Source organism: Oryx dammah, unplaced genomic scaffold (assembly GCF_014754425.2).
Source record: "Oryx dammah isolate SB20612 unplaced genomic scaffold, SCBI_Odam_1.1 HiC_scaffold_26, whole genome shotgun sequence".
NCBI classification, from domain to species: Eukaryota; Metazoa; Chordata; class Mammalia; order Artiodactyla; family Bovidae; genus Oryx; species Oryx dammah.
Genome location: NW_024070210.1, coordinates 21603794 through 21661982, shown reverse-complemented (window position 1 = coordinate 21661982; position 58189 = coordinate 21603794). Strand labels below are relative to the sequence as shown.

General features: G+C 50.6%; 1 protein-coding gene across 1 annotated transcript; it reads left to right on the top strand.

Moving 5' to 3' along the window:
* The first annotated feature begins 295 nt into the window (after positions 1–295).
* Positions 296–31822, top strand: PLEKHD1 (pleckstrin homology and coiled-coil domain containing D1). Its single transcript, XM_040226205.1, has 13 exons — positions 296–480; positions 14971–15064; positions 15362–15451; positions 15670–15746; positions 16572–16663; positions 17890–17942; positions 24323–24417; positions 26083–26176; positions 27628–27806; positions 28301–28433; positions 28801–28945; positions 29236–29385; positions 29693–31822. Exons 1-13 carry the CDS (start codon positions 332–334, stop codon positions 29860–29862), a joined length of 1521 nt encoding a protein of 506 aa, XP_040082139.1. The 5' UTR covers positions 296–331; the 3' UTR covers positions 29863–31822.
* Positions 31823–58189: the final 26367 nt, after the last annotated feature.

Here is a 58189-nt window from a genome sequence, read left to right as displayed (position 1 = left end):
AATTGGGGCTGTCGCAGGGAGAGGGGGGTGATGCTGTTGACTGGAGGCTGAGCCTCCCTCCCCGCCGGGCCCGCCGCAGCCCGGAGCCCGAGCCGCAGGCTGCGCGCCCCCTCGTCCCTAGCCGCCGCGCTCCGGGACCCGCGCACTTGAACGCCGCAGCTCCCGGGCCGCGCCGCTCCGCGTCTCCGCCGGCTGGGACGCGCCCAGACGGCGCCCGCCGACGTCGCCTCCCCGCAGCCTCGCGCCGAGCCCGCCCTCGCCCAGAGCCCCGCGTCCCTGCCGGCCCCAGGGAGCGGGTGGGCCCGGCCGCGGGCAGCCCCGCCGAGGCAGGATGTTCACGTCCAAGTCCAACTCGGTGTCGCCCTCGCCGTCTCTGGAGCAGGCTGACTCGGACGCGCTAGACATCAGCACCAAGGTGCAGCTCTACGGTGTGCTGTGGAAGCGGTCCTTCGGGAGGCCGTCGGCCAAGTGGTCCCGGCGGTGAGTGCCCCTCCCGCGCCAAGTGAGGGCCACCTGGGGAGGGAATCAGGGCCTAAGGACCCCCTACCGAACCCCTCCCTGCCGTCCTGCGCCTGCCTTCCTTGTGACCTTGGCCTCGCCCCGTTTCGCTCTTCGCTGGCTTCTCCTGGAAGATGTGGATCCCAACCTCTGACCGGATCACCCCTGCCCGAGGCTGGTGGAGCTAGGGTGGGGCCGCTGAGTTCTCTGTGGAATGGATCTAAATCGGATTGGGGAGAGTGGGCGCGGGCGGAAGAGATCGTGGCCGTGGTTGGAGCCCAGTTGGGTCAGATTGGGCCGTACTCTGCCGCGGAGAAAGAAGCCCTGTCTTCAGCCAGCCTCCCTGGGACCCCGCCCCCAATTCCATCATATTCACATCCCTCTGCCCCAGGCTCCTAGAAGTGGGCTTAGAGGTGAGGCATGGGTGCCCTACCGTCCACCGCCCACTTCCACCTACCCAACAACCGGGTACACGCAGGGAAGGAGCTTCCGAAAGGCACTGGCCAGGGGAGAGAGGAAGGGCCTGGGAGAGTCTGTGCTCACCCCTGGAGGAGTCTTACTGGGAACTGGGGCTTCCCAGGTGGAAGCTGGGGCTTCTTTAGTTGTAAAGAACCTGCCTGCCAATGCAGATGTAAGAAACTGAGTTTGATCCCTGGGTTGGGAAGATCTCCTGGAGGAGGTCATGCCAACCCACTCTAGTTTTCTTGGCTGGGAAATCCCATGGATAGAGGAGCCTGGTAGGCTACAGTCCTTGGGGTCACAAAGAGTTGGAAACGACTGAAGCGACTTAGCATGAACATGCACTCATCTGTGTCTTTAAACTGGGCCTACGGAAGGGAGGCTCCAGTGCTTCAGGCAGAGAAGCTGGAACAGAAAGGACTCTTGGGGGCTGGGGGAAGGGAGATGGGGCAGGACTGAGGATGGACGGATCCTGTCAGAAGGACTGATCCTGTGGAAGGGGTGGTGGGTACGGTCAAAGCAGCCTGGGTCTTCAGCATCAGCTTCCAGGTCCCAGCTCCAAGGCCACTCCCTAGAGGCCGGTAGCCACTCATAACTGAGCCTGGAAGGTGTTGGAGGAAGGAGGAGTTCGCAGCCCTGAACTTGCAGGAATCTCCCAAGGCTGGTTTCAGGAGCAATGGGCCATCTTCTGGAAAGTTTTCACCTTCAGGGCAATCTCAGCTCTGAGATTTGCTGTGTGATGGCTCCTGCCTGGAGGCATGACCCTGTCAGGAAACTAGGAGGGGGTCTAGATGCCCCTTCCATCCCACCCTGTGCGTCTGCCCCTGAGCAGGGGGGCTTCCTGTGTGCGCAGGAACACAGTCCAGAGGGACATGGTAATAGTGGTTTTGATGTTCTGCTTTGATGAATAATTTAATATGTCTACAGAACAAACGGAGCTGTGGATGCTGTTTCACATTTTACACACCTGGCTTCTGCTGGACTTCTCTTTGGGGTTTAACGGGATGGCGGCTCCTTGAGTTCCTCCAAAGTTAAGCTTCTCTCTGATCCCCTGAGTGGAGGCCTGGTGCAGCAGAGAAGCCATGCTGTGAGGGGTTTCCAGGGCTGAGCGGCAGCTCTCAAGCACCAGGAGCAGGCTTGTCTCTACCAAGGGCATCAAGTGGGTGTGGGGAGGCTGCTTATAAATTCAAGAACCATTAGCAGAATGCACCCCACCACCTCCTTCTACCTCAGTTGCTCCAGGCAGACAACACTCCTCTGTTGGGTCTAGCTGCTGTCCTTGGTATTACCTTTGGGCCTTGTCCTCCAAGACATCCCTTTCCATGCATTTTCGCCTGTTGGTATTCCTAGTAAGTGCTAGGGATCTGCAACCCCCAGGTCTGTCCCCTAGCGCCCCTCACCCACAGGTGTGGGGACTTGGCCCCTGCATCTGCAGTTGATTCCAGGGCTGGGAGGCATTGTGGAAGTTCCCCAGCTAAAAGCACAGTGATGGAGCCCAGGGCCTTGGAGAGCTCTAGCACCCCTGCCCCAAGAATCTCCACCAGTAGCTCCCACAGCCACTCAAAAAATCATCCAGCCCAAGTCAGAACAGTGTACATGCTCTGCAAAGTCAAGTCCTCCAACCCCCTTCCAAAGAGATTTTCACACTCTTGTTCCTTCATGGGAATTCTGGAGTTGCCCCTGTGCAAAGATTCCTCCTTCCCTGGGACTCAGGAAAGAGCTAACATTCCCCTGACCTCTCTAGGCCTCTGTCCATGCTCACAGATAAACACACACACACACACACACACACACACACACACATGTGATTTAGCCTTGGATCAGCAACAGCTGGCCAGAGAGGGTCTGGAATGGGGTGGGGGGAGGCCTGATGCTAAGCTTAGCCCCTTCACTTCCCAGAAGGGCCCCTTGGGCCCCAGTTACCTATCTGTGGCCTCTTTGGACTCCAGCTAATTAGCAGCCACAGGAAGGCCTGGGGAGGGGGCACTCAGGCCTGCCGCCGCAGAGCTCTGCTATTAGAGCGATCGATGCCATGGTTGAGGGGGGAAGCAGCTAAGAGGAGGGGGCCTGGAAAGGCTCCTGAGCCACATAAATAACTCATGGGCAGGATGGGAGCGGCTGCGGCCGGCTGGGTTCTGTAAAACCTCTTCCGCTCAGGGCCTGTCTCAGGGCCTGTGCCGCCAGCTCCTAGTGCCTGAGCAGCCCTTCCCTTCCCGGGGTGGGAAGATGCCCTCGAGCTGAAGGGCCAGCTTTTTTCCCCCATGAACAACAAAAAGAGAAAGGAGTCCACAACATTTTTTAGCAGTAATCAGAGGATCTGGGAGAGGTGTCTAGAGGGTGACTCCTCCCCCTCACCTATGAGCAGTGGAGACGCAGGTGCTCAGAGACAAGTAGGACAGGAGTGAAGCCTCTCTGCCTGGGCCGTCGTCAGCCGCGCGGTGGCACTGGTCCAGCAGACAGGCCAGCTCTCTCCCAGGGCTTCATTCTTTTCCCAGCATTCCAGTTGTTCAGTCGCGAAGTCACATTCGATTCTGCTACCCCATGGGCTACAGCATGACAGGCTTCCCTGTCCTTCACTGTCTCCCGGAGTTTGCTCAAACCTGTGTCCATTGAGTAGATGATGCCATCCCACCATCTCATCCTCTGTTGCCCACTTCTCCTGTTGCCCTCAGTCTTTCCAAGCATTGGGGTCTTTTCCAATGAGTCGGCTCATCCCATCACGTGGCCAAAATATTGGAGCTTCAGCTTCAGCATCAGTCCTTCCAATGAATATTCAGGGTTGATTTCCTTTAGGATTGACTGGTTTGATCTCCTTTCAGGGCAATCCAGTCCCTAATCCCTCTCCACATCTCCCAAGGCTGGAGCCTCTGATAAGGAGGGCCCAGCTGATTCCTTCCTGCATCTGGGACGTCTACACTCGTGTCCCTCCTCCTCCCCCAGGTATAAGGTGACCGGTGGGCCCTGAGCGTCAGCTCACTCTTGCGGAGCATCGGCGGGTCCTGCCTCAGGGAGCTGAGACTCACAGTGTATGCTAAGTGCCAGGGGAACCCTGGAGACGAGGGGGCCTCATGTCCCAAACTCAGGCCACAACCTGCGCAAGTGTGGGAAGATGCTCTGTGCAGCTGGTGTTCATCCTGCCAAAAAGACTTGAGGAGACTCTCTTCCCACAGAGATTTGGGTCCGGGAGTTTCAGCCTTGGCTCTGAGCACCGCTTCCTAAAGGCGATACTGTGACACTGTCCCAGAGGGCTGCGGGAGGAGAGCTGGCCCATCACCTCCACTCAGGCTCAGCTTCACTCCAGTGACACTGAAACTTGGTCTCGCTTCCTGGCGCACATAGCATTTCTCGCAGCTGACTGGGAGGTGTCCCCCAGCACGGCTAAAGCATTTCTGCCTGTTCTATCCCAGTCTGCAGGCCCCTCTATTATTTTTATAATCAACTTGTGCTCTCCCAGCTTCTTTCAGAATGACAGTGTTTGGTGGTGGGCAGTGGCTAGGTGGCAGCTCAGGGTTCTCCCCAGATCCGTCTAAGATGGTGGCATCAAGGTTGTTTTGAGTCCTTAGTTTAAGTATGATCTGGGTACAATCTTCAGATCATAGTGTAGCTGTAAGATGAAATGGCACCCATTATGTCAGGCTTCACTGGGGTCACGTGACGATTTGCCTGGCCTGAAGTTAAATGAGTTGCTTATGCAAATAAGACATACTTCTCCCTCCCCACCCCCAGGAGCTGTCACTAGAGGGTATTGATGGGCTGCTTGAAAACAGGGGCCAGAACTCAAGCGGAACACTTTCAGGCAATTCAACTGCCTTACGTCCAAGACTTGGAAATATAAAGCAGTTTCTTTTGAGAGCGGTTGTGGCCCTGGTGGCGAGTGAACCCAGGCTCAGAGGCAGGTGCCCTGAATTCCAGTCCCAGCTCTGCGGGTGACCAGCTGTGTAACCCAGGCCAAGGCATAGCTGCCTCACATCTCACTGGTTGGCAGTGTCTCATCCGTCAAATGGAAATGGATCAAATTGTGGCATTTAAACTCTGTTCCATGGTGATTGTAAAGGTGCCTTAACTCTACCACAGGGAGGTGGGGGGCAGAAGGTGGGTTCCAAGGTCCCCTCCTACTTCACCCAGTGCCTCTGCATTATTGCCTGCTTGGCATAGTAAACTTGTCTTTCCTATGTTGTTCAAAGAATTCTGCTAACTTGTTTTTGATTTTTTAAAATTGGAGTATAATTCCCAGGTGGCTCATGTGGTAAAGAACCTACCTGCTAAAGCAGGAGACACAAAAGATGTGATTTGATCCCTGGGTTGGGAAGATCCCTGGGAGGAGGAAATGACAACCCACTCCAGTATTCTTGCCTGAAAAATCCCATGGACAGAGGAGCCTGGTGGGCTACAGTCCATGGGGTCGCAAAGTCAGACGTGATTGAGTGAGCATGCACACAGTTGCTTATGATGTTGTGTTAGTCTCTGCTGTACAACAGTGTGAGTCAGCTATAGGTCATATATATCCCCTCTGCTCACATTGTTTGGAGCCCCTTGTACTTGGTGATCTTTACATAAACCCTCACTTGTCATCACCCATGTACTTCACAGGCAGGATTTCTGCTGTCCTGCCATCTCAGACCTAGAGCCAGACAAGTAGCAGAGGCCAGGGTGGGCATTCCCTGAGTGTGCCAGGCTGCCCAGAATGAACAAAAAGGGATATGCACTGGGAGCTGTGTCGTTTCTGCCACTTCTGAAAGGGACACTTCTGATAAGCCGTCCTTCCCTGGCTCTAGGATTTACTTGACTCCACACGCCACACCCCCTTTCTCAGTGCCCGAGGAGCTCAGGGCTGAGGAAGCCTGGGTGCTGCTCCTGTTCTGGATGTTGGTGTCCCCAGGAAGAAGAGGCCGCCAGGCTGCGTGTCCTGCCTTCCTGGAACGGGTAACCCATGGCCTTTCACACTTCCACAGGCCAGGGTTTCCGCTGATCCCCAGGAGCTCTAAGTTCTTGTTTCCTTATCTGTGGATGAACGGGCTGCCCAGCGTAGATGCTCCTTGTTGCATTAGCAGATGTGGACCCTGGCTCCTTCCTCAGTCTCCCCCAACATCCCCACCGCCACACTGATGCACCAGCCTCCACACAGGCTTTCTGGGGGCCTTGTAGACTGTGTGAAGGGAAAGTAAATGTTCAACTCTTTGCGACCCCATGGACTGTAGCCCACCAGGCTCCTCTGTCCATGGGATTCTCTAGACAAGTATACTGGAGTGGGTTGCCATTTCCTGCTTCAACATGAAAAGGTTTGTCAAAGAGCAGGGTGGAGAGGTATTTAAATCCCAGAGGTACAAGCACCTAGTTGGGTCAGTTCCCTCATTTCCTGAGCCTTCCAGATACTGCATCTCACTACCACCAGGGCTGGGATTGTTCTCTGCTGTCTCTTGACCCTGTAGGGCCCAGGCTCTTGGCTCTTCCCTGCATCCTCTCTCCTCTGCCCTCTCCCTTCCCCCACCTCCCTTCTGCTCTCCAGGATTCCCCCCCCACTCCAAGTTTCTCTCACTCTGTGACGCAACGCCCTTCCCAGCCCCTACACTCACATGTGGCTTTGCACTTCCAAACCTTCAGGAGCAGTGTAGATGGGCCTTGCTTCGCCAGGACCCATTCAGTTTAGAAGGTACTTCTGGGTCTAAGTAGCCTTTTCTGCTTGCTTCCAGCTGGATCTACTGTGAGGCCCATGTTGACCATCAAGCTCTGCTTGAGCCCTTGTTGCCTTCAGGGCACTGAGGAGGGGAGTAGAGGTGGAAGCAAAGCTGAGGAAAACCTTCCTGGGCTCCCGGGTTCAGCTCGGATGGCACCTTGCCCACCTGGCCCCTCAGTTAGTGTCCTGGCCCTCGTGTCATCCCAGGTTCTGCCCTCCCTCCTTTGTCTGTTCAGCAAGCTCTGCTGACTTTTATCAGCAATAACCAAGAACTCTAATCTGCCCCTCTGCCCAACTGTGGAGCCCTCCGAGACACCTCCTCCACGTCTAAATCTGCAAGGTGACCTCACAAGGGCCCTGTCTGAAGCCCGCTGGCAGCTCCTGTCATCTGCCACAAGGGGCCCCACTTTCTCACAGGGACCACAAGCGCCCCCCCCCAGTGTCTAGTCCCCACTGCTGTCTTTGACTTGAACTCCCCTCTCGCTCCCTTCCCCCACACCACTGCTCACCCCGTGGGCACTTAGCTGCCAGCGATACCAGGCGTGTTCTGATAGACTTGAGACACAGTGTTCGTTGCATCTGCTGTGCCTTCTGTCTGAGATGCCCCTCCACTTCCCTCGTCCTCTCAGTTTCCTAGACACTCCTATTCATCCTTCCAAACTCTGCTCAGTTATCACCCCCTCTCGGAGAACATTCCGGGCTGGACACCCAAACCATTCATTCCTCACCCATCTGTCCTCTTCCTGTTTCTCATACGAATTTACAAAGCGGCAGGGTACCCTGGTGCTTTACAATGTTCCCAGCTCCCCACTTGCCAGCTGTGTAACCTGGGGCATGCTACTTAACCTCTCTGTTCTCCGCTCGTTTCATCTGGCTCATGTGAGGAGTGAATGGTTAACAATCATTCTGATGTTATTAAAACAGTGCCTGGCACAAAGGAGGAGCTGTGTAAGCATTGGCTGGGTTTTAAATTATTGATTTGTACAATCAGTGTTTGCCTATAAGCTCCCTGAGGACAGGAAATCATCAAGCCCAGACTGTACCAGATTTGCTCATGCTCTCTGACCTGAGCTGGCCAGGGGCTTGCAGTCACCTTGCAGAGAGAAGCTCTAAGAAGACAAATCACAATGCCAGGTCTGAAGCAGTAAGGAGAGCCAAGAGTAGTGGTGAGAGGGGCCGGGCGTCAGAGAGCAGAGCGGCTGAGAACCTGAACTTTGTCAGCGTGTTACCCAGCCAACTTTGCTTGCCTGACACATGGCAAGCCAGATGCTGAGCCACCCAGCTTTGCAGCAGAGAAAAGGTCAAATCTGCCTCCCCAGAGGCAAGCCGCTTGGGGTATTTATGGTCTAAACAAGAAGGGAGTCTGAGGCATGGGGGGAGGTGACGGGAGGAGGAAGATGAAGGATCTGTCTTCTGCACAGGCGCATCTGAGTTACATGCTTCTTTATGGAAGGTGTGTGCAAATTCCAGGGAAGTCTGAAATGGAGGGAACCTGGGGCTGTGACGTCAAAACGTCACCTGTGGGGCGAACAGGTCTGTTCTGTGCAGACTCTGATCAGATGTGTTGGGTCCTCCTGGTTTCAGCCAGTTTGTTGTGTTACAAGCAGAGGGCTTTTAAGCAAGCTGTTCCCTTATCTGCTGGTCTGTTAAGACAAGCTCAAGAATTTGCGGTAGTCACCAGTTTCTGTTATGGATTTTTCAGCCCATGGGACTTTCACTCCTCCCCTATCTCTTGATTCAGTTCCTCGGCTTTGACAGAAGAGGACTACATTCTGCTGATAAGGGTGGAAGGCCTATGGAGAATTAGAGGAATGGAATTGTTTTGCATTTGATTGCAAACATGGGACCATGTTTTGGATCTGGGTTTTTTTCTCTTTTGAAGGCAGGTGCTTAGTCTTTATGTTGAATAATCATCCTATGAATTAGAGTTTGGGGCTTAAGGATACGTGGCAAAGAGCAAGTACAGAGTTTTAACAAGAAGGAATATAAATCCTAGCCAGCTCACAAAAGAATGACAGTTTAGGGGACTTCCCTAGTCGTCCAGTGTTTAGGACTTTGCCTGCCACTGTAGGGGGTGTGGGTTCGAACCCCGGTTGGGGAGTTAGGTCCCACAAACCTTGGGGCCAAAACACCAAAACATGAAAAAAACAGAAGCAATATTGTAGCAAATAAAAGACTTTAAAAATGGTTCCATATAAAGAAAGAAAATCTTAAAAAAAAAAAAAGACAGTTTAAGTAATCCCTCAGATATAGATCTATTTCCTGATGGGATCCACGAGAAGATATTTCCTAAGAATCCAGGTTCTTGGGGTGACACTTGTTGGAGCAAAGTTGCATAGTTTTTTCTCAGTAGGTTTTAACTTCCAACGTGGTGTTAGTATATACATAACATGAGCTACTGGCTGCCACACACACGCTCCTTCTCTGCTACAAACCTCAGCATCTCAGCATTTGGCTTGCTGCACGTCGGGCAGACAAACCTGGTCTGGTAACAAGCTGGCAAACTGAGTTCCCCGTCTGCCCCTTACTAGCTGCTGAATCTCTCTGTGCCTCAGTTCCCTCACCAGTGAAATGGAAATACAGCCCCAACTCTCAGAGTTGTTGTGAGAGATTAAATCAGATAATGTCAATAAAGCACTTAGAAAAGTGAGCGTCTTGGTACCTGGTAAATTTTCCTTCATCTAGAGGTGAAATTCTTTAAGACCAGAGAGAAGAGGCAGCCAGGGCAGACATAAACCCTTTACTCATGCACACACTCTGGGCTTCACTGAAGCTTAGGACTAGACAGGGAGACCCCAGGGGCTAGGACTGGAGACGAAGCTTTGCCCAGGACTGAAGTTTGCCTGGGTAGAAGGGTGGGCTTTGGACAGGAGGGAGGGGCAGGTGCAGGAAAGGGCTGTGTATTTGGAGGACAGTGAGTTGGCCAGCTGGGCTGAAGCCAAGAGCTCTTGCCAGTAGGAGTTTTTTGAGCACAAATGGGAAAGGAGGTCAGCGGAGGCAGCAGCAGACACTGAACCTAATAATAATAAATATTATTAGTAGTAATAAAAGTAAATGTTTAAGGAATATTTACCATGTGTCACACAATGTTCAAAGACTTTATGTGAACAACTCTTTTCATTATCCCAACAACCCTAAGAGATATATGTACTATTAGTGTTTTCAAGTTCCCCTGGGGGACCAGAGCCCTAGAGAGATCAGAGGACTTGCCCTGGTCACACTGCTGGTAAGTGGCCGAGTTCTGACGCTTATCTACCCCAGCCTTGACACCTACTGCCTTTGGCCCATCTGTTTCCTGCCCAGGTGATGGCCCAAAGGCCAAAGCAGCTTCTGAGGCAATGTGGTATGGAAGTAGGAACGGAGGCTGTTGTCTGTGTTTCCAGTCCCGGCTCCACCTCTACCCTGGCTATATGACTTTGCATGTGTAGCTTCATCTCTTAGCCTCAGTTTCCTCATCTGTAAAATGGGAACAAAAAGCCCTACCTTCCAGGATTATTACATGGATCAAATACTGATGCCTAGGGCTTCCCTGGTGGCTCAGACAGTAAAGAATCTGCCCGCAATGCTGGAGAACAGGTTCGATATCTGGGCCAGGAATATCCCCTGGAGAAGGTAATGGTAACCCACTCCAGTATTCTTGCCTGGAGAATTCCATGGACAGTGGAGCCTGATGGGCTACAGTCTACGGGGTCGCAAAGAGTTGGACACAGCTGACCAACTAACACTTTCACTTTTTCTTTCACACTTTGCATGGAAAGCAGCACATGAGAACAGCTAAGCAACCAGTGACTATCTCCAACCCTTATTCAGTGAGCCCAACTCTGCAGGACTCAGAAGGAGGCAGCCCCTGGCTTGTGGTCAGAATGGAACCCCGGGAGTAAGGGGATGTTGGAGGAAGGGGCAGGAAGAGGAAGCATCCTTCTGTGCAGGGGCACTCTAACCTTGGGCCCCCACATGCTGCAGAGAAGCTGAGAGTCATCGGCTGGAGCAGCAGGCAGGCACTGAGACAGGGTTCCAAGCAAAGCCAGCCCTTTGGGTCCTCGAAGTGATCTTGCCAGATGTCCTTGCCAGCCAAGGAGTCACCCTCCTCCTCCAGGTCCATGCCAGCTTCCTTCCCTTGATTCCCATCCCCACCCAAAGCAAACCGAGAGCAGCTGCAGCCAGACCAGGCTTGGCATGCATGGCACGTGACCCTTCATGACCCCTGTAGCCATGGGAGCCCCTAGCTCTGCCAAAGTCTGAAATAAAGCATGCCCTGGACATCCGTCTTCCCTGCCTCTCAGCGGGCACAGAGAGGAGGGCCGTGACATCCTACGTGGCAGACGGGTGTGGAGGACTTTTCATGCCTTCATCCGCTGGGTCCTTTCCTGTCCCTCCTGTGCTCCCAGCCCCAAAGAGATCGCATGCCTGACCCCCTAGCCCTCCAGCAATGGTCTGTCCTCAGCCCGGCGGCCAGCCTGAGCCTTTTGCTGCACGAATCGGATTGGGTCACTCCCCTCAGGACCCTCCAGTGCCTGTCCCTCCTACTCAGAGGAAAAATCAGCCTCTATCAACTAGCAGTCTGACTTTCAGCAGGTCATGTCACCTTTCTGCTTCATTTCTGCCCATAGAAAATGCAGACACCTGTCTCACAGGATAATGAAAGTGTTAGTTGCTCAGCCATCAGTGACTCTGCAACCCTGTGGACTGTAGCCTGCCAGGCTCCTCTGTCCACAGAACTCTCCAGGCAAGAATACTGGAGTGGGTTGCCATTTCCTCCTCCAGGTGATCTCCACCCAAGGACTGAACCCAAGTCTCCCGCATTTCTGGCAGATTCTTTACCGTCTGAGCCACCAGGGAAGCCCTTATCGGATAATAGTGAGTGTAACTATTTGCAATAATGTATTGCTTGGGGTAAGTGCTAAATAAATGTTAGCTTTATCATTAATGCTATTATAGTAGCCAACAGGGCCTTACACAATCTCTACCTGGTTCCCTCTGCTGCAGCCACACTGCAATTCCTTCCAGAACCAGGTACACTTCCATTCCAGGGCCTTTGCACCTATGGCTCCTCTGCCTGGAACATTTACCTTTCCACAGATGATGCCTTCAGGCTCTCCTTGACCACTTTGTTTAATATCAAAACCTCCCCCAGCCACCCCTCACCCCATTGATCCCCCTGCTTTATTTTCCTCTATAGCATTTATCAACATCTGGTACTTTGCAAGTCTTTCTTTTTAACTTATTTACTGTCTGCCTCCCCACTACACACACTCAAGTATATGGGAACAGGGATTTGTGTCTCTCTTGTCCACATCTCTGTCCCCGACACTCAGAACATTGCCTGGCACAGGTGGGAGTGCAGCGATTATTTGTTGAATCAATGAACGTTTCTTCATAGCAGCCTCAAGAGATAGATACTCGCAGCCTCATTTTGTAGAGGAGCTTTGAAGGGAAGACTCTGCAAGGCTGGGAGCCGGCTGGAGGCTGTGGCTTGAGGGATAGGGATTGTTTGCCTCCAGAGCCCCATTCTGTCCCTGCCCATGTGTCCAGTGACCATCTGTCTGCCACACTCACCGAATCCCTGGCACAGTGCTTTGCTCTGAGTGAGGAGGGGTCTCTAGAAGTGTCACAAAGGCAAGAAAGTATTTATCTTGGTCAGCTCAGGCAAATACCATAGCTTGAGTAAACAATCTGTTACACTGTTAAACCCTTCTGCTCAACAACAGAAATTTATTTTCCTAGGAGGCTGAAAGTCTGAGATCAGGTGCTGACATAAGCAGGTTCCTTCTGGGAAGGACTCTCTTCCTGGTTTGCCAACGGCCGCCTTCTCACTATGTTCTCAAGGAGCCAAGTGGGAGAGCAAATGCTTAATAGGATTGGATTGTGGACCCACTTCTTGACCTCATGTAACCTTAACTACTATCTAAAGACCCTATTTCCAGGAACTGCCTTGGTAGTCCTGAGGTTAAGAGTCCACCTTCCAGTGCAGGGGCTGCAGGTTTGATCCCTGGTTGGGACTGGAGAGCTAGGATCCCACATGCCTTGGGACCAAAAAACCAAAACATAAAACAGAAGCAATATTGTAACAAATTCAATAGAAACTTCAAAAATGGTCCACATCAAAGAAAAATCTTAAAAAAAATATAAGACCCCATCTCCAGATACAGTCACATTGGAGGTTAGGGCTTCCATTTATAAATCGGGGGGAATACAGTTCATTCCATAGCAGTATTTGGTAACCACTGAAAGGGGAGGAGAAGGGTAGAGGTGGTCCTGAGTGCCCTGTCTCCCATTTTTCTGTGGGTGACAGGACTGTGGAGATGTGCCACAGTCTAGTCCTGGCTCTTCTTCAAATTGGCAGAGTGATGAGCAGTCTCAAATGATCCTCACAATAACCAGATGAGGTCCACGTTATCACTCCCATTCTGCAGGTGAATAAACTGAGGCTCAGAGAGGCAAGCTTACTTGGTCTAGCCCCTCCCCCTCCCCCCACCCCAGGCTGAGAAATGACAGGTCTGTGTTCTTATCTGCTCTATGAATTTCCTTGGAAACTGTCAGGGGACATCTCTCTTGTCCCACAGGGCTGAAGGACCATGACAGGCCCTCCAGACAAGAGTGAGCACCCAGGGTGTCGCAGTGGTGCTAAGTGCCAAGTGCATGGCCCGTCAGCACGTACAGGAGCTGGTCTGGTCACCAACAGTGACCAGATGAAGAGAGAGAGGGTGGGCATTCCTGGGAAAACTGTGCACTCTTTTGCAGGATCATGTAAGACAGAGTGAGCCGGGAGGCAGTGAGCTTAGTGTTCATGGGGCCAAGGGGCTAAAGAGCAGAAGTGGCAGGAAGGCTGAGAAGGTGGGCAGGGGTCAGGTGCTAGGGGGCCCAGAACGTGTCCGCTGTTCCGCAGATGGTGGTATTCATGTGTTCTTCCTCCACTGGAGGGCGGGGGGTGGCAGCGGGGTGAATCGGCTTTAGCAGGAAGTCACCTCTGAGGTCCACAGCTGTTCTGAATGTCTGGCTGGGCTGAGAGGGTCCATGCAAATAAAGAACATGGTTGGGGTGGGGTGCACAGCAAAGGACAGAGCTGAGCTTTCCTGGGGGACGTGAGACGGCAGCTGTTGGCAATCACAGTGACCCTCCCACTGTAGCTGTGGCCTCGGGAGGGTCCCATGGCTGGTGGCACCTTCAGAGATTCACCAGCCACTTTTCGAGTCCCTCCCAAGAGGGTGTGTCCAACCCAGGGTGTGCCAGTGAATGTTTAACCACTTGCTTTCTTGGGGGTGGGGTGGGGTGGAGCCCTTGATGTTTTGTAGCATTTGATGATTTCCATGGTGTAAATATTCCCCCTCTGACTGATATCAGCTACCGGTATGATGTCACTGGACTCAGAGCAGGGCAGAGTCGTGCTGTTGGCCTTCATGGGCCCATCTGAGCGGTGTTTCCAGCTCCCCGTCGTCCCGTGGCTCCAGCAGTGGCATTAGCAGCTGCCCAGGAGGATGGAGCTACCACTCTGGGCTCTCAGGTCCAACTGGATCTTCTGGTGTCTTATCTAGTCATCAGTCCTGTGAGAGTCCTCTGGGTGGGATGCAAGAGTTCCACCTGTGGGCATCAAAGTCAGAAAGCACCAAGGGCCTAGAGATCCCAAAGTGAAAGTGTTAGTCGCTCAGTCGTGTCTGACTCTTTGCGACCTCATGGACTGTAGCCCGCCAGGCTCCTCTGTCCATGGGATTCTCCAGGCGAAAATACTGGAGTGGGTAGCCATTCCATTCCCCAGGAGATTTTCCCGACCCAGGGATCGAACCCACATCTCCTGCATTGGAGGTGGATTCCTTACTGTCTCAGTCACCAGGGAAGCCCTAAGTTAGCCCCAGGGCCCAGAAAGGAGGGCTTGGAACATCTAAGACCAAAGGCCACGCAGGTGTCACATGTAGGCTGCAGACCTGGCCTCACCAGCCTGGTACCCACGTGCCATTTGATTGTCAGTCTTCAAGATCACTTGTCAAAAGACCCACTTTGGAACTGTGTGTCCTCCAGCCCTGCCCGTACCTGAGGGGAAGGACCACAGACACCCCCCTGTGCCAAAGGTGGCGGCTCGGCGGCTGAAGGAGCCAGCTGTGGAGGCTGCCTGTGGGCTCCCACTTCCGCTTGTCCGCTGGTATGAGGGTGGGCTGCCTGTTGGAGAGGGGCTGGCCAGCTGAGGACTTTGCCTGGATGTGGCACGTGAGTTGGCAAGGATGAATCTCAGTAGTGTCCTCATGGGCTCCCCACATGAGCACAGATGCCCCAAGGGTGCTCTTGTTGTCCCGAGAAACCTCACCCCTTCTCTCCTGTTTGCCCCTCCTCCCCGCCACCCACTATAGGTTTTTCATCATCAAAGAGAGCTTCCTTCTTTACTACTCTGAGAGCGAAAAAAAGAGCTTTGAAACCAATAAATACTTCAATATCCATCCCAAGGTGAGGGGCCTCTCCCCAGGGCACAGTGCGGGAGGGCCCAGTGGGAGCAACAGGGGACGGTATCCTCTGCGGGGAGGGTGCTCTTCGTTGTCTTGCTCTGGTCCCACAGCAAGTCTTTGTGGGGGGTGCACAAACCACCCTGGTCCCCTCCCAGGCTGTGTCCCTCTGGGAGAGTTCTGGTCTGGCTTCTAGCCTCGAGCCTTTAGCAACACCTGGATATTGGCTGAAGGCTCCCAGAGGCCTTCGGTGACCTGGGCTGGGTGGGGGGTGGGGGCCATTGTCCTGGTTCTTTCTCAGGGTGTCATCCCTCTGGGCGGCTGCCTGGTGGAGGCCAAGGAAGAGCCCAGCATGCCCTATGCCATGAAAATCTCCCACCAGGATTTCCACGTGAGTAAGGCTCTCTGCTTGGTCTGGGCTCCGCAGGGACAGAGCAGATTCCCTGGGACCCCAGGCTCCCCAGGGGCATCCCCTCCAGTGGGCTGGCCTGGGAAGAGTGTCAGTAACTTGGGGACATGGGTGAGAACGCAGAGCAGGCCTGCAGAGGCCGAGTGGTGGTGCCCGGGGTGGCTCCTCTCAGGCACACCTGTGTCTTCTCTTCCTGGCAGGGGACCATCTTGCTAGCCGCCGAGTCGGAGTTTGAGCAGACCCAGTGGCTAGAGATGCTGCAGGAGTCTGGGAAGGTGTAAGTGCACCTGGGCAGGAAGGGGGGCAGCCTGAGGGTCTGGAAGGGGAAAGAGTGTGGGCTGAGCCAACCCTGACCTCCCTGCCTCTCGACTGGGATCCTGGTGGGCACGGAGACACCCTGGGAGAGGGCAGGGTGGGGAGCACAGGGCTACGGGGAGCTGGTTTGTGTGGGGAGTGGAGACAGACCAGATTTAGAGCATCTTTGGGGAGCCTTCTAAGTGAGATTCGAGCAAAGTGAGCTTTGCTTGTTTAGAGTCACAGGGAGCAGATGTCACCACTCTCGGGAGCAAATCCAGTGTCACTAGAAGTTGGCAGCCTCCCGACACCCACCCCATCTCCCCAGGCCCTAATCGTAGCACAGACCAGTGGTTTGCAGATGAGAGCCCACGTGAAGAAACCTCCAGCCCGACACAGCCCATTTGCACACAGACCCTGTCTCGGCCTCTGCCTATTCGTTGTGGGCTGTGCTTTCAGTTCCATAGATAATTCTGAGTGGTGCCCTGGGCCAGGCCTTGTGGCAGTGGTGGGCGTTCAGTGGTCTAGAAAGCAGTCCAGGAAGCAATCTCTTTCCTGTTCCCAAAGTGCTATTAGCCCAGCCTCCAGTGGCCCACTTTGCAGCCTGGACCAGCCTCCGGGGACTGCAATGGATCGATGCTGGTGGCATGCCCAGAGTCACGGGGACCAGGGTGGGTGCGGCTGGGATTCTGGGTAGGAAGGATGATGAGGACGTGCTATGCACATCCTCTTTCTCCTCCGGCCTTCTGTTTTAACAGTTGTGTGTGTCTTCCTCTTCTCTCCTGTTCCATCTGCCCTCCCTCCCCAGGACTTGGAAGAATGCCCAGCTGGGAGAAGCCATGATCAAAAGCCTGGAGGCCCAGGGGCTGCAGTTGGCCAAGGAGAAGCAGGAGTATTTAGGTTGGCTGAGGGATGGGCTGCAAACAGGCTGTCTGGTGATAGCATTTCAGGGCCAGGGGCTGCAGCCCAAGGTTTGGTGCAGGACTGAGGGAGCGTGTCTTGGGTAGGGGTTTAGCAGGCTCCGAGGAACCGGAGACCAGCCCGGAGCCCGGGGGGCTGTATGGCATAATATGAGTCCTCTGGGTTGGCATGACAGGAGGCAGGAGATCCTAGTGGTTAGGAGCCTGAGCTCTGGACGCAGCTTTGTCATTTATCCATCAGCTGTGTGGATCTTTAGGCAGCTCATCTTAAGCCTCAGTTTCCTCACCCTTAAACTGGAGACAAAACTAGCCCCCAACTTTTAGTGGCAGTGGAAATGCCTAGAAACACTTGTCAGGTGTGAAGCAAGGGCCCCACAAATGGAGAGGATGTTGCCCCCAGACCCGAGTTCTCACCCCCAACCCTCTTTAAGGCTCTAGGCCCATGTGCCCCTGATTGGCTAGTGGCTGTTGTTGTTCAGTTGTTAAGTTGGGTCTGACACTTTGCGACCTCATGGACAGCAGCATGCCATGGACTGCAGCACGCCAGTCTTGCCTGTACTTGACTGTCTCCCGGAGCTTGCTCAAACTCATGTCCATTGAGTAGGTGATGCCATGCAACCATCTCATCTTCTATTGCCCCCTTCTCTTCCTACCCTCAATTCTTCCCAGCATCAGGGTCTTTTCCAATGAGGTTACCTGGTAGGCATGCTCTGTTTGAGAAAGAAGACAGTAAGTCTGGGAGGTTGGTCCTTTGCCTGGGACCCTCTCCCTTACTGCCTCCTTAGACATGTGGGGACCAGAGCACTGACTCCTCTCTGCCTGCTCTAGACACCCTCTGCCCCCAGGACCTGCCTCGCCTCACTAGCCAGACATCAGTGCAAAGGTGAACAGCACGCTGTGGGTGCAGAGGCCCACTTGAGCTTCCAGAGATGAGCTGCCATTGTCTTCTGAACATACAATGCGAGGTCATTGCCCGCAGAGGAGGGCAGCAGATCAGGCCAGCACCACGTTTGTAGCCCCAGGAGCTGGCCCCCCCCCCCCCCCCGGCCCCTCAGTGGCTCCCCCGGCTGGCCCTGGGGCCAACAGTACCAACCTTATCCTTGGAAGGAGCTGGGGGCAATGGAGGCGTGACCCCTGAGGCAGTGGCCCCTCAGGACTGGATCTGCAGTGAGCATCTCGTGAGAGTGTGTCTGCTTGTTTTGGCAGACAAACTGATGGAAGAGACCGAAGAACTCTGCCTTCAGAGGGAGCAGAGAGAGGTAGGGGCACACTGGGGCCACTCCCCACCGCCTCCCGCTCTGTGGGCCTTTTCGCAGCCGCTGTGCACTGACCCGTGTTCCTAGCATTAGGGAAGGGTGTAGGGGAGGCGGGTTCCCAGACAGCCTGCTGGGAAATCAGACGGGCAGAGCAGGGAAGCCATGAGATGGCAGTGCTTGGGACTTGCTGCCGCTTTTTGGCAAGAAGTGTGTTTCTCGTTACCAATCCCCGGGGAGGAAAATAATAAAGAAAGAGCCATTCAGAAATTTTATAAGCTGTGTCAGGAGGCAACGAGCTTCTTGTCACTTCTGATATTCACAGGAGGATGAGGTGGCCTTTTTCATCCAGAGGGACTTCTGGCCCCATAAAGGTGACTGGGTTAGAAGATATCAGAGGTTCCTTCATCCTCTAAATGTTAACAGACAAGTTTTAAGGAGGCCAAGCATTGGCCGGGGGCAGCCTGTGGGGTGAAGGAGACCCTTGCCTCGGATGAAGGCCAGGGCTGCTGAAGTACAGGTTATTTGGGATCTCCATGCAGCCCTGGGCCTTGCCTGTTCTGAGGAGTCACGAAGGGCAGTGTAGGGTAGTGGTTATCAGTGCTGACTTGAAGCCAGGCTGCCTGTGTCTGGATTGGACCTTCACTGCTTCTGACTGTGTGACCTTGGGCAAGTTACCCCGCCTCTCTGAACATTAATAGCCTTAGGTGAAAAATGGGGATAATAATAGAACCCATCTTATCAGGTATGTTTTGAGGATTAAGTGAGATGTGATATATATATAAAGTGCTTAGCACAGAGTACATGCTTAATGAACATATATGTTTGTTAGTATTACAATCGATAACTGTGAGTCCATCCTACAGTTGAACTGCCTGAGCTCCAAGCTGCAGAGTGGCATGCCCCGGCACACCCACAGAGGGAGGGCCTGATTTAGTCCATTTCTCTTTGCCTGGTTCCTGTTGCTTATCTCTCCCAGGCAAGTTCAGGGCTGGGCTCAGTGCCTGCTTCTCTGCCTTGATTCTCACAAATCTCTCACCATTCCCAATCACCCTCCCTGGGCTTGGGAACAGACCTGACAGGCAAGAAGCATATCATGGGGAAAAAAAAAAAAAAAGAAGAAGAAGCCTCACGGCGCTGTTGCACCCTGAATACTGCTGGGGCCTTTCAGAGTACCTGGCCTAGGATGGGCGCTCAATAATGCTGTGGAATGGCTTAATATTTTTAATCCTTATAATTTTACATTGCATCTTGATTTTTAACCAGTAGGATAGTCCACCCCCATTTTTCTTCTTCCAAAATGTTATCAGATATTCTTACCCATTTTTTCTTCCAGCTGGACTTCAGTGCCATTTTGTCAATTACAAAAACCCAACCAACCAAACAAATAGAGAAGGAAATCTGCTGAGGATTTTTGTTAGGATCGCACGGATTTGAGGATTGGTGTGGTGACGGCATTGAGCCTTCTCCCCCCAGCTACATGTGGCCCCCCAGGATCAGGCTCTTAAATGGGTCCCTCCTGTATTAGAGTGTGGGCATTTTCTTTTGACCATTCTGTACATTTTGAGAAGTGAGACGGGGTAGATTGTCAGCAACTTAAAGGCAGGTAATTTAGGAAGCCAGGGGATGGGATGGAGTGACAGATACAGCCACTGGCAGGGGGAGACAGACTTATCCATCAGAGAGGCTAAATCTGGGGCAGCAGTCAGCCCGAGGAAAATTTAGACACTCTATCTAGGTCTTTAGCCAGGAAATGAGGCCAGCAGAGACCCACTGCTCACAGGCCTCGCTTAAAGCCCTAGCACGCTGAAGGAGGGAGGCCCGCCAGCTGTGAATTTCCTGGGGTTTAGGTACAAAATGTGAGTGAGACTCACTTGAGTCCAGGTGGTGCCCCGGTGAAGGCTGCCCTGGGCTGGCAGGAGGGAGAGGAGTGTGTTCAAGTTCACGTTTCCGGGGCAGCTGTGTGCTCTAGATGGAGAATATAACTCTCTGAGTCATTCTGTCCAGGGTTTCCCTTCTTTGCCTTGTTCATCTCTATTATGGATCCACCTGCCCCCTTCTCCTTCCCCATCTGCATCCAGGTCACAGAGATGCTCTGGGAGTGCCTTGCTTGGGCCACTTAGAAAGGCATGTGGTACCCTGCCCCAGTGATAAGTTGAAGATTCTCTGATCTTTAAGAGGTAGTTTGGTTTAAAAGGAGATGCAGGGTCTGGTACCAATCTATCACTGGCTGTGTGACCGTGGGCACATTTGCCTCTGTGTTGCTCCAGAAAGAGGATGGCTGTACCTGGCTGGCTCCCAGGTTGCTGTGGGGCTCATTGAAACAGAGGGCAGAGGCTGCTTTGTGGACCGGTAAGGCCCAGGCCAACGGGCGCTGTGTGATAGTGCAGCTCTGACATCCTCAACGTGGTAGAAAGGGCCAGGAACTCAAGGGGCACGAGCTGAGAGTTCAAAGGGCACTGTCCTGGGCTCTTCGGCCCTGAGATCAGAAGATAATGCCTTTAGGACTTCCCCAGTGGTCCAGTAGTTAATGTTCTGTGCTTTCATTGCAAAGGGGGTGGGTTCAATCCCTGGTCTGTGAAGTTCTGCCTGCCGCATGGTGCAGACAAAATCAAAAGAAAACAATGTTCTGCGTTTCTCCGGAAGACAATGCCCTTCCTTGGGCACAGGTCCCTCAGGTGTCCCTGGCTCCATTGGGCATGGTCCCATCACTCTCATCCCCTTCCTCTTCTGATTGACTGTGAGAGCTCAGTCTGCACGTGGGCAGGCACACGGGAAATCAGAAATGCCCAGGACCCTTCAGGCAGGGTTCTTGGCTGTGGAGTGCGCCCAGTCAGAACTCAGACTCTTGGAGCTGGAAAGGACCTCTCCCTTTCGGTGAGACTCTCAGGTGACCTCCCTGATGGGTGTTGATTGTGATTCTGCCACGGGCAGCTTTGGAGGTGTCCTTTGCATTATTGTTCCATTATTTGAAAGCTCTTCTTTCCATGGAACTGGAATCTGCTTTCTACTGACTTCTTTCCAAGCTCAGACTTTGGCAACTTAAGTAAATCCAGCAGTCACTGACAGGAGCAGGATGTGGTGGACGAAGACTTCAGCTGCTGTGGGTCTCAGCTGACCACAGCCTGTAGCAGGGGGGCCTCACTCATGCCATCTTGGGCTGCATGAACAGGAGCTTCTAGCTGCTCCAGGTTTCTAGACTGTGTGTACCACTCCAGTCAGCATTCTTAGGCTACACTTGGACATCGTTTAAGAATCATCTGGATGAAATGGAAGGTGGGAAAGAAGTGAGCATCCAGGAAGACGATTCTCTTTCTTTTTGCTCCTTAATAGAGACCTTTCCCCCATAATGGTAGAAATCATGCTGTTTGTAGAAAACTTAGAAAACGTGAAGAAGAAAACAAGTTTTACCTTTAATCCTACAACTCCACAGACAATTACTGTCAATTCAGCATTTTTTCTTTGTCTTTATTCCTGTAGATTATTCTTATATATATTTTAAACCCAATAGGATCATATTAGATACTCAGTTTTATGGGCTTTTTCATGATATCTTTCATTTTACCTTCATTAACACTATACCTTCAGCAATTTTCCATATCATTCAGCATTTTTTGAAAACATCAGTTTTAATGACCAAGCACCGATTCATCATATGTGATGTTCATTAATCTTCTACTTTGTACATCTAGGCTGTTTTCACTATTATAAATTACGCCACAGTGAACATCTTTGTATATAAATCTTGGTCTACTTTTCTAATTATTTCCCTAGGATAGATTCCTATAGGTGGAATTACTGACTCAAAGGGCAAGAACTTTTAGGCCTTCTGATGCATATGGCGAACTGCTTTTTAAAAATATGTACCTATTGACACTCCCACCAGCAGTGTATGGACATTTCCATGGGGTTTTAATAATTTACTTTCTCTCATTTTCAATTATAAAAATATATCACAGAGTAATAGTAAGTAAAGGGAAATATTTGCAACTTGGGGTATTGGAAAAATGGGGCTCTCCAGGCCAAGAGGCTGAGACCGTGGGAGGGTGTCCTCCAGTCAGGTCCTATCCGATCTGTTCTGAAGCAGCAAAAGCCAGGTGCCCATCAGAGCCAAGTGCCCTTGTGACTTCTCAGATCTAAGCCCAGGGATGCCTCCAGCCTGTAACAGCCCTGCCGCAGCAGGTAGAGGCCACCAGAGAGAGAGAGGAAATATGGATCTGAGGCCACATCACTGTTTATCATCATTCACAATACCATGTGTCAGCTACTGAGAATGTATGAAAATAGAGGCTTTCAAACTTTTTGAAGCTCTGAATTCTTCTTGGATTAAAAAGAGGGAGGTCTACAAGAATAAAATTTTAAATATATTTATATTATGTCTGCATGTGGCTGTATCTACTGCCATCACACATAACCCCAAAATATTAGTGGTATTGAATGGCAAAGGCCTATTTCTCACTCAGCTGCATGGCTCAGGGGGGGGCTCTGCCCCACGCCTCCTCACTTGGGGAAACCCAGGCTCATGGAAGCTCCACTGTTAGCAGCAGCACTGGCTGACGTGGTGGGGAAGGGAACACAGGGTGTCACGCCCTGTCTGTAAAAGGCGTCTGCCTGGAGGGACACACTTCTGTTCACGTTCCGCTGGCCTCGGCCAGGCCCATGGGCCCCCCGCAACTTTTACAGGTGGACTGTGGCCGTGCAGTGTCCACGAGGACATCAGAGCCCTGTGAGCAGCCCCAGGGATGACCACTTATGGGCCACACCCAAAATGCCAGTAATAATTAGAAGGGGAAAAAATAGCAACGTTTTGGGTAAGAAGCTTAGGGGTGAAGCACATAGGGTTTGGAATCGGACTCTTCCCTTCCCTTGGATTTTATTCCTTCTCTGATTCTTCTCAAAGCCAAGGGCAATTTCCCCCTATAGGCAGCGCCCCCGCCCCCACCAACCTGCCTGGTGGGATTTGCATTATCCTTGAGAACAAAGCCTCTGTCTGGGTGAAAAATGAGGGTGTAATTCAGAACTAGAAGATAAGAGAGTACGTGCATCTAGAAATAATATCCTCCCACAGCATAAAATGTGGAGGAACAAAGCAGTTGTCACAAAATGCTTCTAACCACCCTTGGCTTGATGTGTACCCACCAATACTACCTGTTACTGAACCCTGGGAATACAGGTCCCCTGGGGGAGCACCTGCTTGCTGGGAAAATACTTGTGCTTGCCAGCAGACTTGAAGGAACTGGTCCTGTTCCCTGGGTCAGCTAGTCCTGGGCTTTCTGGCTCACCTGTTCCCTTGGGGGTGAGTCCAGGGGAAGCTGCCACCAAAGCTCATTGTTTCCTGGATGCCTTGAGAAAAAGTCTTTATTCTGTGACTTTGGGATTGAGAATGGCTTTTCTTAGTCACGTCTAACAAATGCCACTTCAGAGATCTTGAATGGAAATGTACACCCACATATTTCACTCCAGGGCTTGGGGGTCAGCCAACACACCTTAGGGTGTGAGTGACTGGAGCTGCCCAGCAGAGCACACATCTAAAATTATCACAGTATGTTGCAGAATGCTCAGATGCTCAGTTGTGTCCAACTCTTTGTAACCCCATGGACTGTAGCTCACAAAGCTCCTCTGTCCATGGGATTTTCCAGGCAAGAATAGTGGAATGGGTTGCCATTTCCTTCTCCAGGGGAGCTTCCCAACCCAGGGATTGAACCCATGTCTCTTATATCTCCTGCATTAGCAGATTCTTTACCAAACATCCAGTCATAAGAGGCCTTCCCAGGTGGCGCCAGTGGTAAAGAACCCACCTGCCAATACAGGAGGCTAAGAGACACCAGTTCAATCCCTGGGTGGGGAAGATTCCCTGGAGGAGGGTATGGCAACCCACTCCAGTACTCTTGCCTGGAGAATCTCAGGGACAGAGGAGCCTGGCAGGTTACAGAGAGGTCTGACATAGGGTCACAGAGAGTCTGACATGACTGAAGCAACCTCGGATGCATGCCTGCCAGTCATAAGAACTAATGTTGGGATAATTTCTAAACCCTGCCCTCAGCATGCTAAGTGTGGTTTTGTTTCATTTTGTTTGTTTATTGTTAAGTTTTTTTTATTGAAGTATAGTTGATTTACAATGTTGTTTTAGTGTTGGGCGTACAACAAAAGTGATTCAATTATATGTCTGTATATATATTCTTTTGTCAAGGGTCAGCGCATCACAGATCTTGGTTTCACTGAGACTGTGTATCACTGAGTGGGATCAGGACTCCTCAGGGCTTAATTCTAAGTCTGGTTCAGGTTGTGCTGAATCCCAGGGTGTCCTCTGGGTTAGAGCGGAGGTTCCTGACCCCATGGCCGCTTTGCTGTCGCTGACTTTTTTCCTCCTCTCTGATTCTCTCCAGGCTCTTGAGCGCTTGAACCAGGTGCTGGAGGCCGAGAAGCAGCAGTTTGAGGAGGTGGTACAGGAGCTGAGGATGGAGCAGGAACAGATTAAGAGGTGGCTGTGGTGTCCTGGTGGGGCGGGGGTAGGGAGAGGAGGGTGCGCCCAGGCTAGGGCGTGTAGGACCCGTGTGTCCCGCCAGGCTGGTGAGGCCTCCCCCAGGAGATCCTCACTGGTCAGTGACATAGTTTGGACCCATCCTCCCAAAGCTCCAGGCCTTGGGGGGCCTAGAAAAAGCCACAGACCCCACACCAAGGGGTCACTTCTGCCCGGGGGAGTGTGAGACATGGGCAGGTTGCAACCAGACATCCCCACCAGCAGTGAGCCCCTCCTGCTGGGTTGCACCTCCCTTACCCCAGGGCGGACAGGACAGGCTGCTCTGGAGACGCCCCTGGCCAAGACCCGCCCCAACATTCCCTGTCTTTTCTGCACAGTCTCTTCGCATTCTGGCTAATGATGCCTGTCCCTTGGGATTTTTTTTTTTTTTTTTTTGTCTGTGTATGGTTTGCAAACCCAATAACACATTGTAATCATCTAAGAGGATTATTAGGGCTTCCCCCATTGCTTGGCAGGTAAAGAATCTGCCTGCAATGCAGAAGACATAGGAGACACAGGTTCGATCCCTGGGTCGGGAAGATCCCGTGGAGGAGGAAATGGCAACCCACTCCAGTATGCTTGCCTGAAAAAATCCCAAGGGCAGAGGAGCCTTATGGACTAAGTCCATGGGGTCGCAAGGAGTCAGACACAACTGAGCAACTAAACAGCACACACAAGAGGATTATTAATAGAATCTGCTGAAGGTAGAACCCAGAAATCTATATTTTAAAAACTTTTCTGGGTCATTCTGATGCAGTCGACCCATGAACTTGGAGACAACTGCTGGCTGTAGTCACCATCATAACCACTACTGATTATCGGTGATAACCCAGAAGGATATTTTTCTTGTAACACCCTTATAAAAGAAAGTCACTGGACATGTATTTTGGGGCAGAAGAAGCTCAGAGAAACTCACCAGCTAATAGCCAGCTAATTCTGGAAGTACCTGGAAGTAATACTTCCATAATTCTGCCAGATCCTGGAATGGAAGATAAGTCTCCTACCTTGAGGATCTGGTTGGGAAAACCAGACTCACACCCAGGAAATATCAACAATACTTCCCATAATGTACAAACAGGTGCTCAGAGGGATAGCACAGACTCCCTGTGTTATAGGAATTAAGATATATGTGTGATCCCTGTGGGCTTCAACAGGTTAGATTAAGCTGGGCCTTGAGGGGTGGTAGGAGTTTGAAAACTGGGCAGAAAGGAAAAACATCCCAAGCAAGGGGAAGGGGACCCAGGCTTATTAAAATAGCAGCAAGGAGTTTGTCACCCCAGAGAAGGGCCTCAGCCACGTCCCATGTCAAGGTAAGTAGGTTCTAGCAAGAGCTGTCCTGGGAAGACAGGGAGTGAGGCTTTCGTTTCTCCAGCTCTCCTCTCTGCCCTTGGGGTGGCCTTGGATTTACTCTGACAGATTCCTGTATACCTGGAGCATGTGACTTCAGCCTCACTTGGCCAGGATCTCCTTCACTCAGCCCAGGGCCCCTACAGCTGCTGGCAGGACCCAGCCATGTGAGGAGCTGGCCTTCAGAGAGCCCTCTGAGCCATGCAGAGAGGTGTGGCGGAAGCCGCAACTGGGCCGGGAGGGCTGGGCCCTGCCACGCCCGGCCTTCTGTCCCCACAGGGAGCTTGAGCTGACTGCAAGATGCCTCAAGGGCGTGGAGCAAGAGAAAAAGGAGCTGCGACACTTCACAGAGTCCTTACAGAAGACCCTGGAGGTGAGGGGCCCCTGGCGGGCTGCTTGCCTGGAAGGAGGCAGGCTGGTTGGTTGGGCCACAGGATGCAGTTTTTTTCCAACAGTGTTTCTCTAGAGGGTTATCTGCAAGGAAAACAGAGCCTGAAGGGATGCTGATCTAAAGGGTCTCATCTCTGTGGACCATTGGGAACTCCAGCCAACACATGAGGCCCAAAGCAGGACCCAGAAGGGCAAATCCAAGTTTGCCTTTACGGTGACTATGGCCTTAAGAAATCCACCGTCTTCAGTGCTTATATTTTTACACCAGATGGAGGATTGATTAGGGAGGGGGGCAGGGTGACCCACCGCTTCCTTCTTGTGACTCATTCACTTAGCTGCTCCGGGGTGACATTGAGCAGGAGGGAAAATCCATTTGATTCCCCAGAAATTGTGAGGGAGGAGGAGTTGGCATGTGCCAAGGAAGGAGTGCAAACACTTTAGCACAAGTGCCCACTCCGGCCCCAGCCTCTGCTCCTCTCCTGTCCCCTCTCCCCTGCTGCCCCTCCCAGCACCATGATATCCCAACCCCAGCTTCAGACCACTGAGCACATGTGCCCCCAGGAAGCCATGCCTTTCATCCTCCCCATCCTTGCTCACACTGTTCCTTCTGCCCAGACTGTGCTCTGCCCTCTTCTCTGCCTGGAGATTGCTCTCATCCTTCTAAGACTCAGTCCGAGTATCACCTTAGTCAAGCCTCCCTGACTGTTCTAGGGGAGGGATTTGCTCTGAGCTCTGGGCCCACAACACTTGGTGCGTCTGTGAGTGCACCTAACAGGTGAGGTTTTCCAAAGGTGGGCATCACTAGATTGCGTCTTAAGGTCCCTCAAGTCCAGTGCCTCGAGTGAGCCTGGCATGTTGTGGGGGATCGTGACGGTTACAAAATTCAAGACTTGTAGACAGCAAGGTTTCTCTTTTCCCTTGACTGACCGGGCTTTTTCAGTGGCGTCTTTCATTTGTTTATCTTTTCCTGTCCCACGTCACAGGAGGTGGTTCTTATGGGTAGTTTCAACTCCAGAATTTCTGAGTAGTACAAGATTCCAGTCTGATAAGTGGGGAGAATGTCTAAGTCGGCTCTTGGGCTGGCCTGTTAGGTGTTTTTCACATGAGCCCAAGACACTCCCTCACTTGTCCCTGGAGGAACAAGCACCCAGAACCTCGTGGCGCCCCTGGGCTTTGGGTCCCCATTGTAGTAGGTGCCGTGTCCCCTGGAAGCCATGCTGGGCTTTTCCCTGACTCCCTCGAGGGAGGAGTAGCCTTGCCTCAGTGGGAGGAGGGAGATCCTAGTTGACGTTTTACCTCAAGGGATGAATAAAGACATTTCAAGTGTCCCTCAGAGGATTAAGTAAGGAGGGCCTCACTGGCCAGAACTGAAAGGCAGGTGAAGGCAGAGAACCTGACTTAGGCTACTTCACTTCCTTTCCTCCCTCATGCCAGGAGCTCTCCATAGAGAAGAAGAAAACCCTGGAGATGCTGGAGGAGAATGAGAATCAGCTGCAGACGCTGGCCAATCAGAGCGAGCAGCCGCCTCCCAGCGGGGGTCTCCATAGCAACCTGAGGCAGATCGAGGAGAAGATGCAACAGCTCTTGGAGGAGAAGCTCCTGGCGGAGAAGCGGTGAGGAAGCCCGGAAGCCCTGGGCCCAGGGGTCGCTTTCCTTGAACGGGACCCCTGGGCCCTTGGGTTCTGGTTGGCCTTGATCTCATGGATCACTCACTTCCTTTTGCCTAGGTCTCAGGTTCCCCACCAGACAAGTGGGAAGCAATCCTTCACTATCCTAAGCTAACTTGAAATGGTGTGAGTCATTAGGACCGTCTAATAGACAGGCTGGACAGGTCCTCCCAGCTGCTTTTCACTGATGAGCAGTCTGAGGCTTGGAGGACCTTCCTGAGCTCACAGAACTAGCAAGACCTGGACCCAGGACTCCTTGCACTGACCACATCACTCCCATTACCATCGGGGCAGGGGGACAGGACCCAGCCCAGCTCTGGGGCTCACCAAGCAGGGTCTCTGGGTTTCTCTAGCCAGCTCCCTGCACAGGAGCCACCCTCTTACCGGATGCCCCATTGGCAAGTGGGGCCCTGAGTGAGCGCCTCTCCCCGGGGGGGCAGGATGAAGGAGAATGAGGAGCGCTCCAGGGCCCTGGAGGAGGAGCGGGAGTTCTACTCCAGCCAGTCCCAGGCGCTGCAAAACTCGCTACAGGAGCTGACGGTGGAGAAGCAGCAGGCCGAGCGCGAGCTCAAGGTGCTGGGTCACTGGGAGCGTTTGGTGCTCGGGGTAGGGGGGCCCTCCTCACGTCCCTGCCCTCATCAGGCAACTTCCTGAATTATCCCTGCCAATCTGACCAGCCAGGCGTGGGCAGTGCAGCCGCCCTGAGACGAAGCCTGCCGTGTGTTGTGCGGCATCATTATAGATACCTGCCCAGTGCAGTGGCTGAGTCTGGGCCATCGGGTGGAGGGCATAAGACACCAAGCAGAACACGGTAGCTGCCATCCAAGTCCGGAGGCAAGAAAGCCCACTTGAGGCAGGCGTGATCAGAGAAGGTTCCCCGGGGACTGGCAGCTGCCCCCCTGCCCAGGACCCACTTCCCTCTCCTCGCCTCTGCCCTTAGGCTGAGGTGAAGGTCCGCATGGACCTGGAGAGGCGTCTCCGGGAGGCAGAAGGGGCCTTGCGAAGCCTGGAGCAAGGGCTCAACTCCAAGGTGCGGAACAAGGAGAAGGAGGAGAGGATGCGGGCTGACGTGAGCCACCTGAAGAGTAAGCCCTGCCCTCGGTACCAGCCCAACCCCAGAGTTCTGCATGGCAGTCCAGGCCAGTGTGAATGGAGTTTCTGCTCCAGATGCCCTGCCTTAGGGCATGCTCTTGGCGTGGCTGCCTTTGGCTCTTGGATCTGGGGCGGGGGTAGCAAAGCCTGTTTCTTCCCCCTTCAGCAGGTGACTCTGATCTTCCGAAGGATGGGGTCAGAGTATCTCCCTCTGGAGCCCACCAGGATCCTGGGAAGGGGAGGGCGGCCGGGAGGGGAGGTTGCAGTGGAACTGTGGCCGCAGGGTTCTTTGAAGAGTGTATCCGGAATGCGGAGCTGGAGGCCAAGATGCCGGTCATCATGAAGAACTCGGTGTACATCCACAAGGCGGCCACTCGCCGCATCAAGAGCTGCCGCTTCCACCGGCGCCGGTCCAGCACCTCCTGGAACGACGGTGGGTGTGGCAGCCCCCGGGCACCAGTGGGCGGGATGCTCACGGGCTGTCAGTGACAATGGGCAGGAAGAAGGCAGGGTGGGGAGGTGGGGAGGCTGACCCAGCCCTGAAGTCAGACAGTGTGGCCTGAGCCCTTGTGGCCCCAGCCTTGGGCTTCCCCCAGGGTCACAGGAGCCCCTGGACCAGCGTGGGGAGCATGGGGAGCAGGGGGGTGGGCTGGCGCGGGGTTGGGGGTTGGGGACAGGGCTGTGTCCCAGTGGCAGGAAGGCTGTTCACGGCCAGGCCCCTGGGGCCACCATCTCCCCAGTGAAGCCGTCCCAGTCCTTCATGACCTCCCAGCTGGAAGCCAACAACATGGAGGAGCTGAGGGAGGTGGCCAAGCGGCTCAGCAGGGACCAGCGCTTCCGAGAGTCCGTCTACCACATCATGGCCACGCAGCCTGGAGCCCCCTCCGCGCCTCCCCGGGGGGGAAAGTGATGGGCCCCCCAAGGCCTTCCTCACTGGGGGCAGAGGGGTGGCAGAGGGAGGCCTAACTCCACCGGTTCCTCTCTGCCAGCGCTCCACCTGGGGGGCCAGCCTCACCCTCAGAGGACAGGGGTGCCACCCCGTCCCCCCACCCCAGATCCTACCCTGTGTCCAGGCCAGGCCTGTGCAGGCTCAAGCTGGGTGCCGCCTGGTAAAGTGAAGGAGGGGCTGATTGTGTGGAGAGACTTTTCTGACTAGGGGAGTGGGGTGGGCAGGGCCCATGGCCCCCTGTAAAGCGCCCTCTACCTCTCTCTGACCCTGCCACCCTCCTTGACCCTGGCTTTCCCAGGGTTTCCCAGCCCTCCTTTGGCTTTTGACACCCTCTGTCAAGGCCCCTTCTGTCGACCGCACTGGGGCGGAGAGAAGAAAGGGGCCCGGAGCGCTTCTGGGCTGGTGTCCCGCCAGTCTCCACGGGCCCCTTTCCTGTGGGCCCTGGCTGTGGGGCTGCTCACTCACTCCCCTCCTCAGGTGAGCTGCCCCACCTGCAGCCTCAGCACCCTCGAGGAAGACTTGACTCCCCCCAACCCCCAAATCCCTCGCATATGTGTCCTGAGGGTCCTGGGCCGGAGCTGCAGCTAACAGCCATGCTGAAGTCTACCCCAGAGGACAGGTAGCAAGTCAGGGAGTGGAGGAAGGTGGCCAGGATCCTGCAACATCCACTCCCGGTCAGGCGGGGAGGCGGCTCCCTCGGCCAGCCGCCGTGGCCCAGCTGGTCAGCGGGGTCCCGGAGCTCTCCCTCTCAGCTGCCCCTACTCGGATCACCTTGCCTCCTTCTCCCTGCAGAAGCTTTACCCCATGCAACTGCCACCGCAAGCCCTGGAAGATGGGGGCTTGGGCCTGTAAGAAGGCTTGCAGCCGTTGGTTGGCCCAGTGTCATCAGGGGTGAAGCTAGAACATCTGTCTGCAGCTTTTGTGGGAGACACTGCCCTCCAGGGGGCACTGAGAACTGCGTGTCCCTCATTCATGGACAGACCGTCTGCCTGGCATCCTCTCCGGCAGGGCCTTCTGTCCCAAACTGCCTGAGTCTGTTAGCGTCTCCCTAAAAGGAGTCCCCATGGGTCAGGGTGCTCAGGGATGCTGGTGGTATTGAAGGTGCTGATCCGCCGCTGCTCAGAAAACGGAGCCGAGTCGGAGAAGTGGACAAATGGCTGCAGGGCAGGGGCCTGTGGCCTGCTCTGTGGGGAAAGGAGCATTCCTGACTCAAAACACGGGCGTGTCTACTGCTAGGCCAGTCAAGACCAGGAGTGCTGCCCTGCTCTGCTGTCAGGGCTGCCGGAGGAACAAACCTTAATGGTCCCTTCTCCGTGGTAGGCGGGCTTCAACCAGGCTCTTCCAAGCCTAGGTGGAAGCAGGGGTGCAAGAGTTTCAGAGTCAATGCATCTGAAAGGCGTGAGTCTCCATGTAAAAGCTTTAATCATGTAGGAACCTGCATAAACCTGGAACCCATTGATCTATCATGTATGCGAGACGGACTTTGAAATGAGGATGGTTTATCAGCCGAGATTACTATTTTATTCTTTGTTTTTAAAGAATCAAGTTAATAATGGTTTGCTCTTGGAGAGAGATTTTTCAAATGCACTTCCCCGCCTGGGCAAACTATTAACCAGAGAGGAAAGTGCTTTTTCATGCATATTCACCAACCTCTAATTTTTTTCCTCCTAGCTCACTCTGTACTTTCCATGCCTCAGGCAAGTTTGGGTTATCTTCAAACAACTGATCAATCCACAAGTATTTATTTGTTAAAAACTTACTCTGTACCTAGCACTGTAAATAGAAAGAGAGTAACATCTCTATGTGAAAATATGTAGGGGTAAAAATTACTGGAAATATATTGATCTGATTTTTTTTTTTTTTTTTTACAAAAACAAAACCTTATTTCGTTGGTCAATTAAAAGCGTTTCCCGCAGTGTCACTCGCATTGTGGTAATTGCTAGAGAGATGTTGTCCCCTGCAGGCTGAATGTGGAATTACAGAACTGCCTGCTTGTGGTCATTTAAACGCACTAGTCCTACTTAGGAGGAAGGTTGCACCTCCAGGGAGTGGCTTCTTAATAAGTAACAGAAATCTTTGTTCCCTTCATGAGGTTCTGGTCATCGCTATGTAACAAGGACTGTCCGCCGGATTTTCTTTTCTTTTTTTCTTAATTTTTATTTTTTGTAACACCGAAAACATTATGTATTGGGGAATAGCTGATTAACAGGCTTCCCTAGTAGCTACCCACTCCAGTATTCATGGGCTACCCTGATGGCTCAGAAGATAAAGAATCTACCTGCAAGGTGGGAGACCTGGGTTCAATCCCTGGGTTAGGAAGATCCCCTGGAGGAGGGCATAGCAACCCACTCCAGTATTCTTGCCTGGAGAATCCCCATGGACAGAAGAACCTGGCGGGCTGCAGTCTGTGGGGTCTCAGAGAGTCGGGCACAACTGAGTGACTAAGCGCAGAACATAGTTGATTAGCAACGTGGTGGTAGTTTCAGGTGGACAGCGAAGGACTCAGCCATACATATACATGTATCCATTCTCGCTCAAACCCCACTCCCATCCAGGCTGTCAACCAGGTTTTCTTCTGACTTGAGCACGGACAGAAGGGACAGAGATGACTGCTCCCGTGGGAATAGCCTCAGGCAGGCAAAGGGTACCTAGTTTGATAATTAACTCATGTTGGTGACCCTACTGGAAATGGACCCTTTTACCTGCTCTGGTGAGGAGAGGTGTATGGTTTTGTTTTACTATCATGTAAGGGAGGGCGAGAAATGGTGATAACTGAATTCTCCTCCTATATGATTTATTCTCTCACTGGGGATGGATGAGCTATCATCCCTTTTTGAAATGTAATTTTACTTATTTGTGTAGTTTTGGCTGTGCTGGGTCTTTGTTGCTGCAAGGGCTTTCTCTAGTTGCTGAGAGCAAGGGCTCCTAGTCACGGTGCACAGATTTCTCATTTCAGTGGCTTCTCTTGTTGTGGAGTGTGGGTTCTAGGGTGCATGGACTTCAGTAATCACAGCATGTGGGCTCAATAGTTGTGATTCTTGGGCTCTAGATCACAGACCCAATAGTAGTGGCACATGGGCCTGTTCCGTGGTATGTGGGATCTTCCCGAATCAGGGATCAAACCCATGTCTCCTGCATTGGCAAGCAGACTCTCCCCCACTGAGCTACCAGGGAAGCCCCATCGTAGCCCTTTATGTGTTGTTTCCCAGCATATTTATGAGTGACTCCCCTTTTTGCTGTTATGAGCTTCCCTGATAGCTCAGTTAGTAAAGAATCTGCCTGCAGTGCCGGAGACCCCAGTTCAATTCCTGGGTCGGGAAGATTTGCTGGAGAAGGCATAGGCTACCTACTCTAGGATTCTTGGACTTCCCTTGTGGCTTAGCTGGTAAAGAATCCACCTGCAATGTGGGAGACCTGGGTTTGATCCCTGGATTGGGAAGATCCTCTGGAGAAGGGAAAGACTACCCACTCCAGTATTCTGGCCTGGAGAATTCCATGGACTGTAGAGTCCAAGGGGTCACAAACAGTCGGACAAGACTGAGCGGCTTTCACTTTCACTTTTGCTGTTACACGTGTTCCAATTTGGATAGTAATGCCATGGTCATCCTAGACTTTAGTGCTTTTCCCTAGGAAGATGTTAATAGGTGAGCAAGAGACCTCTAAAACACCTGGGCTCTGACCCAGCCTCTGGGAAGTACCCACTGCCTGAATCACTGACAGCTCCTGGAGCCCCCGTGGTCCAGCCCTGGCCTTTGGGCAGCCCTGAATCACTGGAGCTTCCCTACCTGATCATCAAGTGTCACCCAGAGATAAAGCCATGGGACACAGAGAATGCGGGACTGCACCGAAACGTGGGTGGCAGTTGTAGGTAGAATTCACCAAAAGGGGATGGAGTTTATTAAGACCTCCTACCTCCAGGATTTGGGGGCTTTGGAGTGCTTCCTGAATTTTGCCTGAACTTCTTTCACCCAGCAGGATGGAGAGGGAAGCTCCTTTCTGGGTCAGAGTAGTTGGTAGTGATGAGTGGAAGGAAGCCCAGGTCTAGGGAAGGGAAGGGGAGATGAGGTATGCAGAGTCAGGACAGCCAAACCTGCAGTGGTATACCACACCCATCCACACTCACTGGGGTGTGGATGTTTGAAGAGCCAATTTCTCCTAGTTGCTTTGGATGTCCGGAAGTGGGCCTGTTTCCAAGTGGCAAGAATGAACAGATACCACTGTCTCTGAATGGATGTCATTCTTGGGCCCATACATCCTATCTTGCCCAGCCCAGCATGATCTGGGCAGCCTGTGGGTGCTCAGGTACCATCCACGTGAGCCGACAGTGAATTGCAATGGTGAAACAGAAACTTGCTCAAGCCCAGGGTGTGTCTCGTTTGGTCTAATTGGAAGGTAGTTAAGAAAATCAGAAAGAGAAAAACAAATATCAGATAAGATCACTTATATGTGGAATCTAGAATAATGGTACAGGTGAATGTAATCACAAAGCAGAAATAGAGACACAGATGTAGAAAAACAAACTTATGGACACCAAGGGGAGAAGAGGGAAGGGGGGATGGTATGAACTGGGAGACTGGGGTTAACATACACTACTGTGTGTAAAATAGAAAACAGATGAGAACCTACTGTATAGCTCAGGGAACTCTACTCAGTGCTCTGTTGTGACCTAAATGGGGAGCAAATCTAAAAAAGAGGGGATGTATGTATATATATAGTTCCCTCGGAGAAGGGAATGGCTGCCTACTCCAGTATTCTTGCCTGGAAAATCCCCCGGACAGATGAGCCTGGCGGGCTACAGTCCATGGGGGTCACAAAGGATCAGACACAACTGAGAAACTAACACTTCATTTCATAGCTGATTCACTTTGCTGTACAGCAGAAGCTAACACAACATTGTAAAGCAACTGTACTCCAATTAAAAAAAAAATTAATACCACTAAACAAAGGAGCTCTCAGCGGTCCCTGGAGACCCTTGTGCTTCTGCGTTAAGCCAGGTCAAAGCTTCTCAGGCCGCTGGGACGCAGCAAAGGCTCTCCAAACTCAGAAATCCTATGGCTTTAACTTTGGGGGGAAAGATGGTGAATTCTCCCACCCCACCCCCAGGAACAGAGGTGAAGCATGTCCTTTGCAAGGCTTTGGGAGAGGATATAGTGGTATCCTTTTGTTCTTGCCACTTCAAAACAGGTCCACTCCCAGACATCCAAAGCAACTAGGAGAAATTGGTTCTTCAAACATCCACCTGGGTGTGGATGGGTGTGGTGTACCACTGCAGGTTTGGCTGTCCTGACTCTCTGCATACCTCATCTCCCCTTCCCTTCCCTAGACCTGGGCTTCCTTCCACTCATCACTACCAACTTCTCTGACCCAGAAAGGAGCTTCCCTCTCCATCCTGCTGGGTGAAAGAAGTTCAGGCGAAGTTCAGGAAGTACTCCAAGCCCCCAAATCCTGGAGGTAGGAGGTCTTAATAAACTCCATCCCCTTTTGGTGAATTCTACCTACAACTGCCACCCACATTTCGGTGCAGTCCAGCATTCTATGTGCCGTATGGTTTTATCTCTGGGTGACACTTGATGATCAGGCAGGGAAGCTCCAGTGAATCAGGGCTGCCCAAAGGCCAGGGCTGGACCACAGAGGCTCCAGGAGCTGTCCGGCAGTTGCAGAGCCAGCTCCGTCCATTTGGGGCTCACCCTCTCTGCCTTGCTTGCCTTGGAGGATCTGACACCTGCCTCTGGACAGAGAGTCCTGTTATAAACAGACAACCTGCTCTGTTAGCCTGGCAAAAATTAGGACCGATGGGCCTTGGTGTGATACACAAGGAGAACCTTTCCTCTCGCAGAGCACAGCCCTGGTCACAAGCACTAGAGGAGGAACTTGTCCAGCACTCTGCCTGCTGCTACCCAGGGCGTGGGAGCAGAGTAGGGGTGGGAGGTGTTGTCTCACTGCTTACTGGCTCTGGAGTTTTGATGTCACTATTTGAGATGTTTTTTGTATTTATGTATCTTTATTAGATAGGAGATAAAACTCAAATCTCATGAGGCTGCTCAGAGCCCTTGGAGTTTTTTTCTTTGTTAAAAGTAGGTACTAAAACAACAACAACAACAACAAGAACAACAAAACTAAGATCATGGCATCTGGTCCCATCACTTCATACCAAATAGAAGGGGGAAAAGTGGAAGCAGTGACAGACTTTATTTTCTTGGGCTCCAAAATCACTGCAGAGGGAGACTGCAGCCATGAAATTAAAAGACACTTGCTCCTTGGAAGAAAAGCTATGACCAACCCAGACAGCATATTGAAAAAACAGAGACATCACTTTGCCAACAAAAGTCCATATGATCAAAGCTATGGTTTTTCCAGAAGTCATGTACAGATGTGAGAGTGGGACCATTAAGAAAGCTGAGCACCAAAGAATTGATACTTTTGAATTGTGCTGGAGATGACTCTTGAGTCCCTTGGACTGTAAGGAAATTAAATTAGTCAATCCTAAAGGAAATCAGTCCTGAATATTGATTGGAAGGACTGATGCTAAAGCTGAAGCTCCAATACTTTGGCCACTTGATGCAAAGAACTGACTCATTGGGAAAGACCCTGATGCTGGGAAAGATTGAAGGCAGCAGGAGAAGGGGGCAGCAGAGGATGAGACGGTTAGATAGCATCACCTACTCAACGGACATGAATCTGAGCAAACTTTGGGAGATAGTGGAGTACAGAAGAGCCTGGCATGCTGCAGTCCATGGGGTTGCAAGGAGTCAGACATGACTTAGTGACTGAACAACAACGTTAAAAGCATTTACTTGGCCTAGGCCATGTCTCAGCTGTGACATGCGGGTCGTCTTCCGTCTTTGTTGCGGTGTGTAGGATCTTTAATTGCAGCATGTGGCCTCTTAGTCGAGGCATGTGGCATCTGGCTCCCTGACCAGGGGTCAGACCCAGGCCCCCTGCATTGGGAGCTCGGATTCATACCCGCCGGACACCAGGTAGTCCCTCTCTTGCTGTATGAAATTCTATGATTTGAGAACTTGCAGCCTTGACATCAACAGAGACGTGGCTGCCACCGAAGGCCTGACCACGGAGATGCAGTTCTCAGGGAGAACATTTCAGCTCAGGATGAACTTGGAACCACACTGGTATCAGAAGGGATGAGAAGAGGAAGGATAACTGATTGATAATCACCCCAAAGAGAAGGTGGCCATGACCAACTGCAGTCCCTTGGAAGGCTGTCCTGGGAAGGGAGAGACGTCAGTCCTCATGTTCACCCTGCTGTCTGAGACCATCTGTCAGCATCACTTCTTCCCATCTTCATTCAACAAGTATTTATTGTGATTCTAGTGCATAAAGCCAAGCACCTACCGTGTGCTTATTATCCCTGTCTCTTACTGGTATTTCTTATTGTGGTAAAATATACAGAACATAAAAGTTACCATTTTAACCATTTTTTAAGTGTATAGTTCAATAGTATATAGTGTATGGTTCAACAGTGTATATTCACATTGTTGTACAACCTGTCTTCAGAACTCTTCATCTTGGAGAACTGAAACTCCACATCCCTCCTGTTTTGTGGGGGCCACGAGACATGCAGGATCTTAATTCCCCAACCAGGGCTTAAAACCATGCCTCCAGCCATAGCGGTGTGATACCTTAATCACTGGACTCCAGGGAAGTCCTTTATACCCACTAAACAACTCTCCATTTCCCCTCCCCACCAGCTTCTGGCATCCACCATTCTATCAACACTTTCTGTCTCTATGAATTTGATGACTTTAGTTACCTCATGTAATGTGAATCATACAATATTTGTCTTTTTTGTGATGGCTTATTCCCCTTAATATAATGTCCTCAAGATCCATCCATGCTGTAGCATGTGTAGGAATTTTCTTCCTCCTTAAGGGCTTCCCTGATATCTCAGCTGGTAAAGAATCTGCCTGCAATGCAGGTGACCCTGGTTCAATTCCTGGATCGGGAAGACCCCCGGGAGAAAGGATAGGCTACCTGCTCCAGGATTCTTGGGCTTCCCTTGTGACTCAGCTGGTAAAGAATCCGCCTGCAATGAGGGAGACCTGGGTTCGACCCCTGGGTCGAGAAGATCCCCTGGAGAAGGGAATGGCTACCCACTTCAGTATTCCGGCCTGGAGAATTCTGTGGACTGTACAGTCCTTGGAGTTGCAAAGGGTCGAACACGACTGAGCAACTTTCACTTTCACTTAAGGCTGAATAATATCTTATCCTACTTTTAAAATGGAGAAGGTGATGGCATCCCACTCCAGTACTCTTGCCTGGAAAATCCCATGGGCAGAGGAGCCTGGTAGGCTGCAGTCCATGGGGTCGCTAGGAGTTGGACGCAACTGAGCGACTTCACTTTGACTTTTCACTTTCATGCATTGGAGATGGAAATGGCAACCCACTCCAGTGTTCTTGCCTGGAGAATCCCAGGGACGAGGGAGCCTGGTGGGCAGCCGTCTCTGGGGTCTCACAGAATTGGACTCGACTGAAGCAACTTAGCAGCAGCACTTTTAAAAAGAAAAACAAAACGGAGAGGTATCTTATTTTTTCTGATAGATTTCTGGCCGGTGGTAAGGACCCTGCCTGTCTTGAAGGGTGAGAGTCATATCTAAGAGGAAGTTGTATGCCTATGCTTCCCTTTCTCCAGGTTTCTCCTCCGGGCGGCCTTGGGTTGAGGGATGCCTTGGTGTTCACTTCCTCTGTATCCCCAGCAGGTGGCAGCACGCTCTGAGCTGGGCTGCAAAACCAGTGGGAAAGTGAACCAAGGCTCTTTGTGACACTACTGAGGTTCTGCATTATTGCTGTGAGTCTCCCAGCGGTTCTCCCCTTTAAGATATGAAACAAAAGTCTCTGCTTCAGCCATCATCTTTCGGCTCTGTTTTGTACCATCCACCTACACACTGATTTCTTGTTTGTTCTCACAATATCCCTCTCCTTGATTACAGAACATTGAACCTCAAGATCACACAGCTTCTTTTTTTTTTTTTTTAAGATTTGGGAAAAAAAAAAAGATTTGTTCGTTTATTTATTTATTTTTGGCTGTGCTGGGTCTTTGTTGCTGTGCATGAGTTTTCTCTAGTTGTGGTGAGCAGGGACTATTTCATTGTTGAGGTTCTAGGGCTTCTCATTGTGGGGGCTTCTTTTGTTTCAGAGGACAGGCTCTAGATGCATGGCCTTCAGCAGCTGAGGCTCTCGGGCTTAGTTGCCTCGAAGCGCGTGGGATCTTCTGGGAGCAGGGATTGCACCTGTGTCCCCTGAATTGGCAGGCAGATACTTAACCATTGGACCACCAGGAGTCCCACAAAGCTTCTAAGTGGAGGTCCAGGTAGTGGAGTTCATGGCTAATGTCCTTTCTAGCATATGTAAATATTAGTATGTAAAATATTGTATAAATATGTAAATTGTTACATGTAAATTATTTTTAGTGAGTTTCCTCCCTCCTTTCTTTCCTTCAACAAGTATGCAGGGAGCTCTTCTATGTTCCATTTGCATCCCATTTGAATGCAGAGTTCCAAAGAATAGCAAGGAGAGATAAGAAAGCCTTCCTCAGTGATCAATGCAAAGAAATAGAGGAAAACAATAGAATGGGAAAGACTAAAAATCTCTTCCAGAAAATTAGAGATACCAAGGGAACGTTTCATGCAAAGATGGGCACAATATAAGGACAGAAATGATATGGACCTAACAGAAGCAGAGGTTAGGGACTAACAGAAGTGGCTCAGAGGTTAAAGCGTCTGCCTGGAATGCAGGAGACCCGGGTTTGATCCTTGGGTTGGGAAGATCCCCTGGAGAAGGAAATGGCAACCCACTCCAGTACTCTTGCCTGGAGAATCCCATGGAGGGAGGAGCCTGGTAGGCTACAGTCCATGGGGTCGCAAAGAGTCAGACAGGACTGAGCGAATTCACTTTAACAGAAGCAGAAGATATTAAGAAGAGGTGCCAAGAATACACAGAACTATAAAAAAAGATCTTCATGACCCAGATAATCACAATGGTGTGATCACTCATCTGGAGCCAGACATCCTGGAATTCGAAGTCAAGTGGGCCTTAGGAAGTATCACTATGAACAAAGCTAGTGGAGGTGATGGAATTCCAGTTGAGCTATTTCAAATCCTAAAAGATGATGCTGTGAGAGTGCTTCACTCAATATGCCAGCAAATTTGGAAAACTCAGCAGTGGCCAGAGGACTGGAAAATGTCAGTTTTCATTCCAATCCCTAAGAAAGGCAATGCCAAAGAATGCTCAAACTACCGCACAATTGCTCTCATGTCACATGCTAGCAAAGTAATGCTCAAAATTCTCCAAGCCAGGCTTCAACAGTACGTGAAGCGTGAACTTCCAGATGTTCAAGCTAGATTTAGAAAAGGCAGAGGAACCAGAGATCAAAGTGCCAACATCCGGTGGATCATTGAAAAAGCAATAGAGTTCCAGAAAAACATCTACTGACCTGCCTCTTGAGAAATCTGTATGCAGGTCAAGACGCAACAGTTAAAACTGGACATGGAACAACAGACTGGTTCTAAATAGGAAAAGGAGTATGGCAAGGCTGTGTATTGTCACCCTGCTTATTTAACTTATATGCAGAGAACATCATGAAAAATGCTGGACTGGATGAAGCACAAGCTGGAATCAAGATTGCCAAGAGAAATATCAATAACCTCAGATATGCAGATAACACCACCCTTATGGCAGAAAGTGAAGAGGAACTAAAAAGCCTGTTGATGAAAGTGAAAGAGGAGAGGGAAAAAGTTGGCTTAAAGCTCAACATTCAGAAAACGAAGATCATGGCATCCAGTGCCATCACTTCATGGCAAATAGATGGGTAAACAGTGGAAACAGTGAACAGACTTTATTTTCTTGGGCTCCAAAATCACTGCAGATGGTGACTGTAGCCATGAAATGAAAAGACGCTTACTCCTTGGAAGAAAAGTTATGAGCAACCTAGATAGCATATTCAAAAGCAGAGACATTACTTTGCCAACAAAGGTCCGTCTAGTCAAGGCTATGGTTTTTCCAGTGGTCACGTATGGATGTGAGAGTTGGACTGTGAAGAAAGCTGAGCGCCGAAGAATTGATGCTTTTTTTTTCTTTTTAATTTTTATTTTTACTTTATTTTGCTTTACAATACTGTATTGGTTTTGCCATACATTGACATGAATCCGCCACGGGTGTATATGAGTTCCCAATCCTGAACCCCCCTCCCACCTCCCACCCCATATCATCTCTCTGGATCATCCCCATGCACCAGCCCCAAGCCTCCTGTATCCTGCATCAGACATAGACTGGCGATTCCTTTCTTACATGATAGTATACATGTTACAGTGCCATTCTCCCAAATCATCCCACCCTCTCCCTCTCCCACAGAGTCCAAAAGTCCGTTCTATACATTTGTGTCTCTTTTGCTGTCTCGCATAGAGGGTTATCATTGCCATCTTTCTAAATTCCATGTATATGTGTTAGTATACCGTATTGGTGTTTTTCTTTCTGGCTTACTTCACTCTGTATAATAGATTCCAGTTTCATCCACCTCATTAGAACTGATTCAAATGTATTCTTTTTAATGGCTGAATAATACTCCATTGTGTATATGTACCACAGCTTTCTTATCCATTCATCTGCTGATGGACATCTAGGTTGTTTCCATGTCCTGGCTATTATAAACAGTGCTGCGATGAACATTGGGGTACATGTGTCTCTTTCAATTCTGGTTTCCTCGGTGTATATGCCCAGCAGGGGGATTGCTGGGTCATAAGGCAGTTCTATTTGCAATTTTTTAAGGAATCTCCACACTGTTCTCCATAGTGGCAGTACTAGTTTGCATTCCCACCAACAGTGTAAGAGGGTTCCCTTTTCTCCACACCCTCTCCAGCATTTATTGCTTGTAGACTTTTGGATCGCAGCCATTCTGACTGGTGTGAAATGGTACTTCATTGTGGTCTTGATTTGCATTTCTCTGATAATGAGTGATGTTGAGCATCTTTTCATGTGTTTGTTAGCCATCCGCATGTCTTCTTTGGAGAAATGTCTATTTAGTTCTTTGGCCCAGTTTTTGATTGGGTGGTTTATTTTTCTGGAATGGAGCTGCATAAGTTGCTTGTATATTTTTGAGATTAGTTGTTTGTCAGTTGCTTCAATTGCTATTATTTTCTCCCATTCAGAAGGCTGTCTTTTCACCTTGCTTATCGTTTCCTTTGTTGTGCAGAAGCTTTTAATTTTAATTAGATCCCATTTGTTTATTTTTACTTTTATTTCCAGTAATCTGGGAGGTGGATCATAGAGGATCCTGCTGTGATTTATGTTGGAGAGTGTTTTGCCTATGTTCTCCTCTAGGAGTTTTATAGTTTCTGGTCTTACGTTTAGACCTTTAATCCACTTTGATTTTATTTTTGTGTATGGTGTTAGAAAGTGATCTAGTTTCATTCTTTTACAAGTGGTTGACCAGGTTTCCCAGCACCGCTTGTTAAAGAGATTGTCTTTAATCCATTGTATATTCTTGCCTCCTTTGTCGAACAAAATAGAAAGCCCAGAGATAAATCCACACACCTATAGACACCTTATCTTCGACAAAGGAGGCAAGAATATACAATGGATTAAAGAATTGATGCTTTTGAACTGTGGTGTTGGAGAAGACTCTTGAGAGTCCCTTGGACTTCAAGGAGATCCAACCAGTCCTTTCTGAAGGAGATCAGCCCTGGGATTTCTTTGGAAGGAATGATGCTAAAGCTGAAACTCCAGTACTTTGGCCACCTGATACGAAGAACTGTCATTGGAAAAGACCCCGATGCTGGGAAAGATTGAAGGCAGGAGGAGAAGGGGACGACAGAGGACGAGATGGTTGGATGGCACCACGGATTCAATGGAAATGAGTTTGGGTAAGCTCCAGGAGTTGGTGATGGGCAGGGAGGCCTGGTGTGCTGCAGCCCATGGGGTCGCAAAGAGTCAGATACGACTGAGCAACTGAACTGAACTTCTATGTTCAGGGCCTCAAGAGTCTCCACAAAGATATTTGCTATCATAGGTTCTTGAGTGATTGACTCAGCTGCTTGGTAACCAACAGTCTCCCTAGAATCCTTCCTTTCTCAAAATCTGGCTTGTCCAGGGTAGCAGGCCCTGAGGGTCAGAACTTTTCATCCTGAGGGCTTGGCAAAGCAATCATGCCTTTTCTTGCTGCCTCCAACCATTTCCAGTCTGGCAGTCTCCTGACCTTCACCTTCCTTTACCCTCTCGTCCCCGCCCCCGCTCACCCCCAGCTCAGTGTCCTCTGCAACAGAAGTATCCTCTCCTGGAGGAGGCTGCTGATGGGAAGGTCCTGGGCTGAATCTAGAGGCCTGGGTGTTCCTGTAAAGCCAGTGATTAACACTGAGAGAGGGGCAAGCCAGCCGACCTCCCCTAGATTAAATGAGGGTGTGGAATTTGTTGTTGTTCAGTTGCTCAGTCGTGTTCGACTCTTTTTGACATCATGGACTGCAGCCCACCAGGCTTCCCTGTCCTTCACAACCTCTCAGAGTTTGCTCAAACTCATGTCCTTGAGCAGATGATGCCATCCAACCATCTCATCCTCTGTCATCCTCTTCTCCTCCTGCCTTCAATCTTTCCCAGCATCAGGGGCTTTTCTAGTGCGTCAGCTCTCTGCATCAGGTGGCCAAAGCATTGGTGCTTCAGCTTCAGCATCAGTCCTTCCAGTGAATATTCAGGGTGATTTCCTTTAGGATTGACTGGTTTGATCTCAGTTGTAGACCTATGCAAATTAAGACACAGAGAGGGAGGGGATGTCTTCAGATGAGACAAGTAGAGGTGGATAGGTGGTGACTGGGAAGAATTCACTTGGAAAGAGGGAGGGGCCATCGGGACACTTCTGGTTGCTGGGACAGAATACACTGGCTTCAGAGGCTGGGAAGGACTCTGAGTCAGAGGATGAGTCACAGGGTCCAGGGCTTAGGGCCTAGAGCTGAGGCCTCTTGTCACTCACTCTCTTGAGAGGGATGTTCGCTCTCTTCTCTGCTTATGTATTTGCTTCTATTGGTGTGTTGACCTCGCTCTCTCACTGCAAACATCTGGGAGAAGGCCTGACCACTCCCAGCCCCAGCCTGGCACCCTAGAGGAAGGAGAGTTCCTGTCTTTGACGTTCCCTGTATTCATCCCTAAGGAATGAATCGGTCCCACAGCTTAGGTCATATGCCCACCAGTTGGTTCAATCACTGCTGTGGGCGGGGAGAATTGGATCTGTAATTGGTCAGGCAATGCTGCTGCTGCTGTTAAGTCGCTTCAGTCGTGTCCAAGACGGCAGCCCACCAGGCTCCCCGTCCCTGGGATTCTCCAGGTGAGAACACTGGCGTGGGTCGCCATTTCCTTTTCCAGTGCGTGAAAGTGAAAAGTGAAAGTGAAGTCGTTCAGTTGTGTCTGACTCTTCGCAACCCTCTGGACTGCAGCCTACCAGGCTCCTCCGCCCATTGGATTTTCCAGGCAAGAGTACTGGAGAGGGGTGCCATTGCCTTCTCTGGTCAGGAAATGCAATATATTATTTATTATATGATATTTGTGATATTTATTATATAATTATATTATGTATTTGTATATTATATATTCTATGTTATATATATTATGTATCATATTATATATTATATTAAATATAACATAATTTAGGAGGCAAGTGGAAACAATAATTGCAGGGGACAGCGGCAGAGGAGTGTGTGCGGAGTGGATTGTGGGTCTGTGTGTGTGTGTTGGGGAGCATGTGGGTATGTGTGTGAACTACAGCCAGCTGGGACTGTTGCATCATGGGACAAGCATTGTTGACGAGTTGATGAGCAGCGGTAACAGCAGGACCATGTCTCTCTGGGCTCCCAAAGCCCGGGGTCAGCAGTGGTTGTCATGGCAACAGCCTGATGGGCATGTCTTAAGGAAAAGACTAAGGCTGGAATGTTTTGAATGGTATTTGCCTATAGATGAGCACCGCTCTTGCTAAGAGCCAAAGAAAGACTGATCCCAGCTATTTGGGTTGTCTCACTCTGAGTGGAGGAGGGCGGGATGGGGCTTGGGTTTCCCTCCGAGGCTGCAGGGGACAGGTGGCCGTAGTTCTGCCTGTTATAGGCTAACAAAGACGTGTGTTCTGCACTCTGAGAGTTCACAAGATACAAATATGCTGTGATGAGGTGCCTGGGGCTGGTGAAATGTCCTCCCATGTGGACTCCCTGCTTCCAGCCTTCCTCCTCCAGCTGCTGCCCATGTAGTCTTTCTAGCAAGCAAATCCCATCAGGCTGCTTCTCTGCTTAAGTCCTGTGGTGGCCGCTGATTCTTGATAGAATAAAGCTCAAGTTCCTGAACTTGACATTCCTTGTCCTCGTGATCTTGCCTTCTCTGGACTCTCTCCTCCACTCACACTCCGTGCAAATCTGTATTCCCGGATGGCTTCATGCCTCAGTACCTTTGCATGTGCTGTGTGCTTGGACTATCTTCCTGCTTCCACTGGAGAACATTAGCACCTTCTTTAAACAACGTGGATAACGGCTCCTCCCATCTGCATGACTCTCAGACTAGGAGAGCACCAGCTAAGAGGTTGAGCTTGAGCCTTTTGAGCCACACTTGTCCCTCTGGGTGCATGAGGCCGTGGCCAGGCCTGCCCACCCCATCTGGCAACCCCTGGCCAGGTGGGACAGCTTCCCCTTTAGAGACAAGCAGACTCAAGATAAATGAAAAAACTCTCTGCTTAGGTTTTTTTGCACCTTCAGAAAGGGGCCTCATCCCTTCACCTGACAGACTTGATGAACATCCCTTATGTACTAGACACTGTTCTAGACACTTGGATACACTGGTAAACAAAACAGACAAAACCCCTGCCCTCAAGGAGCTGGTGTTCTAGCAAGGAAGACAGACAGTAAACAATAAATATAAGAAAAAAGATAAATAATTTATTAAAAGGCGCTGAGGGCTATGGTGAATAGGACAAGTTGAGCAAGGTGAGGGAGTCTGGGTGTCCCAGGAAGGGAGGGTGGGAAGGTTGCAATAGTAATAAAGAAACAGGATCAGTCTGCTGCTGCTGCTGCTAAGTCGCTTCAGTCATGTCCGACTCTGTGCGACCCCATAGACGGCAGCCCACCAGGCTCCCCCGTCCCTGGGATTCTCCAGGCAAGAACACTGGAGTGGGTTGCCATGTCCTTCTCCAATGCATGAAAGTGAAAAGTGAAAGTGAAGTCGCTCAGTCGTGTCCGACTCTTAGCAACCCCATGGACTGCAGCCTACCAGGCTCCTCCGCCCATTGGATTTTCCAGGCAAGAGTACTGGAGTGGGGTGCCATTGCCTTCTCCGGATCAGTCTGCTAAGGCTACCATAACAAAACTCCCCAGACCTGGCTGCTTCAACCACAGAAATCTATTTCCCACTGCTCTGGAGCCTGGGAAGTCCAAGATGAAGGTGCAGTCAAAGTAGGTTTCATTCTGAGGTCCCTTCTTTCTCCTTGTTGGTGGCTGCCATCTCCCTGTGTGCTCACATGAGCTCTTCTTTGTGTGTGTGAGGAAAGAGAGCTCCAGGACCTATTCCTATTTTTTTTTTTTTTGGACATTGTTGTTCATGTTTAATTTTTATTTTTTCTGTTTATTATCTGCCATGGGGCATGTGGGCTCTTAGTTACCTGACGGGAGATTAAACCCATGTCCCTTGCATTGGAAGCATGGAGTCTTAACCACTGGACCAACAGGCAAGTCTCTCCTCCTCTTTTTAAAAGGATACCAGCTCTATTGGAGTAAGGTCCCACCCTCATCATATCACTTAATCTTTATTACCTCCTTATAAGCTACTGAAGCTGAAGCTCCAATACTTTGGCCACCTGATGCAAAGAGCCAACTCATTGGAAAAGGCCCTGAGGCTAGGAAAGATTGAAAGCAAAAGAAGAAGGCAGCAGAGGATAAGATGGTTGGATAGCACCACTGACTCAATGGACATGAATTTGAGCAAACTCCAGGAGATAGTGTAGGACAGGGAAGCCTGGTGTGCTGCAGTTCATGGGGGTCAAAAAGAGCTGGATATAACTTAGCAATGAACAACAACAAAGCTTCATTTCCAAATACTGTCACATTGAGTGTTCAGCCTTCAACATATGAACTCAGAGGGAGGGTGGGGAACACGACTCAGTCCAAAATGGGCCTTGCTGAGAAAGCAAAATTTGAGGATGGGATTGTAGGAGGTGAGGGAATTGGAATATCTGGGGAGGAGGGCATTCCAGGCAATAGAATGGCTGCAGCAAAGAGCCTGGGGTGGGGATGTGCCCACAGGTTAGAAGAACTGAAAGGAGGCCAGGGTGGCTGGGGTGGGGTAAGCAGGGCACAGTAGTAGGAGATGAGGTTAAAAGGGTGATGGGACCAGATAATGCAGGGTCTTGCGGACCATGTGAGGCTTTTCCTAGGTAAGAGATGGGAGCTGATTCTGAGAAGGTCCTGTGAAGCTCCTGAACACAAAGACTTTCTGTAGCCCCATTTCTTTAAGTACAGGAAATAGCCTCCATTCAGCCTCCATGACCTTTCCTGAGTTCCAATGGGCAGATTCAAGAGGTTGTTAATTGGTAAAGAGAGAACAGGGAGAAACAAACTTGTCAAGAGTAGCCTTGGGGCAAGGTTCTGGTTCACCATTAATGGATACACACAACAATAACTGAGATATTTTGCAGATGCTGAAACCCCCTCCAGGTGGGAGAAGTAAATGATTAATGATGGTACACTGCCCACAAGCATGTAGACCCCAGACCAACTGGACCTGAAGGTGATGATGCTGACTGCTACTTAACTCACCAGCAACCCATCAGAAAACATGTCCACAAGCTGATCACACCCTCTTGGAACAACCACTATCAAATTTTTCATTACCTTTTCCAAGTTGGGACACATGGTTTTAAGTACACTAGCCCCCCTGTGGCCCCCTTTGCCTGACAAAGCAATAAAGCCATCCTTTTCTACTTCACCCAAACTGTCTCTGGGATTTGATTCAGCTCCGGTATACAGAGAAGCTGAGTTTTTGGCATTAGAACCACCTGAGATGTTGAGCTGAGGGACGGCAAGATCAGACTTTAAGGGACCACCTGGTACTATATTGGGATTAGGCCATGTAGTAACAGGAACACCTGTTAGGAAGTGCTTAGAGAAATCCTGATAAGGAATGACAGTGACTTGGACCAGGGTGATGAGAAGGGAGGCAGTGAGAAGTGGTCAGTTTCTGTACCTATCTGGGAGGGAAAATCCACAGGATTCCCTAATATATTGGATATGGAGTGGGAGAGGAAAAGGAGTCAAGATGACTCCCAGATTTTGGCTTGGGTGGTGAGAAGAATGCAGGCACCATTAGTTAAGATGGGGCAGGCTGCAGGTGGAGGAGGTGTAGGGAAAAGGATTAGGTATTTCAGTGTTGGATACCTTGAGTGTGAGGTGTCAGGTATCTGAGTGGATGTATCAGGAAGGTAACTGGATCTATAAGATTGGTATTGGGAGAGAGTTTGAGATGTAGACATAAATTCAAGAGTTATCCCATCCTGATGGTATTTAAAACCATGAAACTAGGGGAAGGTCATCAAGAAGTGAGTGAAGATCAGGACAAAGCTCAGATCCTGGAGCACCCCAACAAGAGGAGGAGCCTGCATATGCTCAGAACCAGCATTGCGGAGGAGGACAAAGGAGATACGGAAAACTGGAGACCACGTCCCGTAGGTCCCCTGGGACAGGTTTCTGATACCACCATGGTTAACCTCCGTACGAGGTCCCACCCCAGCTTATTCGCTAAGGTTGTTATTGCCATGGCCAAGAGTTTTTCAGTGCTTCCAAATCTGTGACCTTTAAATTGAAAAGTATAAAAATCTGAGATGAGAGCCCAGAGTTTGTATTCTGATCATCCTCTGGTTTCCAGTCTCCAGGAGCAGAGGTTCCCCTACCACTGTGCCCCGTTTTGCTCCATTCCAGGAGGGGCGATGCCTGCCGCTCCCCCTCCCTGTGAGTCCCCTTGGCAGCCTCCCCCATCCCCCTTCCCCGGCATCCCTCCAGGTGACTCTTCTCACCTGCTCAGCCCAGAGGAGCGGCAGTCAGCCTTCCCAGCTGAGGGCAGTGCACACCGGCCCAGGAGTGTGGCTCCACCCAGATCCCCAGGAAAACAGCCCTCGGGAGAACAGTCTCACTCTTCCCCATGACTCAGCGCTGGGGATGCTCACGACTCATTTTTCTCACACGCAGCAGAGACAAAGCCTTGGAGGTGTCACATGATAATTAATAGTGAGAAAACTCCCGGAGATGCCCACTTGCCCTCTCAGCAGCTCAGGGAAGAGACCATTAGGTCCTCTGATGCTGATTAGTCACTCAGTTGTGTCCGACTCTTTGTGACCTCAAGGACTGTAGCCTACTAGGCTCCTCTGTCCATGGAAGGAAGCTGGAAAAAAGTTGCTCTCTGCATAGACTGTAGAGGTAGAACCCAGGAGAGGCCGGAATGAGTCACCTTTTTGAAGGCTGGAAAGGAACCAAAGGAGAGGGATTTTTCTTCATCTTGGGTCATCCTCCCTAACCCTTACCTCTCCCTTCGTAGCACCGTGTGGTCCAGCCAGGGGCACCGGACACCCTCCTCCAGTTTCTCTCGGCTCCCTGCAAAGGGTCCTTATCTTTCCTTCTACAGCTGAACGGATCTTTCTGCATTCAGTGAGATGCCATGTGTCACCTTCAGATCCACTCTGAGAATTCAAACACAGGAAAAAAAAAATCACTCTTCCACTCTTTGAATTTTGTGCTAATTATTTCTGAAATTCTGCTTCTTCCCACCCCCCGGAGTCCACCCACGAACAGGCTGGCGATATCAGCACAGAGCCTGGCACTCCCAATGCTTGTGAAATTGATTTCACTGCAAAGTGAGAAGGTCCACTTGAAGAGGTGACCCGCAAACAGTGATTCACAACAGCGTGGGAGTGGAGGGGAACCTGCTTCTGGGAGGATAGGGTGTCAGCACGTGGACTGGGTGTCACAGAGCTTGAAAATACATCCAATATTCTAATATAATTTAAAATAATGATCACCATCCAGCATTTCTGGTCTTCAGACCACGGATAGTAGTAAAGTGTGCTGGAGTCTTTTTGGACTATGAGTTTAAAAACGTCAAGAATCGGAGCCTAAGAGATTGTTTGCTGGAAACTTCCTTGGCAGTGGGGATGAAGTCTCCCCTGAAGGACAGAGTTGGTCCTTGGGGCAGTGACCACAATGCAACCAGTCACGGAAGGAACTGCTGCTCCCTGGGGCTGGCAGCCTGGACGCGTGGGGCAGTTCTTAGGGGTTTGGCTCACTGTGAGTCTTATTAAGAAAGCCCATGTCCAGTGTGTGCACAACACCAGATAAATTGCATCTAACTTATTTTCTCAGTAGAAAAACATGGAGGACAGAAAAAGGAGAGGCAATAGACTGTCAGGAGAGTGAGGGTTCCCAAGATGCTCAGAGAGAAAGAGACTGTGGATAAGAAGGGCCCAAGATGCAGTCGCCAAGCAAGTGTGATGGAGTAATAGGTGATGGCCTGTGAGGCTGACCAATACCCACTGGTTTCACTGTTCTTACAAGGAAATCCTCTGGTCTCTCCCTAGGTCCCTTGAGCAGATGTGGGCTCTATGCAAATGAGGGGGGTGCTTTTCCAGTGTAAAGGATGCATACTCATCTGGACCGGGAGGCTGGCTGATGTGAACCTCTTTCCCATGGTGGATTAACTTCTGAAAGAGTTTTGGAACTGCTGAGTCAAGGACCAGACTGGGAGTCCTGACGACTCCAGCATGGGGTGGAGGATGCCAGGAGTCTGACTGGAGGGAGGCCGTGGGACTCAGATTCTAGAATAAGCATGCTAACTGTAGACATCTGTCTATCTGCAGCAAAGAACCAGCACCAGGCAGCCTACCAGTGCAGGGTGGTTCCTCACGGTATTGCCGGAGTATGTTCTGTCCCTGACGAGCATTTAGGTAACCGCCAGGCTGGGACTGTATTTCACACACAGTGCGCCCCTCCAGGGAAGCTGCGGCAGCCGCAGTGGGCTTGTCCATCTGCACTCCAGGGAGAGCTGCCTGAAGTGGGGACTGGTGGCTCCGCAATGATGGCCAGCATTGTGAGGCTCCTTGCTTGACAGCACGCCTTCACCTCCACTGCCTCGGCCCCTGAAGAAACAGGGTGGTACTTTTCCAGCTTCGGTTTTAAAGTTGAAGAAACAGAGATGTGAGAGTGCCAGCTTCAAGAGAAGCTTGAAATCCCACTCTGCCCAGCCCTGCCCATCCTCCCCTCCAGTCCCCAGGAATAGGATGTTACCAGGGGTGATCAAGGGCCTGGGGAAGGAGGCAGCACTCTGGGCCTGTAAGATGGGGAGGGTGCCTCCTCGCGCTCTTCTCCACACCTGGGACTTCTCTCCCTGAGTGAGCCTGAGGAATGTGGGTTGGACATGCTCTGTCTGGGTCTTGGACAGGAATTCTTGCACACTTTTCCTTGAATGCTTTTCCTGGGACTCACCTTTCCTTACTATGTGACTGTTAAGTAGTTTCAGGATTCGGAAGGAAAAAATAAGCTCCTTCAGTGAGCCCTCAGCCTACAATAGGGAGTCTCTTACATAGGGCAGCCTGGTCCACTTGGACAAACGAGTTTCAGTACTCAAGAGTCTGCATTTGTTTGCCCTGGGATAGGATAAGATTTAAAAAACAAAAAATTCTATACACCTTATTTATTTAGAGTGAGAGGTGAACAGTAAAAAGTACATTTACTTAAAAAGCAAAAGAATGTCAAGATAGTAAGCGGAGATCCCACCCATGGTGGAAGTGGGAGAGTCTCTGGCCAGACGCTGTCATCCTTATCTGGATAAAGTCACCTTGCTCAAACCACACATCAGTGACGCGCCCAAGGTCCCACTGCCATGATAAGTAGAACCGGGGCTGAAACTCAGCCAGGTCTCCATCTCTTTCCTTCTATCTCTTCTAGTCTTGAGACAAAGCCAAGACAAAATGGGAGGGAGGATGGGGAATGGCCCCGCAGCCTTGGGCATTCCGGGAGGAGCTCTGCACACACTTGGGGTCAAGGTTGGTTCCACGGTGGACAAGCTCCACACTCAGTTGTTACTCTCCTGCAGCTGCCCTGGGAGGCGTGTTGGCTTGGCACCACATCCTGACCACTACTCTTCCCTCAGTGCCTGTTCCCCAGCATAAGCTGAAGCCCTTGGGATCTTCTGAGACTGCTTGAAGGAGAAAATTTGCTCTATGTCTAACTTTCGAAACCTGTCTTGTTTCCCCGCTCCGAGTCCCCCTTCCTTTTATCTTCCTACTCTCCCTCCTTCCTCCCATGCATTCACTCAAATCCAAGTAAATGCATGCCTGCAGCATCCTAGCTACTGTCTCCTGTAGGTTCAGAAGCTTCAGAAACGGAATACTTCCCCTGAGTCGAGAGCCATGCTGAATTATTCATAGGTCAAATCTGTTGCAAATTTCAAAGTGCTTTTTTTCCAAGGTTGTGGTTATGAGGCTGCGGGTGAAAGGATTAATGAATATGTCTAACATTCAAGGAGGTCAGACACGCCCTCAGAAATCAGGTAGTGCAGGCTCTCTGTCTCATAAGGCCCCTGGACAAGCATACTGAAGAGAATGCCCTGTGTGGTGATTCATAAAACTGTGGCCTTGGGCAGATAGAACTCTGGACTCCCTGAACTCTTCAATCAGTGGACTGATGGATTAAACACACCAGAAGATAGCTGGGACTCACCCAACCTCTACACCTGTCTAGAATCCATCTCCCTCAGCTGGGACCATTCAGGAGGGGATCAGGGTACCCAGAGTTTTCTGACAGAGGCACTGGTTAGGGCCAGTGAGCTCCCCAGCCCTGAAAGTGTTTGAGTTGGCAATGATGAACAACCATCAGGCATGCTGTTAGAGGGGTTCCTGCTTTGGGTAGTGCTGGACTAATTGCCTGTGGATGATTATTCAGAATTATCCTGTTGATCGGTTTGGGGGAAAAGATCATCCTTGTAACTGAGTATCTTGAGATTCTAGAATGCAGTTACTAGGAATAATTTGATCTCAAAGCAGACTCTGAGCATTGATTCTCAGACTCAGAAATGGTGGGCTTTATCTGATGTTCTTTCTTGGATTTACCTGCCAACCGTTGCCAATACCCTCTCTGCCTCTTATTCTTCATTCTTTCCTCGCAGTGCCTCCCCCATTGGGCACCATTCTGCCAGAGACTCCCGGAGTCTCCTATAGCCTCCCTGACCTTCTAGGTGGCTTTACGTAGAGGAACTGTAGCCTCATGGAGAGGCAAACAGGTCTGCAGCTGGGTGGACCTAGATCAATATCTTGGCTTAACCTTTATAGCTGTGTGACTTGGGGGAAATTACCTAACCTCTCTGACCTTCACTTTACGCTTCTGTAAAATTAGAATGGTAACACTTTTTATTTATATATAGAACTGTGAGGTTTAAATGAAATAATGTAGTTAATGTATTTAGTCTGGTGTGTGGTACATCCTTTCCCAAGTCCGTTGTACTCTTTTGCCTCCTGCCCTCGACTATGGTTCATGCATAGACCATTCTGTCCCCACTGTGACAGAGACTTCTAATTGTTCACTAGTGTCCATTCCCCACTTCTTCCCTCTTAGTTTTAGCTTGAGACATGGCAGCTTAGCCAGAGACTATATTCTCCAGCCTCTTTTGCAGCCCAGAGTGACCATATGACTAAGTTATGGCCCGTGAGATGGAAGCAAAAGTGAGGTATGCAGCTCCCACAAGAGGAAATTGTCTTTTGTGTTCTCTCTTTTCTGAAATGTGAAAACCGTGCTGGTGAGTTGGCTTTGATTATACACGTGAGGGAAATGCCCTAGAAGATGGCAGAGTAAGCTAGAAGGAAGCTGGGTCCTGGAGTGTCTACCCAGCCTGGACCATCTGCCTGCCTATGGAATATTATGCAAGAGAAAAACAAGCCTCCCCTCAGCCTTCTGCTCGTCCCTCAGGCTTCAGCTTAGATCTCAGTTCTCTAGGAAGCTGTTTCTGCTGCTCCCAGGACCAGCTTTCAGCCGTGTCCTCACTGAAGCACACATCACAGAGTCTTACAAAGATCAACTGGCTTATTTGAAACCCTCACCACCCTGGCAGTGCTTTAAGGCAGGGATGGCAATCTCACCCGCTCTCTGTTCTCAGGATCTGAAATACAAGGGGCACTTAGTGAGCGTTGATTAGATCAGTGGTAGGGCCACTTACTTGCAAACTGCCTTAGTTCTTTCCTGAAGGGATCGTAAACACTCCCATTGCTTAATCCCAAACAAAAGCTGAAGAACCAATCCCCATTCCTCTCTTCCTCCAAACATACTCAGGGCTTTCTTCCACAGTCCAGTAGGCCAGTCCAAGCTCGGGAGAGTAGCACCATCCCAGGCGTTTGTTGACTCTGGCCAGATGCAATCCAGTACTGGACCCAGTCCATGGGAGTACATTTCCACAAGAGTCCTGTTATCAGGAGAGCTCCACCCTAATGTGAGACCTGGGAGTGTTTTGATTCCCTGGTGGCTCAGACGGTAAAGAACTCACCTGTAGTATAGGAGACCTGAAGTTCAATCCCTGGGTTGGGAAGATCTCCTGGAGAAGGGAATGGTTACCCACTCTAGTATTCTTGCCTGGAGAATTCCATGGATAGATGAGCCTGGTGAGGTACAGTCCATGGGGTCATAAAGAATAGGACATGACTGAGCGACTAACGGTAACTAACTAACCCTCACTAGATTATCTTTGACTTGAAAGCCTGGGCAAAAAAATAGTCTTTTGGTAAAAATGGGGAAAATCCATACATCAAATTTAATTAGAAAAGATATGCAAGCTCTTGTGTATTTGTTTTCAATTTATATACATCGGTGAGGTCTGTTTACAAACCCAGAGCAGGGCAGTCCTGGTGGATTTCTCCAGTCACTGAATGCACCATCCAATGGACCAAGGCCTTGGCAGCTGACTTTGAATGCAGAGGCTCTGGCCTCCTGCCAGCCTTTCCTTGAAGACAGTTCCCAACAGCACTGGCCTTAGCAGCAGTTAGATGCTGTTGCTTTTCATTAGTGCTTCCTCGCCTTCTGCCAGACCTTTCTTTGGGGTACTCTATGTCGATGGCAGCTTCATTGTGGTCTACGAGTTCAAAAGGTCAGAGTTGGCCTGCCTCACCACTCATCAGCCTTGGCTTTGGGGACCAAGCACATGGCATCATCCAAACTTCCAAACATGCGGTATTGTGATCCCACAGCCCAGGAGGCTCAGAAATTGCGTCAGCTTTCCTGAGAGCTTAGTGGGTTTAGCGAGCCCCAGTCTTGAGGGGCTGAGTTTACCCCAGGGCAGGGGGATGTATCATTTAGCCTAGAAAGAATGAGATTGGTGCTTTTGAGAAGAAGAGGAGTACCACCTCAGAGTGGGGCTTTTAGTCTCAGGTACAATCTTGACCACAACAAGGAGATTATGCTGGTTTCAGCGTTCCTGGTGTTTGAGACAGAATCTCAAAGCGTTCCTGGGGTTTGAGACAGATCTCACTTGTGGAGGGATACAAAGGGCTGAGCTTCCTAGGGCTCGGCCTCTGATGGGCCTTTGCTCAGATATCCTCTCCCCAGTGTAGCACAGCGTGACGAGGGTAGGAGAGGAGGCCACCCTCAAATGAACCGTCAAGCAGAGTCGTCCAGAGCCACTAGTCCCCTGGGACTAGCTCATGTTAGCTAATGTTGATCCTAGGGCACTGTTTCAAAGTTCATGTTCACCTTACTTAAATGTGTTCAGGTGACAAGTCACGTGCAAGTCATGAATCTTTGTGGTCTTAAACTTCAAAATACTCAATACACTTTGGTTTTAAATGGCTACCATTTTTGACCACATTGTATTAACAATTTAGATATCCAGAAGCACCAATGGAGAAGGCAATGGCACCCCACTCCAGTACTCTTGCCTGGAAAATCCCATGGATGGAGGAGCCTGGCGGGCTGTAGTCCATGGGGTCACAAAAAGTTGGACACGACTGAGTGACTTCACTTTCACTTTTCACTTTCATGCATTGGAGAAGGAAATGGCAACCCACTCCAGTGTTCTTGCCTGGAGAATCCCAGGGACAGGGGAGCCTGGTAGGCTGCCGTCTATGGGGTTGCACAGAGTCAGACACAACTGAAGTGACTTAGCAGCAGCAGCACCAAAGTCTTAAGAAAAACATCATGGATGGAGGTTGGCTTGTTTGTTCAGTTGCTCAGTTGTGTCTCACTCTTTGTGACCCCGTGGACTGCAGCACACCAGTCCTCCCCATCCTTCACCATCTTCCAGAGTTTGCCCAAGTTCATGTCCATTGAATCGGTGATGCCATCCAACCATCTCATCCTCTGTCACCCTCCTCTCCTTCTGCCTTCAATCTTTCCCAGCGTCAGGGTCCTAAAATTAAGGCAGTTTATGCTTAATTTTGTCTGTGAATTGACAAGAATTAATTCAGCTTTAGGGGAGCTTAGTTGAGGGTCCACAACCTCACTCTAATGGGCTGTTAGGGTCTGTGATTTGGGTTGAATACAGACACCTCCAGCCAGCCTCTCTGTATCCCTGCAAGCGGTTTCTTACTGAGAATGAGGCTAAGAGAAATAGTTCAGCTCATAGTTATCTCTGTTCCGACAAAGCCCAACTTTTAGAAGCACCTACTTAAAAAAAAAAAAACCAAACGATGAAATTAATCATAAAAGCTGTTTATTGAGTTCATATTACTTGTCAGGCACTGTGCTCTTCTCTCTTCACACTTTATCTCATGTAGTTCTTATGACCACCTGCGATGTAGGTACCATTATTATGCCTGCTTTACAGATAAGGAAACTGAAGCTCAGAGAAATTATATAATTTGCTCAAGGTGATGCAAAGGCCAGGTTGTCTGACTCTTCAGTTTTTTCCTTTTTATTATTTCTTTATTTTTGACCGTGCTGGGTCTTCATTGCTGGGTGTGGGCTTTCTCTAGTTGTGGTGCGAGGGGGCTACTCTTCACTGGGGTGCTCGGGCTTCTCACTGTGGTGGCTTCTCTTGTTGCAGAGCGCTGGCTCTAGGTGCACGGGCTTCAGCAATTGAAGCACGGGCTTACTTACCCCATGGCACGTGGGATCTTCCCGGACCAGGGGTTGAACCTGCGTCCCCTGCATTATAAGGTGGATTCTTAACTACTGGACTACCAGGGAACACTGACTGTACAGTTTTGACCACTATAATTTTGCAAAAAGTTTGATTATTGGGACTCCCTTTGTGGTACGGTGGATAGGAATCCAGCTGACTTGGCCTCCCCAGGCCCCAGCCACTGGGTCGACCACTTGGCCTCCCTGGGGAGGCAGCTGGTCTACCTGGCTGCCAGGCCCGCAGAGGCCAAGTAGGCCTGCCAATGCAAGGGACACGGGTTCGAGCCCTGGTCCGGGAAGGTCCTACATGCCAAGGAGCAGCTAAGCCCATGTGCTACAACTACTGAACCCCAGTCTCTAGAGCCCAACCTCTGCAACAAGAGAAGTCTGGGCACCACAAAGAAGAGCAGCCCTCACTCGCCACATCTAGAGAAAGCCCTTGTGCGGCAACAAAGACCCAGCACAGCCATAAATAAATAAACAAAAGAAAGCACCCTTAGTTAAAATTTTTTTAAAGGGCTGATTATTAATTAAATGGGCAGAAACCAGGTTCTTCCATTTCAGAAAGGGCTGTGTTTTATTACCCACCTCTGATGGTCCCAGAAAAATATTCCACAACCCTTGTGCTCATGGGTAGGGAAAGATCTGAATGGGAATTAGATAAAAGAAAACAACAAAATAGATTGTCTTAATTTCTTTCTTGCCTGAGTCTAGTTTTGCAACTGTAAAGGTCCTTATCACCCTTCAAGTTTGAAACTCCTCAAATGGTGTATCTTTGGCTACAGCTTCTTCTACCAAGTATATGGATTTGGCAGAGCTGGCTTCGTGGGGGTAGTTCTTGTGCACCACCCGGGGCCCTGTGCTTTGAAGGGTCCTGTGCTTCTGGACTGCTCTGCGATAGCTGTCTGGAAATGGTGTATGATATTTCAATGAAAGGTTGTCCATTTTCAGTTTTCACTGAGCACTGCAAGTTTTGTCATTGGTCTTGTAATTTAGGAGATAAAAATAATGTCCTATGGGATTTCCCTGGCTGGTCCAGTGGCTAGGACTCAGTGCTTCCACTTCAGAGGGGGCTTGGGTTCAAACCCTGGTCAGGGAATCAAGATTCCACATGCCATGTGGTGAGGCCAGAAAAAAAAAAAGTACTATGACACAGAGTAGAGGGAGCCGTGAACTACCCC

Excerpts from the sequence above, each read along its gene's own strand:
- PLEKHD1 (XM_040226205.1), top strand. The coding sequence starts at position 332 with ATGTTCACGTCCAAGTCCAACTCGGTGTCGCCCTCGCCGTCTCTGGAG. Across the intron at positions 28,434-28,800 it reads AGGCCGAGCGCGAGCTCAAG|GCTGAGGTGAAGGTCCGCAT; the intron begins GTGCTGGGTCAC and ends CTCTGCCCTTAG. Across the intron at positions 29,386-29,692 it reads CAGCACCTCCTGGAACGACG|TGAAGCCGTCCCAGTCCTTC; the intron begins GTGGGTGTGGCA and ends CCATCTCCCCAG.